Source organism: Alosa pseudoharengus, unplaced genomic scaffold (assembly GCF_046254945.1).
Source record: "Alosa pseudoharengus isolate Yale_2024_CS ecotype anadromous, Long Island Sound unplaced genomic scaffold, YU_APseudo_1.1 YU_APseudo_1.1_scf_7, whole genome shotgun sequence".
Taxonomy (NCBI): Eukaryota; Metazoa; Chordata; class Actinopteri; order Clupeiformes; family Clupeidae; genus Alosa; species Alosa pseudoharengus.
Window position 1 is genome coordinate 6,200,574 of NW_027468859.1, and position 71,613 is coordinate 6,272,186.

Genomic DNA, 71,613 nt, shown 5'->3' on the forward strand with positions numbered 1-71,613 from the left:
TATAAACACACCACACCACCACATCCCAAACCCATACTGCCACTTACTCATTTGAGGCGTGAGGGGGTCCCACCAGGTTCTGGGTTTGGGTAGTTTCTGGCTCACTCAAAGGGTTCACATTGGCAGAGGAAAACACCTGCAATGTCTGGCGTCAAGGAAATGACACACAACAATACACCGAGTAAAAAACCCAGGGGTGATGGAAATAACAAACACACACATATACATTGAGTGAAAAATCCAGACCTTTCAAAGGAGATTTGTGTATACAAATTTGAGTGGTAGGTGGGATTAAAGAGGAAATTCGGTATATAACAACCTAGGGTCTAATTTTTGGATGATTGATGATCAAAGTTACTTTTGTTGTGTTTCTCCAAGGCAAGCACAGTGTTTCAAAACTGTCTTTTTGTCTGTTTAACATTATTCTGATCCTTTAAAAAACATTATCCTCAAAATAACATATGTAATGCTTAAACAAGTGTGTGTAGTGAGGTGATAAGTGTGGTCAGATTACAAACCCTCTTGTCTGTTCTTTGTGACATAAACAGGTTCTCTTTGGCCTCAACGACAGCGGGCTCGACGGACCCGGCATGGCTCTCGTCAAAGACAGACAAGCTTTGTCCAAGGCCTGAAGTGGACGACTGGTAAACTGTTGTGCTCGAATTTCCTGTAAAGAATCCATGTTGGCACTTTTTAAATTCATTTTTAATGTGAACCACTTTTTAATTGAGAGCACTTCAAGCTTGCTGGAGAAAGCCAGCTTTAACAATGCAAGAGCGCATATGAAAAGTAAATGTTTAGATATGTATGTCTAGGTATGTAGTGAGTTATGCAAATACATACTGCACAAATAACTTTTATTGACTGTGTATAGACTAGGATGTTCTTTTTTTTTGGACACGCAAACTGAAACCTGCAAATTGGTTGATACTTCAGTTCAGACACAAGCGCAAGGTAGGGTAGACAAAGTCAGAGAGAGGAAGAGAGAGGTAGAGAGAGGTAGAGAGAGAGAGAGAGAGAGAGAGAGAGAGAGAGAGAGAGAGAGAGAGAGAGAGAGAGGGGTAGAGAGAGGTATATATATATAGAGAGAGAGGTATAGAGACAGTGAGAGAGATGTAGAGAGAAAGTGAGAAGAGAGAGTGAGTGAGAAGAGACACATACCAGCTACGGATCCTTCCTCTCCATTCACAGACGCAAGCACCCTGCGGTTCCGTCGAGTCCTCCGGCCCACTGAGGATGGCAGCTGAGGCTCTAAGTCCTGCCTCTCCTGGGTCACATCTGCCCCATGTCCGACAGCCTGGTCCGACAGACGACTCTGAAAAGCTCTGAGGAGGTCAACAAGAAAACACATTAAGTATAAATATAAGTATATATACTCTTTTGATCCCGTGAGGGAAATTTGGTCTCTGCATTTATCCCAATCCGTGAATTAGTGAAACACACTCAGCACACAATGAACACACAGTGAGGTGAAGCACACACTAATCTCGACGCAGTGAGCTGCCTGCTACAACCGCGGCGCTTGGGGAGCAGTGAGGGGTTAGGTGCCTTGCTCAAGGGCACTTCAGCCGTGCCTACTGGTCGGGGTTCGAACCGGCAACCCTCCGGTTACAAGTCTGAAGCGCTAACCAGTAGGCCACGGCTACCCCATAAATGGAACACTTCACGAATTTGCGTGTCATCCTTAAAACAACAACAACAAAAAACAAACACACTGTATACTGCACACACACACTACAATATTTGGACCAGAACGTGTGTTCCTGGATGAGCAACACTTAAGACTTTACTCACTTTTGAAAAAGACTGCAGCTGCACACATAATTGCACTAACGGTGCTTACACACACGTGCAGTGCAGTGCTGGCTCGTTCACTTTACATGGGCTTACGCCATCCGTTACCGAACTGAATTGTGGGTCCATTATGTTGCGTTGCTGCCATCGCCCTCGTCGAAAAGTTCAACTTTTGCTGCACTGACGGAGAGCAACGCAAGGCACCAGCCAATCAAATTACTGTTATAGGCCTACTTCAAGGCATTCGCATAGTAGGCTACACCCCCCGATTGTCGGGAACACCCACTGACATGCGTTGACGGAACTCAACTGTGTGTAAGCACCGTTAAGCCATTCTGCAGAGCTCTGTGTTTTGAGATGTCTACCGGTAGTGTCTCTGTAGTTCATCCAGCGGTCTGGCTCCACACTTCAGGCCCTCCAAAAAGATGATGTCTGCCTGCTGTTGGTCCCCCTGCTTTTCCAGTGCATTTGACCAGGCTGTGTACAAGGCTGCCTGCTGCACCCCGATGCCTTCTGTCTGCATGTAGTTGAACATATTCAAGGGCTGTGTACTATTTTGGGCCTAAAGCACAACAAAAACAAAAATAAAAACGTTTCATCTTTATACAATTATGTCATATATGCATTTTAATGTATCTAACATATTCCTTTTATCAGGGAACTGACAAACCAACCAACCCAGATACTGATTGATAAGTTCATGGATTTTTAGATAATCGATTCAAATGCACATGGCACTTGATTCAAATGCACATGACTATGTCTCAACTCAAGTTGTGCAACCTGAGTCACTTACCAATTTGATCCACATATCCACATACCGTGGATCATCATAAAACTTTTTGTCATCCACGAACTTTTGTACTGCCCTCTCGAGAACTGCACAAAGGTTTTTGTCACTCTTTGCGTACGTGTGTTCAATCCACTTTATGTATCTGAAACAGTCAAAGAGAGGTGAACGGTAATGTTAGGTTAAGCGATACATTAGCGATGTTGTCATGAATTTTCTGTTAATGTTAGCTGCTACCTATCCCAAACATCAAGAGGGTCATCTCCGTCGTACATGCGTAGTTCCAACTCAAATGTTCTGCCGAGAAAGAAAGATTTACAACAGATTCGTTAACCAGTAGCACTACTGCTAATTTAGCTGTAATTGTTGGCAAGCTATGACACCCCAAACCGAACTCACTGTTTTTCTTGAAGGAGGGAGACTGGGTTTGATTCTCCTGCCATGTTTTTAACGTTACTGCAGGTGAGAAACGTTAAATATCAAGCCAAGCCAAATATAGGCTACACCACCACCAAGTCAGCTATTAGCTAGCTATTACGGCAACAAGCTAACCTCACGATTTCACTGAAAGAATCGACAAGGCGAAATTAACAGACAGACACATTCATTCTGCTTTTTTGTTATTGCGTAGTTCGATTTAAACTTACATCTAAAATGAGTAATATTACTTACATGGCGTTCTGCTAACGTTAGTGGAAATTCAGCTAGCTGGTTCAAAGTAACATCCCTCTACTTTTTTGAACGAAAACCCGTCATCATCAATAAACGTATGCGATTGGAGCAGCGTTCAGAAGTAGGCAGGGCCAGACGCCTTTATGCCAGACAGTCACTTCCGTACCACGTGTCATAACACAAATTTAAGCTGCATCAGAGTAGTGGGGCTGTTAAACTCAACCAGAGCCCGTCTATTCTTTTCCTATCTCATATGACAACAAAACGAAAAAAAAAATATTTTGAGCCTGGCTTTATCAGACAATCTGATTTAGTTTTTTTTTAAATGTATGCAAATTAGTGCATTTTTTATGAGATAAGGCCTAATTTGCATATTTACATTATATTTTAACAAACATTAAAATATAAAAAACTTTCAATACATTTTTTTCTTAGTTTAACATGAGTAATCAACTGAGAAAGTTTCATGGTGATATCTATTATTTAATTATTTTACCCCATTCACCTGTAGTGTCACAACATATTAGTGTCTCCCAGAATGCAGTGCGAGTGAATGGTAGAATGTGTAATGTCGGTTATAATAGTTGTAGTTACGTTTAGCATGTTGTGTATTTGTTAGCGTGTTAGTCTCTTTGGTTGTACCTCATGTGCTTATCCTCGTGGTGATGTGTGTAGTAAACCCTTATTGTGTGTAGCATGTGCGGCTGAGACTACCCCTGTGTTGCCCTATGTAGTTGTCTGTGTCCGTATGAGTCTTCCTGTTCCAATAAATGGCCGTCCTGGCCAAAGGTGAATCTTGTCTGAGGGTGAGATCGCTACAATATATATCCCATTGGATTTCTGCATGCCTGAAGGATTTTTCAGTATGGAGGAAAGATCGGCACCTTAAAGGAGAATTCTGGTGTGATTTTGACCTAAAGTGTTTTGAAACATGATACCGAATGTGAACGTATGTCTCATAGCCCATCTCGGCTTGTCCCCTGCACTCCGAAATCTGGCGCTAGTTAGCCGATGCTACCAACAAGGCGGTCAATGGTGGTGCCTCGGCATCGGCATAGCCATGCAAATAAATCACTGTTTTACACCATTTACGAGGCTCAATGTATCTCCACACTTCATTGGTAGACTTCCAAGGGCCCTGACATTTAAAACGAGACATTGATAACTTTGAAAAAGCACTGGTAGTTTACTTACAAGACGATTTATACAGACAGTATCTTCACGAAGTTTAGCGTTTGCAGCCATCTTGAATTTAGTCACGATAAGTCGAGCGACGAGTAAGAATGAACAGGTATGATAAGGGATCAGATTCCAAAAATAATTCTGTGGAAATGCATGGATTCCAGTTGCTGCTACTGGAAGAAACTGTAATCCATGCATTTCCACAGAATTATTTTGTGAAAATGGTGTAAAACAGTGATTTATTTGCATGGCTATGCCGATGCCGAGGCACCACCATTGACCGCCTTGTTGGTAGCATCGGCTAACTAGCGCCAGATTTCGGAGTGCAGGGGACAAGCCGAGATGGGCTATGAGACATACGTTCACACTCGGTATCATGTTTCAAAACACTTTAGGTCAAAATCACACCGGAATTCTCCTTTAATCTTAAAGGGACACCAGGCAACGTTTTCGTGTTAATTAATAAGTCGGTATATGGTTAAATGACTCATTACAGGGCGAATGAAGACTCTCTCACCCGCCCCTACTGCCTAAGAATATCCCGCTTGCAAGTTCAGTGTATCGTACCCGTCGACCTTCAGTCTCACAAAGTCTCAGACATCACAAAAAGCAGGATCAGTTTACATCCTGCATCCACAGCACAGAGGCAAGCTAACGAAATGCTAGTGATTGTTGCAAACGTGTGTATAATGGCAGAGCCGGCGAAGACGCAGCGAAAACCCTTGATGGAAGATGCAAAGAAAAGGAAAAGAGCTTCAGACCGAGCGAGGGCTCGCACACGTATCGACACGTACTGTACAAATGCTACAGTAGGGGGAGTTTCGTAGAGAAAAAGCATCAGGCTTGCCTGGTGTCCCTTTAATCTCTCAAAACAGAGCTTTGGTGTTCAGCTAAAAAACAGCTATTCCCCAACATCCAGCTTGACTCGTTTTCACTGACCCCAACTAGATCGGCACGTAACTTTGGCGTCATAATTGATGACCGACTTAACTTTTCTGAGCATGTAGTCGCAATTATAAAATCATGTCAGTTTGTCCTAATCTGGCGCAAGATTCCACAGCTTCTTGTACAGGCCATGGTTATCTCCAAACAAGACTATTGTAATTCACTGTTAGCTGGCCTGCCTGCTTATGTAGTAAGATTGTCGCAACTGATTCAGAATTCTGCAGCACGCTTGGTCTTCAATCAGCCAAAGAAGACACATGTAACTCCTCTCCTAGTTAGTCTCCATTATTGTTTATTATTGCTATCCTCCTTAATGTAGTCTTACAAACTTTTTAAAACTGTTCACTATTACTGTATCTATTGTATTGTTTTATTTGTAAGTCACTTTGGACAAAAGTGTCTGCTAAATCAAATCCCATAACCATAAGCAAATGATATAGATTTGTTGTTTGTTGTATATTGAGAAAATGCTAGGTTTACAAAATTGTGTGCTCATTTTTTACGAAATTGTGCTCTCATCTTAAAGCGTAACTCTCGCCAAAATGCAACCTAGGGTCTTTTTGTGAATGGACCCAAGTCAATTTATTTAAAAGCATAATTAGGACGGAAGCGCCACTTTTAAGATTGTATTGACCATATTGTCGTTTTCAGAGCAAATGGCCCTTTGATCATACTATGATCGCATCAAAATAGCTATTTTTAAAACACTAAGAAGGCTCGACATAACATTTGTTTAAAGTATCACCAAGGTCTCTACACATGAACTCGAGCGTTAAGAACATTGTTTGTGTACACACAGAGTTTACTGAAAAGAAGGGTTTTGGCTAGATGGCAGCAAGTGGAAAAGCCAAATACTAAAGCTACCCAGCTAACAAGACTACATCACAGTAGCCTATACCCACTACAGTTAACTAGATTACACCACTGCTTAAACTCCATCGAAAAATTGGGGTGTTGCAATTGTCATAATTTATTCCAATAAAGTGCTTTCTTTATTTTTACCCAAAACCCAATGCATTATCTAATTATTTACTTTATAAAATGCTAAAACCAAAACACGTACTGCAGGGCTGTATTATAGAAATGTCTTAAGTCACCAAAATCCTAAATAAACGTTCCTAACTTTAGGATGACCCATAACATATGATGCCAGTCATCTCGATAGAACTCTGCTATCAATGTATCACAATGGATGTACTATTCAACGGGAACTTCGGGGCACAAAGCGGGCAAAGATGACGCCTGGTTGCATGGAGTTTTATGATCCTCTCCTGCTGGCGGATGAAGATACGCACCATCTTCATGTTGATTTTAAGCAGAGGAATGCAGACCTTGCAGAGCACCAGATCCTCCACCAAAATCTGGTGCTGGATCCTCTCATACGCCTTGAGGATGGTGCTGGACTGGTGCGAGAGGCCTGAGGAGAGCACAGCCGCAGCAGTTTCACCAGCATGTACATCACCCTGTTGTGCTGAGGGCTGATGTCCCATTGAGCTGGCGTGTAGCACTGCACCATCTTGACCCCCTGGACCACGGCAGCTTCAAAGAGGTAATCATGCTTGGTACAGCAGTACAGGGTCTTGCCCCAGTGGGATCTGTACAGCAGGTGAAACTTCTATGGCTACTTATCATGCTCATCCACCCGCTGTTATTTCCATTCTTTTAGATTAGATTTGCCCGTTTTTTATGCTGTTTTCATGGACTGCAAGAATCTGTTTCGTTTATTGTTTTAAATAGCGTTGTTTGTTGCTTCTATCCATGTTATCTCCAGTAGTTCAGTTTCACTTGTGCAGATGCACACACACATTGAATGAGCTCTCACACCATTACCCCCTCATTTGTTGCCTCTTTATTTGATAACACTAATTTAAGAAATATTTCCTAATCTGGAAAATGTTTAGTTTCTTTTTCTTTCGGTCTGCGGTTCCATACCATTCAAATGTTCTGCAAATTATCAGTGGACCAGCAATCCTCTCGTCGAGGACGCCCTAACGCTGCAGGTCATAGACAAAGAAAGCATGCTCTGGTAACAAATTTAAAGTTTATATTTCATCATAAATGTATTTTTGTTTGATGTGCTCCATTAGTCGGTTTATTTTAGTTTTCCCCTCAGAAACACTGGTGTTTGGAAGATGGAAATCATCTCTGATTAGCAATGCTTTTAGGTGCTGTATTGTCTTCTATCCATACACTGTACGTCTGTTGTTTTTGTTTGTTTTTATTTTTCAACACAAATGGCTTTTTGTTTGATGCTCTTTATTTGTTATTGTTTTCTTTCACTGTGTGTTTGATTAACATCTGTAGTTTAGATGATGGATTAGGAAAGACTTTTAGGTGCTCGTTTGATATTCTATTTGTTTGACACTCCATGTACCTTTATTTTCCAGTCCAAGAGCATGTTTCTGCCTGTTATGAGGGTGTGTAGTCAATGAAACACAACATGTGCAATACTTCATCAGTGGTGATCTTTATTCATACATGTGTTCACCACATTGCAGGAATTGTCAAAATAAAATAACAGTGATCACATATCAAAGATGTTGCTTAGCTGACATAAATACATGGAGGTTATCACCCCTTTAGAATGTTAAAGAGTCCATATTTTCTCCTACGGAGAATGATTAGCTTTGGTTTCTACTTGCACTGCATCTTACTGGTGGAGAGCGAATGGAAGCTCAACCTCCAGCTTTCCATCGCTTACTCTCAGGTAAACATTTTCCACACCATGGGGCAGGATGGCAGCGACACGGGTGAGGATCTGATCCACCACAGACCTGACGAACTCCAGAGCGTGCTTGATGGTGTCGTTAACCTCCTGCACATTCAGCAGGGAGTCTACATGCTCTGTCACGGTCTTCAGCACAGCAAGATAGTTGTGGTAGAGGGTGTTGATGTACACAGAAACGGTGTCCAGGATGTCAGAGTGCAAGTTGTCGACAAAGCCCTGGGCCTTCTCAACAACGTCTTGGAGGGTCTGTCCCACCTTCTCCAGGATATGGTCAAGGCTCTCCAGATTTTTCACCATCTCCACAACCTTTGTCAAGACGGCCTTCACCTGGTCCAGAACCTGGCTTCCAGTCAAAACCTCACCAGAGGGCATGGTCACCTGGATTGCGCTGATGGTGTCAACAACTGGTGTGAGGTAGGCATACAGGTTATCAGTGATCACCTGCAGAAGCTGCTCAAGCACTGTGCCAACGTTGGTTGTGATCTTGTGCACAATTTCGGGGAGAGTAGCTTTCTCCATTCCTGGCAGCTCGATCTGGGTCTCCCTCAGGAACTTGATGGCAGCATCAAGCAGGATCTGAACGGTCTTCTGGTACTGAACAACGACATCCCTGAAGAGGACAGACAGCTGGCTCATCTCGGGGGCGTGGCTCTTGGCAGTGTTGTAGGCCTCAGTGACTACACTAACGAGTGTGTTCTTCATGCTCTCAAGAGCGCTGACGATGCCGTACTTGTCCAAGAAGCTGATCAGGGTTGAGGTGATGGCAGGAACTCTTTCCTCCAGACCAGCAATGATGTCCTTTGGGGCATCCAGGTTGTAGGCAGCCTGCAGGTGCAGCCTGTCTCCATCCTTGGCAGCAGCTCTGATGGTCAGAATCTCCACATCACTCTCAGGGGCAGACTGTGTCACAAAAAGAAACAAGGTAAATAGAGATCAGGAGGGTGATTTTGTTTTAAAAAAAAAAAAAATATATATTGTGTGTGTGTGAACCAGCTATACCATACAAAAATGGAAATGTTATCAACAAAGATACTTACAGCATAGCGACTGTACAGTCTAGCATACAGCTGGGATGGGACCCTGCCCTGGAGCTGAAGTCCGAGGAAGCCAGTGGATGGAGTAGAGATGGAAGCACTGACACCATCCTTGCGTGCTGCATAGCGGAAGTTCACATCAGTGAAGGTGGGGCTGCTGATGTCCACATTGACAGAGTGGCGGAAAGCACTGAAAATGTAACAAATAAATTAAAAATCAAATGTTGAAGTTGAATGCTTCTAAGTATGCCGTACTTACTATAAATGACTGTTTTGGATTTTTTTTCAATACTTACCCATCATCAGACATGGCTGCAGTAAGAATATTCTGAATATCAACAGTCAGGTCAGCATGTGTGAGGACAGCCTTGCCAGTCAGACTCAGAGCAGCGCTCTCCACAGCAGATGCAATGGAGCCTTTATTGAAAAACATGGGTTGTAAAATACATGAGTCTCGCAAAGTGGCTCATAATATAGAAGTCCTTTTAGTAATACGGCCATAGGAAAATTACATTGGATTTAATACTCACTATCCAGGTCGTAGACCAGGAACTCGACAGGGGATGTTGCAGAGATTTTGAATGCTCCCTTGGCATTAGGGATTTCAGCCTCTACTTCAGCAGCAGCAGTGGTGGTGTACACTGGGGTGACAATCTTGACATTGATGGCAGCCTTCTGTTTTCTAGCGGTCAGTTCAAGAACAGTCTTGTCATAGATGCTGAGTTCACCCAGGGTGCTTGGCTGAGCAAGATCAACTTCCACGTCAGCAGCCAGAGAGCTCAGGGGAGAAAGGTCAATGGTGGCCTTGGCAGAGTGCTTTCCCTTGGTGTTCAGGGCAGCCACATTGATTTCGTTGTTGGAGTCAATTTTCACAGTGGAATACACACGGCTCAGGCCTGCTTCAAGAGCAATGTCTTCATCAAGATCAAGCTCAACCTTCAGGTCTCCATGGCTGATGTGAGCATTGCCATTGCTCTTCAAAGTTGACCGAAGACCATTCTCGTTCAGGTAGGCATTAGCGGTGTTGTCCAGGGCTCCCTTTACAAGACCAGTGTCCAGGATGGTTCCATCAATGTGCCCCTTTGTGGATGATTCCACGGACAGGAAGTAGAGACCAGCCTCAAGTTTCAGGCTGTTCTCAGCATCTCCAGAACCAACAGCCTTGATGACTGGGATGTCCAAGGTGTACTTGATCTTGAGAGTAGAGGCTGCTTGGGGATGTTCCTTTGTGTCAGCTGTCAGGTGATGGTTGGCCTCAGCAGTGAGGATGGCCAGATTCACCTTTGCATCAGTTGTAGCAGAAAGGGAAGCTTCCAGCTCTTCAGTCTTCAGGTTCAGAGTGCTGTCATGTGTAGCCTGAACATGAGCATTCTCCAGGGAAAGGGTTGTGGCCAGTTTCACACCTCTCTTGGTAGTAAGGCTGCTGGTACCATCAATCTTGGCCTTCAGACCCTCAAAGACGGATGCAGAGATGGCACCAATGCGGATCACAACGTCATCCTCAGCAGACACCTCAGCATTGACATTCAGGTTGATAATGGAGGACTTGAAAGAGGCTTCAGAGTCCAGGCTGCCAATGGCAGGAATGTGAATCAGGCCCAGATCCAGAAGGGGAGCAAACCTGCTCTTCTTGTACACAATCTTGGCATCCACATCAACTGTCTGCTCAGTGGAAGTCAGCAGGTGCTTCAGACCAGTGTGCTCATACAGATTGATGTCATTGATGGCTGGGGTCTTGAAATCAATGATTGGCACAGCAAGCTCAGGAATGCTAATGGGCACAGTCAAGAAGTCAAGGTTGGCTTCAGCATCAACAGCAGCGTAGACTCCAGTTTCTGCCTGGTTGTTTTCAACAGTTACATTGTAACCAATCTTGTACTGGTTAAGCTTGACAAGGGCCAGGGTGTTAATGTGCTGATGATCATAATTCAGGGTGACAGAGTAGTCATTCTGGAGATCAAGTTTAGCTGATAGTGTGTCAGCCAGGTTGGCCTTGGCATTGCCCTTGTTCTGGAAGTCGAGCACAACCTCAATGGGCTTAACCATAGCATGGATGGAGTTGGACAGGGTTCCACTGAGAGCACCAGCCAGTTCTGTGTCATGATTGGCCTTGATTTCAACCTTCAAGTCACCCAGGTCAGCCTTTCCAGAGGCGGTGAGCAGGCTGTTCTTGATGATTGGAGACTCGGCTTCAACACGGGCATCAAAGTTCAGGTAGCTGAGGACAACAGCATCAGCATTCAGCACCTGCTTCATCTTGAAAATGGCACTATTGATGTCACCAGTGTATGTCAACTTGGCAGTGCTGAAGTCCATGGTATAGTGCAGGTCACTCTTGAGTGTTCCCTCATCAGAGTAGTCAGGCAGGGCAAACTTGGTAGTTCCCTCATGCCCAATGGTCAGAGTGATGGTATGACCTTCCAGACGAGCAGCTGCCTTTTGAGACAGATGGCTTTCGCTGGTGTATGAGATCAGGGCAATGTTGATCTGGTGGTGGTAGGTTGTGTCGAGAGCCAAAGACAAACCATCAATAACTGCATTGTTGACCAACTCAGCTGTGATGGGAGATGTGGTTATCTTCACAGTGGTCTTAGCAGTGCCCTGGGGAGGGAGGCTCACTGTTGCCTCATGGTCAACAGCAAGGATGGAAGAAGTGAACTTCAGGGTTTCAGCGACAACGATCTGGTTCATCTCTGGGAACTTTACGCTAGCACTGGAGTCCAGGTTGCAATCCAGTCCCTCAAACACAGAAGAAGATCCTTGGGCAGTCAGAGAGGCTGTGTACTGGGGAGTTGTCTCGCTCTCTGGAGCATTTTGGAATTCAGCAGCAGACCGGAGGCTGTAAATAGGAGTGTTCACTTTGATTTCACCATACAGCTTTCCAAATGCTGGCACCATCAGCTCAGTGGGAATGTGAGGGAGCTTAATCTCAGGGATGGTCAAAGGAATGTCAATCAGATCCTCAGGATTGATCTTCGGGAAGGCAGGGAGAGAGATCTCTGGGAGGCTGATTTCTGGCAGTGAAATAGTAGACAGGCCACTCAATGATGACAGAACATAATTGACAAATTCTCTGACTGCCTCAACCTTCTGTGAAATCTCAAGAGAGGCAATGAGTGTGTTCAACTCGGCAGTGTAAGCAGTAATTTTCTCATTGGCATGATCTACAAAGGCATTGTAGTCAAATGACTTAACACTTTGCACAAAAGCATCAAGGTATTCATTCAAGTGCTCAATAGCCTGCTTAATCTCTGTAGCCTTCAGGTAGTTGGTAACATTTTCCAGTGTGACAGGGATGTGGATGGTCTTCAAAGTGTCAGCAACAACCTGTACAGTCTCATCAATTTTTAATTTCTTGATGAGCTCAACAACCTTCTCCAGGATCGCTTCAACTGTCTTGTCAAGTTCATATTTAACAAGTACAGTTTTCACGTTAGCATAGACTACATTCAGCTTACCAATGATGTCCAATTCTGTCACCAGGGATTTCACTGTGTCTACAATCTTGTTAATTTGTTCTGTTGGAATTTGAGCCACAAACTGATTGGTCAGACCTTCAATGTCAATGGAGAGAATCAGGCTTTTCAGATCCTCAACAAACTGAGCCAAGCTGAAGCTGGAAATCATTTGTTTCAGCTCACCCACTCTTTCCTCAAGTTTGGCTTTGATGGCATACTGGGCATCCAGGTCATGCAAGAGAGCAATGCTGCTGTCCTTCAGTTTAATCAGATCAATCTGCTTAATCAGATCTTCAACCAGCTCAATGACTGCAACAAGCATGGCATTGAAGTCATATTCCTCATTCAGTGCATTGAGCTCCTCAGTCAGCCTCTTGACAACTGTTTCAGACAGTGTTCCACTGGCAATCAGCTCTTTGGTCAGTCTCACGGTATCATTGACACGGGCAGCCAGGTCAGTCAGAAGCTTCTCAAGTGCAGCCCTCAGGTTCATCAAAGTAGCCTCCAAGTCTTCAAGGGTGATGACATACTCTCTGGAAAGGGATAGCAGGTCTTCTTTGAGCTGGATTGCTCTTCCCTCCACATTCAGTTCCTTCACAAAGTCACTGATGTGCTTGGGGATACTCTCCAACTTGTTAACAAGGTCCTCCCTGGTGATGATAGTCTGCAGGGCCTCTGCAGTGCTCACAATGGCAATTTTCAGATCTTCAAGTAGAGCGGGTACACTCTCAACAAAAGGCAGGTGGATGACATGGCTAGAAGTGCTCTTGTCATACTTCAAGAATCCAGAAACAGCAAACTCTTGGTTCTCACTGTCAGCTGTGTTGAGCAGACTGGTCAGGATTGCTCCTGACACTTCCAGTCCAAGCCTCTCAGGGTTGTTGTAAACACTGACCTCCTCATTGATAGCATGGTTGTTGAATTTGGTCTTCAGTGTCACATGAGCCTTCTGGTCAGAGGGAGTCAGGAGGGTTTCAATCTTGTTGTCAAGCCCAGTCTCAATAGCAACACCATTGTCAAGGTTTTGGGAGGTAGAGATTCTGCATTCATGAGAGTGTGCGAATGCCAGTGGCTCTGCCTTCATGAGGAACTTGGTGTAAACTTGAGCAGTGTGCTTTCCATACATGGTCAGGTCAGCATCAGCATTGGCAATGGCATCAAGGTTGAAGCTGAAGGGGACAGCTGTGGCACGGCTGGTGGTATCAAAACGGAGAACCTGAGAGTTGAAGCGGGCATCATTGCTAATTTTAATAGCAAGTCCAGGAACAAATACCTCAGTGTTCTGGCTCAGGTGAGAGCCCAGAAGCATACCAGTTGTGCTGCACTTGGCATTGGCAGTCATGTCAGCATACTTGATTTCATAAGTGTGCTTGAGCTCCTGTTCACCATAGGCTGCCTTCAGGCTTCCAGTCAGATCAGCCTTATAGGCCTCTGCCTTAAGCTCAGCGTGATTCTCCAAGTGCATGTCAGCAAATTCACCCTTGATGTCAATGTTGAGGTCAACCTTGGATGCATCAATGGTACCGCTGAAGGTGTTCTCCAGCTTCAGAGGGCTCTGCAGGGAGGTGGCTCCATTGGTTGTCAGGCCATCCTTGTTCAGTGTCAAAGATGCTTTGTGAGTGGCAGTGTTTTCGGCAAGCTTAACATCAGCATCACTGTTCACAGCTAGTCCATTGACGTCCAGGACTGCAGTCACAAGGGAATGGATGCGGTTTTCTGCATGGTCAGCACTTGTTTCCATCTTGATATTAACAGCTCCAGCACCAGCAGAGGCTTCAGCCACATTCTGAATCTTAAGGCCAAGGGCATCTGCCTTGGTATCAGACTTCACAGCCAGTGTGGAATCCTTGAAGGTGACTTCAGCATGGTGCAGCAAGGTGTCATCAAATGCAACGGTGTTAGATGTGGCAGATAGCTCACCATTAGCAAAGGCAGCAACAAATGTGTTCTGAGCCTTGACAAGGGTGGAATCGATCTTCAGTGAAGAATCAATCTTAGCCTCTGGCTTGAGTGGGAAGAATTCAATCGTCTGGGAGATGGTGGCAGCACCATAAACAGGGCCAGCTCTGAGGGATGCCTCCAGGTTTCCATTTCCAGAGATCTCTTCTGTGTTCAGACCAGCATCACCGTGATACTCCAGAGACACCTGGACACCAAGAGGGCTGGTTGCCTCAATCTTGCTGTTGGACTTCAGGTTGAACTTGTCAGCAATAGTTGCTACCTCCACAATGCTAACGCTGGCATCAATGAGCTTGTGGTTAACATGTGTCTTCACTTCAGCCTTGAGGGAATCACCAGGTGTACCAGCAAGCAGTGCAGATGCTATATTAAGAGAATATATTTCAATATTATTTAAAACAAATGTATGGAAATGTGTTTAAAATGTCATTTCAGAATTGCATGTAGTTATTAATAAACATGAAAAAAGATACACAACTAAAAATGAAGTGTTCAGTATTCACCTTCAGCCTTGAAGCAGAATATATCTACAGGGCAGCTGCCAGTGAGCTCCACATTAGCAGAATAGCTGGGGTGGTCAACTGGATCTCTACCAGCAGAAACATCGGCCTCCAGGTTGTACAAGTTGCTGTGCACCTTGGCGGACACTTCAGCCTTTCCGAAGACGGGTACAGACACAGACACCTGCTCTGGAATGAAGACCTCGGGGAGAGGAATGTCAATGGAGGCAACCTCCAGACCCAGCTGGGGCACAGTCAGGTGAGGAGTGGTGAGAGCAGCAGGGAAGTTCAGGTCTCCAGAGGATTTTCCTCCAAGAGGCAGAGGAATGGCAATGGTGTAGTAGTGCTTGCCAAAGTGGTATTTGGCATCAGCCTCACTGTAAATGAAGAGAAATTATTGAATGAAATATAAATAAGCATGTTTAAATAATTACATTATATATTTATCATAGTCTTATAACCCATGAAAAGGAAATAAACACAGGATAATAAAACAGTATGCTAACGACTTGCAAAGTTCATATGAAAACAAGAACATTCTCTAGCTTTGATTTACCCAGTATTAAGTATTTTCATTGCTTCTCAAAATATAGATTAAATTAACTTAATATTCATACTTTTTAGCTGCCTTTAGATTTAGAGAAACAGACGAGTATCTTGTAATTTACAAAGATATACAATAGTTGCAATCTGAAATTACTTACGCATTCAGGTACAGTCTCTCGGGCAGAGAAAGCTCACGAAGAGAGGGAAGCCTCACATTCTGCACATAAGGAAGCTCAGCCTCCAGCTTCTCCAGGTAGGCATTGGTAGTCTGAAAACAAAATGAATAAATTAGTTATTGTGTATTATTCTGAACAACCTCTGAACTCTTAATCCCTCATAGTATTTTGAGTATTGTCATAGTGATTTAGTCATGATTCCTTTTATACCTCAACAGATTTAGCGAGGACATCACGGAAGGTCATGCCAGAATGACCAATCTGGGCATCAAGAAGACCATTCACAGAGGCCTTGACTTCATCAATGTGGGGGATGATGTTCTGGATCTCAGAGCTCACATCAGACTTAATCTCAGCTTCCAGTTTGTCAGCATCTATGGCACAAGGTGGAACATAACATATGGTATCATGTTAATCATGTTAACATTAAAAATACCTGGGGAAAGGCAAGACAGGCGCAGGATGTTAATGAATGTAGATTACCACTCACCGTATTTCAGAACAATCTTCTGGGCAGAGGAAGTCTCTGGCAGCTTAACATCAGTTTCCAGTTCCAGGGTCAGGCCCTCGGCACGGTGGAGGTGTGCAGAGACTTTGGCATCAGCCTTCAGTACAGGCACAAGGAGCTGAAGGTCCAGAGTGGCGTCCTTCATTCCCTCAATTCTGTAAGAGACGGCCATAGTGGTTACGACTTGTCATAGCACAGTCCTGGAAAACAGTGTTATAAAACAAGATATTTGTCATGATCAACAAAAGATATAATTTTTCGTACTTGGCCAGGGCAACCAGAGAGGCTTGAGGAATGTTCTTGTTGACGAGGTCAATCTGGACAGAGTGTGTGGCCTTGCCCTTGGTGTTAGGGTCGACAGAGCCAAGCCTGAGTCCAACCTCCAGGTCATAATCTGGGATCTGCAGATCAGCTTCAACGGTGTACTGCTGCCTGTTGAACTTCACAGTTGCTGTGGCCTCAGCTGCTGCTCCTGTGATAGAAGCAGACAGTTATGCCAGTGCTCTCATTTAACCTGTTATCAATGTCATTGTCATTTGATAACTGTTCGGTAATACACTATATTGATATTTTAGGTGAATGTATTAGTGTTCAGCATTTTAGACACTGTATTTACCTTCAGCCTTCAGAGTCAAAGTCACTTTGTCATTCTTGTCCTCATAGGAATGGTCAATGTTGGCAATGTATTCTGAGATTTCACCAGTAGGATGCAGCTCAATGGCAAGCCTAAAGGAAAAGATAAATGTTTCAGCATTTCTGACAACAACTGACAGGATAGGAACTATTTTAGGTACTTTTAAGAAACTGCCGTTTCTGCTTGATTTGCTTACTTGCTGTCTCCAGTGAAGGGGAAGTAGGGAGACTCATCGGTGTGCATAGCATCAGAGTACTGCAGAGCTGTGCAGTACTTCATGCCAGCGAAGACTGGTGTGCACTCTGTCACATCAACTCTCTCTCCTGTGGTTGGGATGCTCTTGATCTCAGCACCATGCACAGACACCAGGGAGTTGCTATTGTAAGGGAGAAAAAAGATTGTGTTAACTAGGTTTTCTTTCAGTTATGTCTTAAATTGCCTTCCTTAATATTTATTCTTAAAAGGGATGATATAAAGATCCAAACGTACGTGAGGCTGACGAGCTTGGTAGGGCCCTGAGGAGCAGGGATGGTCAGCTTGATGTTGCTGTTGGACACAGAGACCTTGGCTTTCAGGCCACTTTCGTGGTAGATGTTGGTGTGCATCTCCAGACCAGACTGAACAAAGTCAGGGAAGTGGGCTCCAACCTCAGTCACAAACTCAATGCCAGCAGATGGCATGAATGCCACCTCACTCTGTGGATGAAGGGGAAGGGAAAGTGGAATTTAACATTTGTTGTGGTAGCATACTAGCCTAGAAATCTAGATGCGCCCCTAGCGGCAGAAAATTACATTTGCTGCCAGGGCTAGTCTAGCAACTCTCCGTTGGCTTGTGAGCTCCAGAAATCTTAATCAGGACATTGAAATCGTGTATAGAGTCGTTTGGTGGGCTTAACATAATGATTGATGGCAAAGTTGCAACGGTTTGGCTTGAATTCCCTGCTACTTGAAAACAAATATCCTATTGCGTCCTATTGCGTGCAGAGGGAATTTGAAAGACAACCGATTATCCCGCTCCTCGGACTGAGCACTGCGAATGGTGAGTGCCCAGACCCTACATTTTAATGTGGGTCTGGCTCGCCAGGCTAGTAGCATACTTGTGTAGAATTATTTGATAGTATGCCGTTAGTTTTCTTACCATGTCAGAGGAAAGGTGCACTCCTCCCTTGATTCCAGGTGTGAAGGTACCAGACAGGGCAACCCTCAGAGGAACACCAGGGCCGGTTGGCAGGTAGAACTCATTATCCATGAAGATGTAGTGGGCAAACAGCTCATTGTCAGCACTGGTCAGCAGTCCCTTGATGAACTATAAAGCATTGATATAAATAAATAAACAACTAAAGATTGTGGCTATCTTCCTGGTATGCTTTGAGATAACAAGACTATATGAAAAGTTGACTTGTTTCTGGCTCTGGACTCACGTCAGTGGGGAACATTTTCAGGAGGTTGTCAATCATCAGTGCAGCGGAGTAAGCCATCTCTTCCATCTCCTTGGTCTTGAGGTAGCCAAGTTCCATTCCCATCAGTCTCATGTACACCATGGCTTCAGGGGCATCCTGAGCCTTCAGGTCCCTGAACAGTTTGTTGACATTGCGGCTAAGCTCTCTCAGGAGATTCTGGGAAGACTACAGTGAGACAGAAAATCAAGGTGATTTTTCACTTTTAAGACCTATCCATTTCTGATTTAAACATTAAGATCTATGAGTTCAATACCTGTCTCTTCTTCCTATCGTTCCTTAGGGAAGGAAGGATGTTCTTCAGAGTCTGGCTGAAATGGCCTGGCATCCTATCAGCAGCATAGTAAATGGTCTTCATCACAGTGTCAGGGAAGAATCCATTGGCACCAAACAGGGCCTCAACAGTTGGCTCAAGTCCCTTGCCTTCCATGCCAATCTGAAAGTGCAATTCGGTGGTAAAAATAATTAGGTGGAGCAAACAAATATTGAATTATAAATTACTTATATATATATATATATATATATACTTTGTAGATGCACTTTAAGGCGAGTACTTCCAGTCATACCTCAATCATGTCCACATCATAGCCAAAGGCATTCAGGGCCATATCCAGCACAACTTCCTTGGGCAAGTAGCTAGCTCCATCGAAGATCATGTTTCCCTCTAGGGATCCGACCTTGTAGTTGCGGGAGAATTTGGTTGGGTCCATGACAGTTCCAACCTCATTGCCCTGAAGAGCATCAAGGATTTTCTGCCTCAGCCTGTGCAGAAAAGAAAAACATATTAGCTCAGTCAGATGGTTAACTGTCTTTACTTCTTAGTTAGAAAATATTATAGATACTTGAAGTTCTTGAATGTAACATACTCCTGGGTCTCGGGTGCAGTGGAGCTCAGGATGTTGGTGACATGAGAGATGACAAAGCTCTTGGCCTGTTGGTTCTCCTCAATGGGCAGGGCAGCAGCCAGCTGAGAGAGTTCAGAGGGCTGAGGGTCCTTCATCAGCACCAGGTAGGCGGCAACACGCTTCTGCAGTGGGGCAGCACCGTCCAAAAGGACCTGCATGAGCACCTGTCTGCCCTGTAAAGCAAATAAAATATGTAGCCCAGTTAGCAATGCTCAAAATACAGATTGCCACTAATTAGTAAAACACAAGATGACTCTGGATTACCTCCTCAGGCAGAGTGGTCTGTCTGTAGGCCTGGATGGCAGCAAGCTGAACCTCTGGGGTGGCAGCAGGCTGGTTCACACACTGGATGACAGCAGATTTCAGGGCAGGGCTGGCAGCTCCCATAGCAGCGGCCATGTTACCAATAACCTGTGTGACATAAAGATCCATAATCACAACACTAACCAAAACTATTAACATAATGTACAGTAAAGAAGTGTGGCTGTCCGTGTGGTAGCACAGTCTGCATGTTACTGCAACACACCTTAAGGGACATGAAAATGTGCTCCTGGTCACCAGTGCAGTCTCCAATCTGCTCCAAGGCAAAGTTGGCAACAGCCTCAATCTCAGGAGTGACCTTTCCCTCAGCCTGGTACAGTCTGTGGAAAGACAGTGAACATTTAACATTCATTTCTCAATCCTCCAATCATAATTGATTTTTACTAATTGACTTTAGACGTGTCTTACTTCTTGACAGCATTGCTGGCACCGTAGAAGATGGGTTTGCTCTGCTTGAACTTTGCCATTTCCAGCATGTCATGGACGAGCTGGCGAGAGGGGTTGGGCATCAGACCCATGGCGTAGACGGTGGCGTCAATCTCCATAGAAGAGCTGTCGAAGGTCCTGAGGATCTGCATGATGGCACCGCTGCACTCGGGAGTGCCGCACTGGAACAGAGTCTGGTAGGTCAGGGGGCGAGAGATTTCCAGGGCCTCGGGCACGCCAGCGGCCAGGGTCTCTGCAGACATCTTGCGGACCATGCTCACGATCCTGTGGGCCAGGTGGGCTCTCTTGTGTCCGTCGTCGGTTTTGGACAGGCCAGCCAGTTCCCTCAGGACAGCGAGAGCGGCGTCTTTGTCCTGAATGGGGCTCTTGTCCACACTGGCGTGTGGGTGCAGGGTCTGCTCATTGGCCAGAACTACATATCAAACAGGCAAACTGTAGTTAGAAATGTTGTCTAGTGTTTTGTATATTTGAAAGTTAAATGACAGGATTTTGTATTTGTGTATTTTGTTAATGGAGTCCCTATCAGCCTGAAAATAAATCTTACCGGGGTCAAAGACTCTCTCATTGTACTCAGAGACTGCCAAGAGGGTGGCCTTCTGCTTGCTGACATTGGTAACTCCATGTTTCCCCCTATGGAAATGATATCAGTTAAATAACAGTCTAAGCAGGAGAGCTTTCTTCATCTCTCACATCTGTTCATAGCTGATTTTTGGACTTACTTGTGGGAGAAAGGCACCAGGATGTGGTTCTCAAGGCATTCACCGAACACTGGGTGGTGCTCTGCATTGTCAAACTTGTAGTTGCAGGTCTGAGTGCTCTTGATCAGCTGGGCAAGAGGGTAGTGCTAAAGGGAAGGGAGAGAAGGTCCTTGTAATGATCCTTGCATGATCAACATTAACACATCAAATTGACACATCAACATCAAAAGTGTTCTCTCCTGAATGCTTTGTTTTGTGTTTTCTGTTGGCATAGTGTCTTACCATGCCAGTGATCAGGGCCAGGGGGCTGGTGTGGTCGCTGACTGGCCTGAACTGGTCACACCTGGACAGGTCACGTGTGAGGGTGACATCTGTGGCAATGTCCTCTCTGGCGTTCACGGTGTAGTCAGTCTTGCACAATCCATAGATGGTGGGCTGGATGGGTTAACATTAAGACATAATACTTAATGGCTTTTACTAGGTTGTACTTCTACTGGTAATTACGGTCACATTGCAGTAGTAAAGTCTTTTGCTGGAGCCTGTTTAGTCTACATACCATCCTCTTGTTCCTCTCTTCCTCCATAACAGGCACAGCAAAGCCAGAGATGATTCCCCTCTTGATGTTGAGAATGTTGATAGGCTCATCGTCTTCAGGGAACAGCTTGATGATGTTGTCCCCTTCAACAGTGACCTTCAGAGGGTTCCTGGATAGGAAATTTTAGCAGCCATGTCACTTTTTAATTCATACTGACGGTGTATTTCAGCAATTAAGGGTTGAAAAGTGCTAGTGTTTAAAAGTTTGTCTTTTGAAATTTGAAGAGAAATGCTTACTTCTCCATGGCAGCCTTGAAGGCATCAGTAGTGGCTGCAGGGACAAAGACGGGCTCGCCAGCTGCATCGAAGTCAGCAACCTCGCTGAGCGTGCACTCAGTGGTGCGGACGATGTAGTGGCAGGGGCCGGGAACTTCAATCTCAACCTGTGGGCAAAAACAGGTTAGAGCTGCGAATTTGTCTCCCTTCTCTTTTCTGAAGGCATACTGTTGGCAAGGTAATTAGCACAAGGTAAGTTCATTTTTGCATTATGTTAACAATGTATGAAATTCAAAGTATTAAAAAACTAAACTACATGTGCCATACCTTGCAGCTTCCCTTGGGGCCGTTGACGGCTCCATTGAGGAAGTTGAGGGACTCTGCTTCATACAGGAATTCATACTTGTGGAAAGGCTTGTACCTCTTGGCCACTAGGGGGAGATGAGAGAGCACTCAGATGAGGTGTCTGGCTGTCTTATGTACAGTACTCATGGTTGGCTAACACTAGAAATATGACCTTTATTGTTTCCATTCATTTTCAAATTAACCCTCAGAAGCACTGGAATAGTAATGTTATTATGAACAATGTTATTTTTTAGATGATTTTGTGATTATAATGGACAACATTTTAACAAACTTACTCTGGCATGATGCATCGTCATCAGCATCTTTAAGGAATAAAAGAAAAACTTTTAATATACATTTATAAAAATACACTATAATAATTTAATAGCAAGGAAAAACAGGACTATTACAAATAACACAGATGATTTATATAATAAAACAAAATAATGAATACTGAAAAAAAGAAAAGAGACAAGTCATATTTGGAAAACATTTGGTGCACATACAGTAAATAAAGGAAAGAAGGAATTACAGCTATATTTAAAAAAACTGTTAAATGTGAAATAATATTTTTACATTTTTTTAAAGTTTAGTGTTAATAAATGCATGACATTTAAATTTAAATGCATGGGGGAAAAACATTTTATATTTAAAATACTTTGAAGATCATATTTAAAAAAAAAATGCATGCTATGGATAAATCCTAACAGAATCCCCTAGATTCCAACCAACACCTAAGTGTCCCTCCTACATTTTAACTGCAAATGTGTTTTAGTTTCTCTTAGAAATTTACTTAAAAACTACCACACCAGTACAGGAGACTGTCCTGGGCGTAATGCTTGGGCCTAGAGTTAGAGAGTAGAGGTGAGGTACTTACGGGCCAATGCGGCGGCGCTGAGGAGAAGTACGAGGCAGAGCTTTGTGTCCCCCATGGTGGGTTCGCTGAAGCTCTTTCCTTTCGGGTGGACGAGTACTCAGACGAGACTGATTCACCTCCTCCAGAACTGCTCTTTTATACTCACAAGGGAGACCAGGGAGGGGTGGCTGGAACTGCAGAAATTACGGCTTTTACTCCAAAGTCCAGGTGAAATGCTCGGGTGGCAGGACAAAGGCAACTTGGTAAATTTCATAAGGGTTCAGAGTTTTCAGTCCCACTGATAACCAGATAGTAGGATCTGTACTCTTCGAGGTATTTAGCCATTTTGTGTGCTGTTAGTCTACTAAAGATTACACTGACATTGTACCACTGAACTCAGTCACACTTGTCTGATAGCAGGGGCTGTCATTTTAAGAACATTTAGATGTATTGTAAAGAATACAATTCTACATTGACTGTATTGTTTGATTTCTCATTGATATTACATTTTACATTATTGTAATTTAGTTGACACTCTTATCCAGAGCTAACAAAGAGGGCAGTCCCCCTTACTCAGGGGGCACAATGGTGGTGGCTCACAACTCTCTAGTGTTTCTTCTGGAAGGCCCCATCCTGAACCACTAAGACCACAATAAGACCTGATGAAGGATGATTGATTTATTTATCCCATGCACATGAAACACATCTCTCAAAACTAGAAGAAAGAAACAGAAGAAACAGCAGGAACAGCAATTATAATAGGAGCAAAGTTCATGACCATAGATGGCCATGATTACCAGGAAAATGATAGCCGCAAAATGATGGCTGTGTAATCTTATGTGCTTTTTGTGGAGGAACATCACAGTTTCTTTTAATCCTTTTATCCACATACACACCTTTTCAGGGCGTACACACACTGGGCATGGTTCACTTGTACTGCGTCGGAGTACCGTTCTTTCCTATTCTTGGTCCACATTCACACTACATACTATCAAACTGTACGGTTAAGCTCCGTTCTTCTGATCGTAAGCCCAACCATACCGTGCCCGAGTCCACATCCTCAAGCGGACACGGGCACAAAGTACGGTACAAAGCGATCACAAAGAGTCTTGAGTTATTCTGAGCACATACAGTTTCTTGCTGTCATGCCCTCACAACAAAGAGCTAATACTGGAGCCTTGTTTGGAGTGTATGTAGTGTATATAGTTTGGTGTAGAACTGTCTGTTTTGTATCTCTACTTTTTTATGAACAAAAAAACATTCAGCATTCAGAGGTAGGCAGGGCCAGAAAATCACTTCTGTACCAAGTGTCATAATAAGGCACAATCATAGACATATAAGAAAGTCAATGGGCACAATAATATAATATAAATAAATCATGCTTGTCAATTTGTCTCCATCTCTTACTCCATCCCCTACTTTTGTGTATGAGTGTGTGTTTGTTTTGTGTACATGTGTGCTTCTGTGTGTGGGGGGAGGGGTGTTCGCTTGCGAGTGTGTGTGTGGGGGTAATGGGGTGTGTGCTTGTGTTTGTGTGTTTATCTGAGTGTGTGTGTGCGTGTGCCTGCATGTGTGTGTGTTTTTATGTGTGTGCGCGTGTGGGTGTTTATGTGTGTGTGTGTGTGAGTATGCGTGCCTGTGTGTGTGCATTTGCATGCATGCGTGTGCATGTGTACTGTGTGTGTGTCTTTATGTGTGTGTGCGTGTTTATGTATGCGTGTGTGTGCATTGGTGTGTGTGTGGTGTGTGTAGCTGATATGGCCCCCGATGAACGGAATTCCACGAAACTTGGCCTGCATTCAGAGGGTGTCAAAATTATCCATTTGTGCAGTTTTGACCCTGTAAGCCACAGATACATGCGATTACAATGCCTCGTTTTTGCCTTTTCATTTTTAACTAGGTGGCAGATATGGGATGTGTTGACATGGCCCCTGGAGACCAATATACAAAATAATGCTATGTCTGGAGGAAACCGACGCGTGTATTTTCTCTTACCGCTTCCACACCTTTAACGATACCGGTAAAGAAAAAACTCGCGTGCACACACAGAGGTGAAAGCGGCTAAAAGTACTGTAGTGAATTTCCCCTTGAGGATCAATAAAGTATCTATCTATTTATCTATCTATCTATCTATCTATCTATCTATCTATCTAGTGCATATGCCAAACCAGTTGATGGCGTCGGGCCATGCAGAGGCTTCACATTTAATTCACATAGAAGACAAAACATTGTTGAAACAGTTTGTTAAGCAGTCACATGAAATAAGGAGACAACAGACAATTCGGTTTTCAATTCAACTGTTAAACTAATAAAGTTAATTTTCAAGGTATGTGACTGCTATGTGGAACTTCAAATGCTTACGTATTGCATTAGGTCTGAGCACCACTGAAGAAAACATTAACATGCGTCAGTCATAGGTTGTAGTAAGCTAATGTTTAAAGTTAAGCTAACAGTGTGTTTCTAACTTAGCCACAAAAGGCTGATAAATTGTGTACATAAATCATGACAGGGGAAAGAAAAAAAACATTTTAATATGATAAACAAATGGTTTGGTTTGTTCTGACAAGCAGCGTGTCAGGCCGAGTGCAGTGGCTGAGTTGAGGGGTGGGGCAGTGACGTCATAAAATTGCCGGCTGTGCTGTCTACACAACAAAAGTTAGCCGGCGGTTTCAAAAAATCCCACTTTGGAACCCGGTTACAAAAACTATCGGTTACAGCCTCCTAAAATGCCGGCGTCATGTACACACAAGGCCTAACCGATAACATAAATTCACCAATTTAAAAAAAAACAGCGTCGTGTAGACAGGCCCTAAGTTGGTCGTCCTAGGCCCTACGGTTCTCGATATATTCACAGAAAAGATGTGTCAGGCTAGCCTAGAAATCTAGACGCGCCCCTAGCGGCAGCAAATTACATTTGCTGCCAGGGCTAGTCTAGCAACTCTCCATTGGCTTGTGAGCTCCAGAAATCGCAACTTAATCAGGCCAATGAAATCGTGTATAGAGTCGTTAGGTGGGCTTAACATAATGATTGATGGCAGAGTTGCAACGGTTTGGCTTGAATTCCCTGCTACTTGAAAACAAATAAGATGGATGTTGCTGCTGGCGAACAGTGTGACACGAGTTAAGCTTTTATTAAGTTGCCAAACGTTTGAACTAGCCAACTAGCTCCGCTGGTGGGAAACGCATGGGACTCATAGCGCTGCCGCTGTCCTATTGCGTGCAGAGGGAATTTGAAAGACAACTGATTATCCCGCCCCTCGGACTGAGCACTGCGAACGGTGAGTGTCCAGACCCTACATTTTAATGTGGGTCTGGCTCGTCAGGCTAGTGTCAGGCCATCTACAGGCCGATTGGTGTACAGTCACTAAATGTACACATATATTAATTTATTGTATGGCCCCCATGAACCAAATTCCATGAAATTTGGCATGCATTCAGAGGGTGTCATAATGATACTAGTCATCAACTTTTGAACATGTCAGCCAAAGATACCTGGATTACAACACCTCATTTTTGCTTTTTCATTTTTAACTAGGTGGCTCTATCTATGAGTGGATGTATTGACATGGCCTCTTGAGACCAACATACAGTAGGAAAAAAAGTTGGTCATCCTAGGCCCTACGGTTCTTGAGATATTCACAGTCAGAAAACTGTGTCTACTCTCCTTTCAGGGGGCCCGGTGTGGGGTGGGCGACAGATCAAAGCGAAAAACAATGGTTCCATGTCACCCTAGAGAAATCAGATTTGTTGTTGTATAATGAGAAAATGCCTATTTTACAAAATTGCGTGCTCATTTTACGAAACTGTGTTATCATCTTAATTTAGTAAAAGAAGTGCACAATTGACCAGTCGCTAAGCCCCGCCCCCCATTGTTACCGTGTGAAAACTCGGACAAACAAACCAGACTTGATTAGAAATACATTGTGGACAATGGCAGCTGACAGTATATGAAAGCAGGCTTTGAGGACGTTTTGGTCGAAAAAGGATTTACTTTCCTCCAGAAGCTATCAAAAGGGACTTAATTATGCTATGGAGTACGGTGTTCATTTTAGGACATCCTCAGACTCAGGTGTCAGACTCAGAAAAAATAATTCCGTGGAAATGCATGGATTCCAGTTGCTGCTACTGGAAGAAACTGGAATCCATGCATTTCCACTGAATTATTTTTGGAATCTGATCCCTTATCATACCTGTTCATTCTTACTCGTCGCTCGACTTATCGTGACTAAATTCAAGATGGCTGCAAACGCTAAACTTCGTGAAGATACTGTCTGTATAAATCGTCTTGTAAGTAAACTACCAGTGCTTTTTCAAAGTTCTCAATGTCTCGTTTTACATGTCAGGGCCTTCGGTAGTCTACCAATGAAGTGTGGAGATACATTGAGCCTCGTAAATGGTGTAAAACAGTGATTTATTTGCATGGCTAGCCCGATGCTGAAGCACCACCATTGAAAAAGCTGTTGGTAGCATCGGCTAACTAGCGCCAGATTTTGGAGTGCAGGGGACAAGCCGAGATGGGCTATGAGACATACGTTCACACTCGGTATCATGTTTCAACACACTTTAGGTCAATATCACACCGGAATTCTCCTTTAATGTCGCGTCTAGATTCAAAATGCAATACATCAGCGGAACACACACCAGATACAGACAACCTTCCTGCCATTAAGGCCCGACAGAAATGCTAGAATCAACAAGACGTACACATAACCAGGTTAATAATCCTTGAAAATTATACTTCCACAAACACATAATCTTTCTATATAAGCTAACTGCAAAACGAATGTCTCTTTTCCCATCAGGCAGGAGAAGAGGTCTTGCACTGAAACTGTTCAAAATGTACATTACACGTGTTTAAGTAAATCTAAAATGAAAACGTATTGCTTTGAGGTCTATATAGGCTACACAGTCAAACAAATAAAACAGTAAAACAAAATTATGCAACTTGAATTAGTTATTACTTCTTTCAAAAGTATTGTTTTGAAACCAGTATTGACATATAAAAGAAATATAAAGTGCAACTTGGCTCACAGGATTATTCTCTACAATAGAAACAATAATCATCGGTTTAACATTTACAAATTTTGAGCCAGGAAAACTAGACGTCCACACCATCTGGTTTGAATGTCGCCCTGTGGCAAGTGACAATGTTGCCACCAGTGGTCGGGATGCATAAATACTGCTGAACTAGCTTGGCAATGTGAGGGGAAATTTGTCTGATGCCATCTCCACCAGAATAAAGGGTCTACATCACTGTCAACCTCTGTGGACTGTAAGTAGACGGTCAGCTCCATTCTGATGCTTTCCTCTTCTGACAGTGTGCTGCTGGTGGTGGTGCTTTGCCTTTTGAAAAAGATGGCCAAAGCCTTTTTTTCTTTTTTTCCTCAGGAGGAACAGACTCTGCTTCTGCACCAGCAGCCCCTGAATGAGTGTCCTGTTGAGTCTTTATTACTGACACTATCTCTTCGACTGCTCTGGATAAAACCTGCTCCACCTTTTTTTTATCCATATACTTGGTTCTAAACTGTGGATCAAGAGAGATGCAATGTCAAGCAGGTCATCTGTGACTTGATCGAAATATTTTTCATTCAAGTAGGCTAGAATGTTTCTCTTCACATCCTTCGTCAACTGAGTATCACTCTCTTCCTTGGGGTAGGAGACACTGACATATTGCTCTCCTGACAAGGCATCTGTGAAGTCCTGGAGTGGACTCAACACCTTGTTGACAGCCTCTAGGACATCCACGTCTTGCCAGCTAAGGACCAAGTGCCTTGATTTCTTGTCAGCTTTTCGAACCTGACTAATGGCCCTCTCTTGCTCAAGTACTCTTTGAATCATCATTTGACGTGATCCCCACCTGGTAGGCGTCTCAGTTGTGAGCACATGCTTTGGAAGACCCAGATCATTCTGAACAATGGCCAGGCCAGGCCCTCCTTTTCTTCCAAGAGTATGAGAAGGCTGACACAATTTTTTGCAGACACCTACTGCACATTGTATGCGGTCATCTTTCACACCTCTCTGTAAAAACAACAAATAATTATAGTTTACTTATCCTGATTTTAATTAAAACACTGATTTTACTTTTGCCCCAAACCAAATGATTCCAGTAAACCCACATGAAGCAAGTTGAAAATAATATCATATCAGGCATTGATAATGATGATGATGATGAAGAGAGATAACAGAAAACTCATAATTTTACAGCTATCAATTATAGTTCACTATTAATTAGGCCTGTCAAAATAACTGATTAATTTTGATTAATTAATTTGAGAAAAAAAAACTGATTAAAAAAAAATAGTGCAGATTAATCGATTCCGTATGACCTTTGACTCTAAGCCGTTCTAGTCAGTAACCATTAGACTGTAAAATTAAGGAGAGAGAAGAAAATGTACTGCCTAGATCATTGATTGGAACATTTACTTTTAAAAAAACAGCCTGATGGTGTTGATAAAAATAAAGAGTTGATTAAAATAAAGTCCTCTGCAATGTCTGTAGCAAGGAATTTGCATATCACCGGAGTTTGTCAACTCTAAAGGTCGCACATCAATGCAAAGAAATAGTGTTGACATTGAGGGGAGTGCACTTTTGAATTTATTTCCTCAGCATATTAGGTCATATCGTAGATTATTATGGCCATTATTTGAACAGTGAAAATAATAATATATGTTTTTTTAACTTTAATGTCATTAATGCTGATTATTCAATGATTCATTTGAATTTAAATATTTAAAATACTTTCACAGCAAAAATTATATATGCGATTTATTTAGATTAATTAATCACAGAGTATGTAAGTAATTCGATTACATTTTTTAATCGATTGACAGCCCTACTATTAATATAATAACTATTGCTTACCTATGGCTAAGTAAAGCCTGTGACCAAAGCACTGGAGTCTTGTCCAATTGTTCAGTTCAATAGCCTTCTTGATGTTGGCTCCATTGTCTGTAGTGATGGCCACTAGCTTCTGCTCTGAAAGCCCCCATAAGGAATCAAGGCCTGCTGCAAGTAACTCTCCAGTATGGTCATCAGGAAAGTAGCTTGTTCGCAAACAATGAATTTGCAACACCCATTTGTCACTTATAAAGTGAACTGTAAGGCTATCTACTAGTTTATTGACGCAAATACATCCCTACTAATTTGTTTAAAACCGAAAGTGGACAGACGTGGGAGGGAACTTTTTACCTTTGCAGCTTGGACCAATGATTGCACAATTCCGACTCGGTCTTGCCTTCTCTGGTTGCAATTAGATTAATGAGATGTCCTCAATGACGTCGGGCTTTGAATGATTTCCGGGGCACGAGCTGGAGGACCGAGGAGAGAGACCGTATGCAAATAGAGGTTTGAGAAGACCCCAGATACTTTAAGGGAATGTCTTCTAGTGGGGAGTAGTCATATCGTGGGGAGTTTATTATTTCGTTTTGGCAAGTAGCCGTATAATAAGCGGGATAATGTATAGAACGCCGGTCATTACTGTGAAAATAAGTCCCTTCAGGGCGGAACAAGACCCCATCCGCTGCGTGTCGGGGTCCGGTTCGCCCTGTCGGGACTTATTTTCCCAGTAATGACCGGCGCTCTATACATTATCCCTTACGTAATAAACCCGTTTAGAAATCATTTGGATGGTTAAATGACCTGTTCCGGTGAAAATGGTGACTTTCCCCGCTGCACCTAGCGTCCCCAGGCGGAAAACCAACCTTGCAACATTGAGACTACCGTCCCGGAAAGAGAAGTGAGAAACAAGAAACTCATTTTAAATCGTGTTTCTTACCTTGTAACATCCACATAGTTCTGCCAAACTTATGCTAACCGTTCGTTAGCTTGTAAACAAATCCATGTGCTTTATTGTTACCTTTTCCCACAGTTTGAAATAGCATAATGCACAATTTCTCCAGCAGAGGGGGAAATCCTGCCAAGTTTCCCTTTAACTCATTGAATGCCAAGCTGTTTTCGGGAGCTTTGTCCTAGAGTGCCAGCAATCTAGACCATTGTTGATGATTTTTGTACAGCCACAGCATATTCTGTGTTATAGCTATGTAGAAAAAAAGCAGAGGCGCACTCAAGGGCTTGATTCTAATACAAATTTGTATTTGAGAGACGAGGTTTTTTCAACAAGTTTACAGACAAAAAACTGGGAAACAAACGTTTCGGGCTTAGCCCTTTATCAATGTCTCCATTATGAAATGCGTCACAGAGCGTTCAGGTTTTTTATAGCCGTGATGTGTTAATTACCGTAATACTTAATGTCAACACAAAAGACAAATCGTATAAACTACACCCAAAACCAAAAAACAACCATATGTGCAATTAACATTAAAAACATATACAGACAATTATGTATACACATCTGGATTCAAGACAGCAGTATACACCATAATCCAAGATCCACAAAAGTGCTTATCGCATCACAAAAAACATAGCTATATATAGCTATGAACACATACAATGGCTCGATTAAAAGGTGAGACTTTAAGCTCTCGGTGGGTGCAAACCGTGTATTTCTACACGCCTCTGTTCCTGAGAAATCCCAAGCTAAACAGTGGCTAGTTTTCATCAAAATCGCTGTTTTTTTTTCTAGAAATGGAGATTTAACGTCTTTCATGAAATATGAAGTGTTGCCTGTTACTTACTTGTGTAAACCTTCCGGGAAGTGATCAGCGAGACCTGGCGAGACTGCCACCTAGTGATAGACCCACGAAAATGGCCTGGTTTTGACCTGACGTGCATGCGTCACTGATTCGACCTTCCGAGTTACGATAAAATTTCCAGATAAAATGTCCAGATTGTGCTTTTTCATGAGTTTTCAGAGTTCCCAAAATCACATATAAAGAAACTAGGCACAGAGTGTCTAGTTTCGTAATTTAAAAAAAAAAAGCTAAAAACGTAATATTACGTTTTTGGCACTCAACGCATGGGAAGAAAAAGCGTAATATTACGTTTTTGGCACTCAATGAGTTAAAATGAACGAGTCGGACTGAAATGATTGAGCCCTGCACGAAGTCCGGCATATTACTGATCCCATATAGCTCCCCTTTGGTTGTTCTAATGGCATAAAAAAAACCTGCAGTATTGCGCTGACATCGGATTTGGTGATGGTTTTTAAATAAATGTCTCTTCGTTTCAGATAGCCAGGTGTTAAATTAGTTAACGGCCCATGACGTTTGCTTAACAGTGTTGCTTTTGTAACAAATTTAAAGCATCAATGGTATAACACTAGAAATTAGGATTAGGTTTGGCTTTCGAAGTGAATTGGCTACGACCACTGTTTGAATAGCAAGCAGTATCAAACATTTATTTTAATATCCCACATGGATCGTGAAACACATAGAAAACAACAACAAAAATAAGAAATTCCTCCAAATAGTCAGTCAGTTCAAAAGAAAAATCAGTCCAGTCAATTAGCTCAATGCTCAACTCAGTTGAGTTTCAGTTCAGTTCCTGTGTGGTTTTTTGAACTCTGTGGTTTTTTTAACTCAAAAATGTTGTTGAATAAAAGGCCTTGTTTAAATCACTACCCGGGCAGTGTGTAAGAATGTTGGAGATCTCATAAATCTTATCTGTATGATGTATCCAAAAGCGTGCAGTCCACCGGCTTGGCAGGTTGATGGCCACTGGTTACAGTCACACTCCAGAATCGCTGGCTCGCTGTAAAATCTATCTCTCTCTCTCTCTCTCTCAACAATGGCAGAATATGCACAACAAAAAAACAATCTGCATACAGCAATGCAAAATATCTCATTAGTAGCTGTACATGGCTTTATCACAGCTACATAGCTTTATATAACACATTCAAAATCACTGTTACTCAAATTCAAATCTATATCACTATCACTCAAACATGAGCATAATGTACTGTGTAACATACCACTTCAAATATGACTTAGAACACAGTCAGTAATAATAAACGTGAATAGTGCAGGTTTAAGTAGCCTATGTCTTATCTAGAAAGTTACTGAATTCATTAAAATCATATAGCCACAAATAGGACCGCAAAATACGTTGCAAACATTCTTTACAATGGCTCCCCAGTAAACAAAATAAAGTCCTGGCGATGTCCCCTAAAGGTCCCCTGGCGAACGTCACCTCCTCGACATTGTGTGGGGTTCCCTTGATGTCCCGCGGACCTCTGTTCGGGAGGTCTAAAAGATGTCCCCGAGACTTTGAGGAGACGTCCTGTAATGGTCACCACGACGTTATGCGCACGACGTGTATATTTCGTAAAAAAAAAAAAAAACATGAATCGTGATATAGCGGTATTTCAGTCTATACTAGTATAGGCTCCACCGCTGCTAGGAGAGAGGATGTCAGAACATGAGCACGCAGTTATGATTTGTATGGCGATTACTCAATCAATTACACTTACCTCATGTTTTCACGTCGTCCAGTCATGTATGAAATCATGTCCTCCTTGTGCGTCAGAAATCTCATATGTGCACTCTTCTTTGCTGTTTCCACAAGGAGCTGCTGTGACATCGGGGACAGCTATGTGTGACACTTTTAAACGCGAGCATGCGTCAAATAAATTACAATGACATTTAAACAAGTCATGAAGAAGCAGTATCCTTAATTTTTCTGCAATGTAGAGCTAGATCGTTTTGCTTTACAAATTAAGTGGTCACTTTTGCTAGACAACCCTAAACAAATGCTACGTGGTCTGTTTTTAACATATCTCTAGTTTTATTGCATCGTATTCAGCTGCAAAAGTCCTCGGTTCAGCCAGGCCCGTCGCTAGAAGGCAAGCAAACCAAGCAATTGCTTGGGGTCCCGAGCTGGCCAGGGGCCCCAAGACAACGACTGGCTAAAAATAAAATGCAACGACAAACTGTGAGCGCCCCTTTGATAGTCAATGCAGTAAAGTGCAACGACACTGTTACCGGCATTACCGGGATCCCCCTCAAGGGGGCCCCTCTCAGTAGTCGCTGACAGCAGCCAGCCAGCCAGGTTTGTGGTCTCTGCTGCTGCCGCGAAAATATAAAACCTCGGCAGTCATAATGAAGCGGAGTTATGCGTCCGGAAGCCAGAAGAGAAAGGAAGAGGATGACAAGAAAAAACAAGATAGTGGTAAGTGATAAATTACACTGGATAAAATAGCTCTACTTGTCTTGTACAAATGGTGTAATGTCGCAGCAGGAAGGCTAGCCTAGCAAAAAATGTTTGTTAACTACCTGCCTGACGGCCCATGCTGCTTACAACAAACTAGAACAGTTAGCGCAACTTTTTATTTCCGAACGGACGGAATATGGTTACATACTGTAATATGTTTATTAACGGGATAAGGAAGACGCAGATCTGTTCCAGAATTACTGTTTATCGTATTTATTGACATAACATTGCTATAGCTTTGTAATAGGTTTTGATGAAGTGGCATAGCTTCTCTGCTATACTAACTATTCAACGGTGATAATCTATTTACCAAATGGGGGTTAGGAAAACCACACAATAAATTCCGTGCATCAAAGCAGACTGGAACATTCATGTCTAGTAGTATTCATGCACGCCAGCTGTCTTTAAAGATTACTGTCTTTAAAGCATCAGGTGCGTCTGTCTAATTCTCAAACAGCAGAATGCTTAAATGCTATGTTAAGCTACAAGTAGGCCTAGGTCAATGTATAACATTAGCTTGGGATGTTTTTACAGTAAGCATTGGTAGTTGTGAAAGCAGCTGCATCCCTTCTAAATATCAAAATATGGAAATGCTAACATATCTTTTCTTTCTCCCTCAAGGTGCTTTGCTTAAATTTCTCAGCCCTCAGGCTCTTCCTAAGGATACCTCCACTGATGAAGATGGCCTGAAAGGTTAATCTTATGTGTGTGTGTACTTGTATTTATGTTGGATTTTCAAATTGCTATACAACCTGCACTCTTTATAGTTTGAACAATGCATCCTTTTTCTGCATAAGATGGCAGTGTTTTATTTTCTCACTTTGTGAGAACTGAAAAATGTTAATGTGAGTGTGTGTGTGTGTGTAAGTATGTTGGATTTAGTTATTGTGCACTTTTTTACATTTATATTGGATTTTATGGTACGGTGGTGTTTTTGCAAATGTTCAAAACTAATGCACAGTATATATATGCAACTGCAGTATTGCACTGTCAACATTTTGTATTTATATTAACTGTGGGTGAACTTAAACTGTATGGCTATGCGGTGGTTCCTGTAGGCTTTGCGTGCGGTGGGCGGGGGGGCCTCCATGTCCATTTTGCTTGGGGCCCCCAAATTCCTTGAAACGGCCCTCGGTTCAGCCCCTATTCGGCCGTGTGTGTGTGAAGATGTCAATATTGTTGTCAAAATCTTAACCCAGATTCGAACTCTTGGACAGGGGACTGGTAACTGCTGTGCAAGGCGGCTGTCATCTGCCGGCCTTAACGCAATGCGCCACAGAAGTATGTGCAGGTGCCCGTTCACGTGCTACTAAACGTCATTAACCACCTTAGTCCAGACTACTGAAGTTTGGAAACTATCATGGTCCAAATTTACAGTACTATGTAAGTACGACAGTTTTGGGAAACAGTCATAACTTACATGTTGGTTAGTTGAACGATGCATCCTGTTAGTAAAAACCTAACCTCCGTAGTTGCACGGGAAACGCACCCCAGATCAGCTTGTAGGCCATTAGCAATCTGTTTATTTTATTTTATGAAACCTACACAGTAGATCACATGCCACATTCTCACTTTCAATAGACAGATGCAATAGCCATTGGTCAAGTATTGAGTATAAAGCAATTAAGATAGTACCCTATACAAAAAGTACTTCATACTATCATAAAAATTCGTTAAAACAAATAGCATTTTGCAACTTGACAAAACACTGGATTAAATATCGTAGGCACAGGAGAAAACTTGTACATCCATTGGCCTGTGGGGAGATCACATGCCAGTTGCCTCTCCCTTCAGTGCTATGACTCGTTCGGCTGTGAGCTTGTTTCGCCAAAAACACTCTATTGCAGATATCAATGCGTCTTTGTTCATGGGTTTGGCCTCACAGCAGAGGCTTAGACAACTATGACCCACGTTTTGGTTTCATAATTTACCCTACTTATTGACTGCAATGCAAAGTTATTTTTCTGTACAATAAACAAATACATCTGCTTTATGCCGCAGAATTACGCACTTGGCCAGCCTCTAGAACGGGCACATTTTGGAGAGAATAGAGAATGTACGCACGCAAGAATCTGTAGGCTATTTGTGGCTGGTTACCAGCAAACAATGTTTAATGCATTAACTCAAGACGTCAAACATTTTCTAAACAATACAAACAGAAAGGATGCAGCAGGCAGCAAATGTAGAAGAGTCATTTCCAGTGGAAGAACAAAATGCTGAATGAAGCCCAAAGATATGAAGGCATATCTGGCAAGACGTAAATGGTTGGGCTATAGGCTTAGTTTGCAAGAAGGAGACATAAAGCGTGAGCATGATGCCACACTATCCACAGCTGTGGTAGTGGGGGTAGGAGGATTACTGTTAGTGCAGGATTTATATAAATTCTTCGACAGAAGGCCTGCCTCGAATGCAGGCTTGCCCAAAAAAAGGCCTGTGGTTTGCGCAGCCTACAGTAAGTAGGTCTTAGTGAGTTAAGAGTCCTCTAGACTTCTTTTAGGCTGTCTCAGAGGTGGAAAGTTGCGTTTATTGGGGGCAGGGCCGGATTAACATACACCCTTGGGAACAAATGTCTGATGGCCCCCCTTGCCCCCCAGCCAACGTGAATCGGGCGGTCAGTTAATAGGCCTATATCGTGAAGATTTTTCTTGCCATAAGGCACGAGCGCATCTGTGAGGCCAAGCCTCACCAAGTAGCCCGTTTGTTTACAACTAACATTACATTTATTTAAACTGCTTATAGGCTATGCCGAAATAGTTTCAACATTTTGAATATCAGTGTCGGGTGAATTAGGAAATGTTCTCAAAGTAGCCTTATGGCTGAAAGCTGAAGTGTCAGGAATTTTCATACGAGAGACGCTCTCATTGGTGGTTAGTATATGGAGTAGGGAATTGACAGCAACATATCCAATCACATTATGAAAGATGCTGAATTTAACATAAACTGCGATGTTTGATTTTAAATTAATGTAAATTTAGCCGGGACTGTAAGCTGGCACACGTGGGTGCTACATGTTTTCAGTGGGTGCCCGAGAGACGGAGCACCCACGGTATCGGCGCCTATGACAAGCGTATCTCGCGGTTGCATCCTTACAAACAAACATGCAATGTGAACGTCTGGGATTGGGGAGAGCACTAAATGCTTTTCTGAATAAGCACGAAGTCAAGCCTTTAAATGAAAAACACTCTTTAATAATCAAAAAAACGCTAATGAAGTAAACTTGTGACCATCAAAAATCGTTTATCGCCTGTAACTCCGTGATAACAGGACGTAACAGGAAGGCATTTGGCTGAGCAACGGAGGTTAATATGCTCTATATTTTGCCCAAATGATGTCTGTCTATCATCGTTGCACTCGGAGAAAACCAGAATGTTTAATTTGTCCTGCGTTTCTTCTACGGGACGTTAACCAAATATTTCTTTATTAGGGCAGAGCAGGCATATTTCTGGCTATTTCTAAACCAGTCTGCTAAAGTCTGTAGTGAAGTCTGTGTAGGGTTTTCCAGCTCCATTTCTTTTTACGAGACACCCTGCTCACTTGAGACCTCTGACGGTTGTTGCAGCGTCGTTGCAGTGTCACTGGAAAAATACAAATTAAAGTTGCGTGATGCCGCGTGATCCCGCGCACGGACCGCGAGGGAAGCTGGCCAAGTCGAAGCACTGCCCACCGTAGAAGCTAAGAACAGCGACTTTGCTAACGTTACACCAAGCATCACATCAGCTAACATGAATTTGATAAAATCCATTTCCTAATTACAGAATGTTACGTTACAGAGTGCGATTTACCCCACTATAATTGGGGGGTACTGCTCCTTCACTTCTATAACCATCATGGTCCACTACCATATCAATCCCCACCGTGATCACCAAGTGCAACATGTGTTGTGCAACACACACAAGGTCTAAACATGCGACAAACTGATAATCAGTAGGCTACAGAATATCTCATCGTTCTTATATATCCTGTCGTATCCCTGCGGCCTGCTCACGGCATTCATCCTGTGCCTCTCCTGTCTGCTGAGCACCCCTTTCTGTAACACATATGAACAGTGTATAAAACGTAACTGCACCTACACTTTTAATGTAATTGTTTGTAGATCTTAGTGTTAATATTTCCTGCTTACTCTTTTAGCACCAAAATGTCTGTGTGCCATTTCCTTCTCCTCATAGTGTCTCTTTGAGTAAAATAAAATCCTAGTTTTATTAAGATAGTATCAGGGTTCTCAGTTGAAACTACATTTATCAAGCTAAAAATATGAAATAATAGAATGTAAAAACAATACCAACCAATTAAAAACATTCAAATACTAGCATACTATTTAGCCTAGGCTACTTGGGCCTTTTTATGTTTCCACAGGTTTCACTGATGTTATGTAGCCTAGGCTTAGCTACATGAGACCCTCTTGTGCATACCGGTAATATAAAAACACAGGATCTGTGCCAAACTAATTTCAAAAGGGCACAATAATTTATTCAAAATAAAATGAGAATAATCACATAGGCTATGGAGTTCATTTCCTTGGAAATGACAATTGATTTTACCTAACCACAATGAAAAGCTTGATTTAAATAGAGAATTAGCCTATCTTGCTAACTAACCTTGGTCTAACCAAGGTCCACTTTACTAGCCTCAGTGGGTAAGTAGCCAGTAATTCAATGTATGAAGACGTGACATGAGCTATGAAAGAACAAAACACGTTTATAAATGAAGTTTGTAAAATAACACATTTTCAACAAGCTAGACGTCAGCTAGCAACTTACATTTACCCATGCACGTCAGCAGCAAACCGAATTTAGCCTACTGGAGGAATTTACCTAGCGTTTTGTCATTCAATGTTGACAAATGACACAATGACACTTGCTTGTGAAGTTGAAGTCGTTCTCTATCTCAGTTGCTTCTAGCGCCACGGTGGTTAAAAATGGTACGGTCCACAATAGGGGTGTCTGAAATCGCTTTACATTAAAATATTCCTACGGTGAAAATAGGAGTTAACTTGTATTGTAACTGTAATGATATTTTTTCACAATATCAGAAAAATTATCTGACCCCCCCAAAACTGATATTTCTGTCTATTTGGGGGGTACTGGGTCTTCATTGGGGGGTATAGTACCCCCCAGTACCCCCTGTAATTCGAACTATGTTACGTTATACGTTAGCAGCTGACATTATGACAACTTTTCATTCAGTTTCATTCAGTTATTGAAAACTTTATCAGCTACATACACAGTCAAAAATGTTACTTACTTTCATCGGTGGCCACCAATGGTGCATTTCTTCCGAATGCTGTGGAGTTGACCCTCGACCTCAATGTTGCTACGTAATGACGTGTAATGTGAAGTCGCGCATGGATGTGATGTCTCCGTCCTGCAGGCTGTAGCCAGAGCCAGATATTCTCTGCCAGAGTGCTCTCAACTCCGCTGCCATGTGTGAATAAACAAACGTCCCCTTGATGTCCCCGGTATAACGTTATTGTCGGGTCCTTAGGACGTCTTTGAAATGACCAAATGGAAATGTCATCCGAGGGACCTGACGGTGACGTCCCCAGAAAGTCCTGCACCGGACGTCACGCAATAACCAAAGGATAACTTGCTCCAGATGTCAATAAGGTCACCGGAATGTCCGCTAGAGAACATGACGTTCGGGACCAATCGGGGACATCGTGAATGTCCGCATAAGGTCCGGGGGACGTCCCGTGTTTGTCGGGTCTAAGCCTCAAAAACATTAGCCAGTTAGAGTAACCTCGTAGCTGAATAACATACATGAATTCACGTTACGCCATTTCATTATTAACAGCGCACATGTATGCAACAAAATGGCGCTCTAAATTGCAACGGTAGATTAGCAAAGATAACCATATCAATCATCTCTTACTGTTTTTTTTTAAATTGTCAGGAATAGCAAAATAACATAAAATGCATATAGTATAGAATTATTAGAATAGCATATAGTATATAATTGGAATAGCTCATCTTTTTGTTTTGAATCAATCAACGCTAGCAAGCAGTTTCCTTTCTGTTGTACTCACCGGATAGCCTGGCAAATCCAGACCCTGGTAATCTATAAAGATTAAGGGTCTGGCCACGAATATGGCCCAACTCAAGGGGCGGCACCAAGCATGCATTTGAAAATCTCACTGCACACAATTGGATCACACTACAACCAATGTTTACTGACTGATTGTCATCTGTTTAGCTCACCTCATGGCCCGCCTATATCAGATACACCGATGTGATAGTTCCTCGCGATGCAAGGTGTAAAAGTAACCTGCATTATTACTCATTGCCAGAGTGTCTCGCAGAGACAATTTAATAGAGCTTCACAGTCCCGCCCCTCCGCTGAGAGAGCTTAGTTGCCGGAAGTAAGTTTCCCATTCATTTCTCCCATTGACGTTTTGGAAAAATCCGTATCTAAAGAGTTTTAGAGCATGTCTTAGGCTAACCAGCTACGGCGTAACTCATAAGCATACAACATATCATTTCGAAAATTCAAAAAAGTCAAAGGTACAAGATTGTGTACATATGTTCATTTCCAAGCGAAGGAACTACTCATCCCATAAACCACCGCACCTCACTGAATAATGTATATAGCAAGGCACAACTGTCGCGAATTGCCATTTGAACAACTTCTAACCGACGACAGCACGCAAACCTTTTCCTCCAAACAGTGATTTTTATATAGTGAATGTGCAGTTAATAGCAGTTATTTCAGGAGTAATCATGTAAATAATAGTGTTTTGGTATTGAATTTTATATTTATCATTGTGTATTTTATATTGTGTGTTTGAGTGCTTCGTACCTGACTGCCATCACCGCTCAGTCGGGCTGATGCATGCACCAGTGCAGGGTCTGCTCTTGGACCACCATATATATTTATTAACTTGACGTGCATTATTACACAAAATGTTCATTAAATGCACAAAGTATTCATAGGTTAATGATTGATATGACTCAGTATGAAGGCTACAGTAGCCTATGTTAACTAGCATTACCAACCTCCCTGCAAAACACACCACAACTTTGTGGGTATAAGTATAAGTATATATACTCTTTTGATCCCGTGAGGGAAATTTGGTCTCTGCATTTATCCCAATCCGTGAATTAGTGAAACACACACAGCACACAGTGAGGTGAAGCACACACTAATCCCGGCGCAGTGAGCTGCCTGCATCAACAGCGGCACTCGGGGAGCAGTGAGGGGTTAGGTGCCTTGCTCAAGGGCACTTCAGCCGTGCCTACTGGTCGGGGTTCGAACCGGCAACCCTCCGATTACAGGTCCGAAGTGCTAACCAGTAGGCCACGGCTGCCCCAGGTCTTGTCCCTCATGCTGGCCCTTACAAAACCCACAAGCTGACCCTCGGACACACAACAGTCAATAATGTGACCCGATTTAAAGTGGTTTTCACCCATTTGAACATTCACTAAAACATAATACATTTCATACCTGTGTTGCAGCATGTAGGCTAATGTTAGCTGCATTATATAATGACACACAATGTCAGAAATGCTAACGGTTAGCCTGTCGGAGTGTTTAAACTCAAACAAACTCAAACTCAAAACATTTACAGTGGTCTATTAGGCTATCTAAGATATGTTCACGATATCTAAGTGGCAAGAAAAAGTATGTGAACCCATGCTAAAGTTGACTAAAAAGAGGGATTAAAAAGAAATCACCTTTTTGAAATTAAAAAAATTAGGAAAAATGCAACCTTTAAGGTCATAATTTTCTTTGTGAATGAATAATGTATTGTAAATAAATAAATGTACTTATTTAAAATACTAGAGGCATAAGTACCGTAAAACTCCAAATAATAGCCCAGGCTTTTATTTTCCCAAATCGCCAAACTGCACCGGCTAGTATTAGAGACAGGCGTCTATATGAGACAGGCCTGTAATTCCCTTTACACAAAACTTTTCCTCTGCAAAGATGGAAAATATTACGGAATTAATTATTTCAAACACACTGAATGTCTATTCTATCTAATGACAATTACGGATCATCATGCATTTAGTGTTGATATGTTGTTCATTGAGTGAGATACAGTAAGATCCAAATAGCGGGGATAGCCAGAACAGATGAAACACATTTTAATCAAACATAATTTACAAAGAGATCGTATCACACTGAAAGCATATATTCTCTGCTTGGACCCCTAATTAGGTCATTTCTTGTTGAGGGTTTGTTAGTTGATGTTGTTGGCCACCAGATGCTGCAATTGCACTACACTTTGTGCCTATTTTGCAGATTGGCATGAATCAATGTTGTCAATGCATTGTTACAGTTTTTCTCAGTCGCTTTGGTGCTTTTCTCACATCACTATTAACATTTGCACAGCAGTTAGTGCATTTCTCAAAACAATTAGTGCAAACTGCAAAACCTAGTGGATAACCTGCAAAAGCACGTCACTTGCTCAAAATGGATAGTCCATTCCTCAAAAGCAAGTATTTATGTCAATGAAACTGTCAGTGTCATCAAAATGAGAAGTCTTGACACCATCGTTTATGAACAAGATAGTCAAATGGCTTTGTCATGTTTTCATTATTGTAGGTTCTCTCAGTGTTTTCCAATGCAAAAAAAGGTCAGAACTCGGTGACACTACCTGAACATGCTCAAGAGTCAAGACAGCACTATACACTACTTGTACCATTTGAAAACTACAGTAAAGTTACACGTTGCTGTAGTTAGGGGAGTGAGTACAAGACACTGAATATGTAAGTTTCACATTTTAACAAGATCTACAGCATTATGACATAATTTGATAACTAGTTCAACAATTTTGTATGACTCAAGCAATGAAATGAAGATTATTAGTTTTATTGGGAATGACTATTCAACATCCATAAGTATAGTTCATTTTGACTGACATGACATAAGCAAATGATAATGTTATAAAACAGCAGATAATTGTATGAGAGCAACTGATACATGTCCAAAAGCATTTGCAGTTTGTTCAGAGGAAGGAGAAATTGCTACTATGATGTGCACAAATGACTAAATGTTGTGGAGGTTGAACTAAAAGTTATGAGAATTTTCATTCTGATCTGAGAAAAGCACTAAAGCGACTGAGAAAAACTGTAATGACAGTTACATCTTGGGAGGAATGAGTACAATTATTTTTTATTCAGTACATTTAGTCTTTTCACAGTTTTTTCTGATACCAGAAAAATGAGAAAGATGGAACAGACATAGCAAAAAAGTTTGAAAACGTGATGTCAGAGCAAGCATCAAACTGATCAAGAAAAACTGTAATACTTTTTCTAAAATCATGAAATAGGTATTTCTGAAACCCAGGCATGTGTGAGACATTAGTGTCTACTGTATGCTACACAGAAGTTGAAGAATGGCGAAGTGCCATCCTCCAGAAAACTTTGACTTTAGCCATCCGGAATGCTGGCCGGAATGAAATCAATGATTCTCCTGCTACAGCGTTGCAGTGAAACTGAACAAAGAGAAAGATGACATACAGGTCTGTACTTGGGAAAGATGCAGAAGAAAACACAAAATGTTCACTTTTGAAATTGGAGAAGATGAGACGTATGACACGGTGCTAGAAAAGTTAAACTAATTTGTGCCAAAAGTAAATGTGATTCATGATTCCATCTATGCACACAGAAACATGGCCCACTAGCATAGGTAGAATGCTGTATAGTATGATGATTTTCATGTTCCTGTCTTATCGTTCAGATAAATAACCTGTGTTGTCATCAAAGTCTACAACTCAAGATGCATGTTTGTCCAAATCTCTGTCAAACTTTTTTGTATCTGCAAGATAAACTGAAGCTGAGTAGGAAAGTTTGGTTAACTTAAGCTATATGCTATCTAGGTCGAACTCTTTTGCTTTGACAACAGAAGTGGAAAAAATTATCATTTCAAAAGATATCTAGACAATCTATTGTTCAGATACGCTGGATTTATTTGCACACTTTTATTTCAGAGTACATCACAAGAACTGTCACGCACAACAGACACATGCTGCCAAACAGATGCTCCCAGTGTGGAATCTCATGGAACACAACTGTCCACAACAACATTGAGACCACCTACGAAGCAAAGGTGTCCTTTCTTATCATTACTGATTATGTTCAGGTTATGGTGTTTGTGTGTTTCAAACATGTGTAGCATTTATCAAGGCAGTATTTTACAAGCATGTCTCATGATAACATTTAGCACATTTAGCAATGCAGTGAGTCATTCATAACAAATTAGCTTTTATAGTCCTTCAAGTTTAATCTCTGCCAATGTGTGCAGATTGGTTTAGGGATTAAAATGCTGCTTAACTATTAAAGTGGCTGGTAGACACAGAGGAATTATCAAATTTTGAGTGGCTAGTGAATTTGACCAAAGATTTGCCAGTGGCTGGTAGATGTACACATTTTCAAAATAGTATTTCCACCCCAGCTTCAATTGAATTACCCTTTGCTGGTGCAAATTATTTGGTCAGTAGGTATGAATGGATTTATATACAAAAGCTATGTCGATTGTGTGTTGAAGATGCTTTTTCATTTTCATTGTGTACATTTATTTCAAACAACAAATCAAAATGTGTAATGGTATAAAGCAGCGGTCCCCAACCGGGCTGCAGGACATTCCTAACCGGGCCGTAGCCTACGACATGAGTTTTAAAAAAAATGCATGCAAACTAAACTAAATTTAATTCGCAATAATGTCACGTTTTACATGGCATAGGTCTATATGCAGTTCTTTTATTGCACGCATGTTTGCATTTTGCAAGGTCTATTTTCTTACGTCTGTCTGTCCCGCCCTCAACACTTCAACACATATTGCCTTCAGCGCTGTGCAGCCTCAGGTCAGCTCACTTCACTTGATCAGTTCTTGGCGAATGGTAGTGTCACACGAAGTTAGCTAAACTGCTAGAATGAGCAACAAAAAACAAGCATCTTTAGCAGGTCACTGGCCAGAGTGTTTGAGTTGCGAGAGCCGCTGCAGAGATTTCTTACAGAAAAAAAGTCACCGTTAGCTGCACATTTTAGTGATGAGGACTGGGTGTCAAAACTCGCTTACTGTACCTGTGTGACATATTCTGGTTGCTTAATGACCTCAACCTGTCACTCCAGGGGAGAATGACGACTGTCTTTAAACTGGCAGATAAAGTCGCTGCATTTAAAGCCAAGCTTGATTTGTGGGGATGACGAGTGGACCGGGGTGTATTTGATATGTTCCAAACAGTAGTGGGGGTTTTGGGAGAGACTGAGGCAGGGCCCTTTCTCTCGCAGCTGGTGCGCGATCACCTTGTTGCGCTTTCAAATGAGTTTGATCGTTACTTCCCATCCTCCAAAGATCCACGGCAAACCAATGAGTGGGTCCGCAACCCATTTGTCAATATCCCGAATAGTCCTAACTTGTCAGCGCAGGAGGAAGAGCAGTTGATCGAAATTGCAAATGACGGTGGTCTTAAGAGTGTGTATAAGGAAACCTCTCTGGCGGGTTTTTGGATCAAAACCAAAGCAGAATATCCCGAGCCGTAAAAGCGCTGAAAATGTTTCCCACCACGTATCTATGCGAGGCCGGGTTTTCGGCAATGACTGCAACTATAAGACCAGATGTGTAGATGTGAACAAAATCTGGTTTGGTTCTTAACGGGAGCATTTACTGCCTGAAATATCCGATTTTTGTTTACCACGCTCGGAGTTATAACAAGGGAGCGTACCTATGTTCCCCGGGTCCTATGTTCCCTGCTATTTGTATGGGACCGGGGAACATAGGACCCTTTTTGTAGAAAAGGGTCCTATGTTCCCCGCCTTGTATCTGACCACGGAAATTGCATGAGATATGCTTGCGAGTGCACATTTCGTGCACAAACGGTAGCAAAGTGTATTTTTCTATCAATGTTGCTTGCCGTAGCACACCAGGTAGACCACACATACGCGCACGGTGCAATATTGACACAAGCCAGAAGGGCGATTTTCCTTACTTCCACGTTGAGTATAGCGGAGTAAAAGAATAGATGAAAAATTTTTATAACATAGGCCTATGGTTTTACTTGTGCTTCTTTACTGAATATAACGAGTTCAAAGTTAACATTAGGTAACTTCGCATTGTCCGCTTCAGCGCTAAATTGAGGACAGCAACGTACACGAGCTGCACCTCTCACAGAAGAAACGCGCTACAACTACATGCCTTTTTAAGTTGATATTTAATTGGTTTGTTTTGTTCATTTTTTCGTTCGCTGGCACGCTGCAGGGGGGACTGCGCGTTGCTCCGAAGCCCCTTTGGTCTGACTCGTCAATAATCCAAAAATGTCCCTTTGGGTCTACAGCCCAGTATAGTTTGATATCTCTTTGTTCCATTAAAATTAATCCCATTCTTCCGACAGCTCAACCAAAGGCTATAGATCACCTCCCTTACCTCTTGTACAGTAAGAATCAACAATGACATGCCAAGTGCAAAGACAACTAGATGTACCGCAGAGCGGTGCAAAATATGACCGCCGCCCAGTCCAGCACATTTTTTGCCTGTTCATAATTCTGAGAAATTCTTGAATTGTGTGCATGTGTGCGTGTACACGTTTATGTTTAAGTGTGTGTGTGTGTGTGTGTGTGTGCGTGCATGCTTGTGTGTTTGCCTGCGTATGTGTGTTTCTGCATGTGCATGCATGCGTACATATGTCTACTGAGTATGTGTCATACGTATGATTACTGTGAATGTATGTGTGTGCGTGTGTATCTGTTTATGCACATGTGTGCACATGGAATGGGTTAACATGACCCCTGGAGGCAAACATACAGAAAAAAATTGGTCATCCTAGGCCCTACGGTTCTCAAGATATTCACAGAAAACTGTGTCTGCCCTACCCTCCTTTCGGGGGGTCCAGTACAGCGGGGGGGCTACAGATCAAAACGATGGTTCCATGCTATCCATGTGGGGGTACATGCCCACCAAGTTTTGTGTACCCCGGTCTTTCAGTGTCCCGGAAATCCTTGTTGGTGTACGTCACTAAATGTACACATAAATTATTTTATTGTAAGGCCCCCCATGAACGAAAGTACACAAAACTTGGCATGCATTCGGAGGGTGTCATAATGATCCTAAACTTTCAATTTCGTGCAGTTTTGACCTTGTCAGCCAGAGATATTGTGATGAAAACACCTAATTTTTTGCTTTTTAATTTTTAACTAGGTGGCGCTATACATGAAATAAGTGTTAATGGCATGGGTTGACATGCCCCCTTAAGACCAACATACATAAAAAAGGTGGACCTCCTAGGCCCTACGGTTCTCGAGATATTCACAGAAAACTGTCTCCGGCCACCTACAGGCCAGTTGGTGTATAGTAACATAAATTAATTTATTGTGTGGCCCCCCATGATCGGAATTCCACGAAATTTGGCGTGCATTCAGAGGGTGTCATAATGATCCTACACTTCCAATTTTGTGCAGTTTTGACTATGTTAGGTCACAGATACCTGCGATTACAACACCTCATTTTTACTTTTTTGTGTTTAACAAGGTGGCGCTATACATGAAATGAGTGGTTATGGAATGGGTTGACATGGCCCCTTGAGATCAACATACAAAAAACAAATGGTCCTCCTAAACCTTACAGTTCTCGAGATATTCACAGAAAACTGTGTCTGTCCTACCCTCCTTTCGGGGGGTGCAGTCCAGCGGGGGGGCTACAGATCAAAACGAAAAACGATGGTTCCATGCTATCCATGTGGGGTTACATGCCCACCAAGTTTCGTCTACCCCGGTCTTTCAGTGTCCCGGGAATCATTGACGGAAGGGTCATGTTAACCCAGTTCATGTGCACACATGTGCACAAACAGATACACACACACACACACACATTCACAGTAATCATACGTATGACCAGGGCCGGCCCGAGGCATAAGCGAACTAAGCGGCTGCTTGGGGCCTCCTGGCCACCAGGGGGCCCCCAATCGAGTTTCTTTTTTTTTTTTTTTACATAATAAATAACGTAAACAAGTGACATCAATGAATGAATAAATGAAACAATTATCATTCAAATCAAGAAAATTATGATTTCATGATCAATATGCCTGCCTACTGCTACTGTGTCTGCCAGCCTTTGAGTCACGCGCATAAAGTGCTAGACACCTCAGGTGCATATACAATTCGTGCAGACACTGCATCAAGTTCAACAATCGGAAGAGACGGTGATGTTAAGACAAGTCACAAAAAAGGACGTATCTCTCTGGTGCCGAAAACAGAACGAAGAAAATGACAGAGGAGGAGAAAAACGAGCAAGATACAGGTATGTTTTGCATGATTATTTACAGTATGTTTTGTGCTTGAGGTAGCTAGCTAGCTGTCATGATCTAATATAAGCCATCACCAGAGCTAAATCTCCGCCATCAACAGAGAAATGTCTCCCATTAATATATATTTATCTAGATGTATTTCAGATGTCAAGGATATTGGGATTGTTTTGGATGTTCAATCAAGCATGTACCCTTGCTCTAGGTGGGCTTATTATGTCGTAAATTAAAGTTAGCTAGCTGACTGAAGTGGACATTAGCACTACAGTAGCTACATGAAAACGTAGCTGAAGGCAAATTTACCACAGAGGGATTGTTTCTGATTTCGTACCTGAAAGTGTTGATAGTTTATTACTGCTCTATAATATGTGACATAGTGGTAAGTCTGATAGCAACAACAGACTAAGCCCAGGCTCCCAGTCCCAACCCAACCCACTGACTAACGCGACTCTGGGCATCGGTAACGTTCCAGCTTCATAGGCAAAGATGGAACAGCAGTGCGCTCTGCTCTAAGATCTTTGGAGAGAGATGGTAGTGTTTGAGAAAATATACCATGTTGGGTGGGGAGACTTCTGTGATGAAAATAAACTTACATTTGATTAAGATAGTGGCAAGTGATGTAGCGGTGCTACCCTAATATTTAGGCTGCAGTAGATCACCATGTTAAGCGTTCACCATACTGCAATTAAGTATACTCTTTTGATTATGCCTCATTTGCCAATAGAATATGAATTGTTACATGTGGAATTGCTTGTTATTTGAGTGAAGTAATGATAGCAAAATAAACTCATTCTGCTCGATCAACTATGCACTTATGCAATATTTTTTTTTTTCAGAGACACTGTTGAAGTCCTTTGGAGCACATCTCTACCTCTACCTAACTCTACCTACCAGAAGGTGAGGTTTTCTTGATGGCAAATGGTTACATAGCCTGTTAATATGACACGACACATTTAACATCGTTTTTTTTTAAATTTATTTATGTATTTATTTAATCATTGCAGGTTCGTCCACTGCAGAGTTGCAGATGCCTAAAAACCAGGAACGAAGTAGGAATAATTATCTATTTTTTGGGACATTTTATTTTTGATTATTAATGTTTGTCTATTTTGTTTTTATTTTGTAGTTGAAAATTGCTCATTTAATGCTCATTTTGTTATTTGTCAATTCAACTTCAGTAAACCACCCTTAGTGCTTCACTTTGAATATGAATGTTTCAAATAAATCTGTGATTTTAGTACCCTCTAAGATTAAAAGGTGACAGGGTTGGTGTAAATAACAACTATATTAATACATTGGTTTACCAAGCACATGGGGCCAGAAGTCTAGATTGGAGCCCCAAAACATTTTTGGCATGTGAGCAAGGATGGATTACTGAATGAGCCTACCGAGCCCAAGAGGTCAAGGGACCCTGAACCCCAAGTAGTTGTGTGAATTCACTACCAATAAGTCAAAAAGCAAAAGGCTATGAATCTGAACAAATTTAGGTACTGCCCTTCTCCAGCTGACCATCCCAAAAATGCACCAGAATACAGGAAATCACATCTAACCCCCCCCCCCCCACACACACACACACACACACACACCCACCCGTTTGTACCCACATTTGCACAAACAGGGTAGGGGGAGAGGGTCCTTATGCATCTGTGTCCAGGGGGACAGTAGTTCATAATCAGTCGCTGTATTAATACATAACCTCACTGTATTAATTTATAATATGACATTATAGTGTGAAGTTGTTAATTATCGCCAAGCACAGGTGACTGCGTTGTGGGAGGGGGCCCCCAAAAGGCTTGGGCCGGCACTGCGTATGACACATACTCACACAGTAGACATATGTACGCTTCCATGCACAGGCACATACGCAGGCACACACACACACACACACACACACACACACACACACACACTCACACACACACACACCCACACACATAACATAAACATAACACAAACAATCAAGAATTTCTCATAATTATGAACAGGCAAGATGGAGGTGGGGTTGTATAAAATGAATTTTACATGTGAAATCTATGAACTAATCATGTTTTGGTACTTGTTGTCTAGCAGATACCAGTGAGAATTGAGTGTGGATAATGCAATTTAGTGAGACAGTTAGAATCATATAGGCCTTTCAGCGTGATTTATTTTTGTGGAAAAAATGTGCTGGACTGGGCGGCGGTCATATTTTGTACCGCTCTGCGGTACATCTAGTTTAGATACACCTATGGTGTGGGACCGGGTGGTTGCGTTTCTTTAGGAGTCCGCTGTCTTGGTTTGTATAGAAATGGATATTAAGTGACACATACACGCAAGACGGTGGAAATACGGGACCGACGGTAATAGGGGGAGTTCCGATACTTTTTGAGAAATAGGGGATTAAAAATGTTAAAAAGCTCATTCCCCCATAGACTTGAATGGCTGTGATGTCATAATGGCCTAAAGCCAGCTGTGCTCGTTAAGCTCCCAGAGTAGTTCCCGGGCTAATCAGAACACTGGCACAGGTGTCACCTGTGAATCCAACTGTCTCCACTTCTAATGCATACAATCTGGCGCTCCCTAAAACTACACATCCTGTTTAAGTGTTTCCTTAAAGGAACACGCCACCCAATGTCAGTAGTAATATATGTTCTTACCTTAACTTTCACGAGTTTAGTCATACCTCTCCCGTGTCGGTACGTGCACTCAAACGCTCTGGTGAATGTGCGAATGTGTTAGCATGTTGCTATGCTAGCGGGCTCAGATGTAGCCATAGAGGGAGGAAGATAGCAAAAAAAGTGTCAAAATAAGTCACAGCCATATCTCATGCTTTGCGCATTATATCTCCAGAACGGCTTGACGCATATGCTTCAAATTTGGTACAAGTGTTTGTATGGACTCAAACATGAAGTGAATTGATGTTGGAGGTCAAATGTCAAGGTCAAAAACACCTTGAGTGTTATATCTCAAGAACGCCTTGACACACAAGATTTTTTGGTACGAGGGTTTGTATGAACTCAAAGATTAAGTGATTCAATGTTTTTTTTTCCAGGAATCTCCCCACCAACATTAACCCTCTAGGCGCCACGGTCGACTTTAGTCGACAAGATGCGGTACTGAATAAAACGGCCGATTTAGTCAAATTTCATTCGACCTCCACTCCACGAAGTTAATGTTAGGAAAGAAATTAATGAATACAATTGATGACTATGGCTGACAAACGCAAAATGACACTGACAGCCAGTGTTGGTCAAGTTACTTGGAAAAAGTAATTAGTTACTGATTACTGATTACTTATCCAAGAAAGTAATCTAGTTACTTTACTGATTACTTATTTTCAAAAGTAATTAGTTAGCTTTAAGAAATGTTCATTAGTGAACGTGCTTGCAGATTCAAACATGCGCTCACGCTGCCTTGACACGAGCGCTTCCCTATGAATAACACAGTGCGTCCATTGCGCATCGGGTGCTACCTGGGCCTAGGCTACAGATAAAAAAAATAATAAAAAAAAAATCCTGTTTTTCGCGCCCCACCTGGCATGTCTCCGCGAACCAGTAGAGAAACGCTGGTTTAAGGGAAACGAATTATTGAAGACTTCAACACTCACCAGCCCCATTAAGGCAAAGACCACATTATATTTTTGCCCATTTTCCAAATCACAGTGAATGCAGCCAGAATATTATAATGCCCTGGCTTCTGTTATAACGGGCCAGTAGGCTACAGGGAACCCGCAACGTCCTCTATTTTCACCTGTTGCTGAAGCCGTCATGTCGGGATCTGGGGGTGTCTCAATGAGTTTCACATTTCTGTGCCGGCTTGCTAGGTGCTTGCTCAGATTTGAGGTGGAATTTTTCGCTGTAGACAACATGTTTCTTCCCATGAACAGTGTACAGCGTTAATGTTTTTTTCGTAATGTCTGAACTGCAATGAATTAAATGCTCCATGTTCGCGCTCTCTCCCGCACTCCATGTCTTGCACACGTGTGTTTGTTTACATCTCATGCAGCTATAGCCTACATCATTGTCACATCATTGTCCCAAATTCTTTTACTGCCTATGACAAAATCACGGTTTAGTAACGCAGTAACTGCAGGCTGCTTGCAGGAAAGTAAAGTAATCTAATTACTATTTTTGCAATTGTAATCCCTTACTTTACTCATTACTTGAAAAAAGTAATTGGATTACAGTACTTCTAACGCGTTACTGCCCATCACTGCTGACAGCACAGCTAGTGTGAAAAAGAAAATTAGGAACCACGAGAGCTACATTATGATGGGGTTTACTCAGGGAAAGGACTGCCGAGAGTGCGTGATATGCGGTGAAAAGCTAGCTAATGATAGCATGAAACCCAGCAAAATGCAAATGGCACCAGGTGACAAAGCATCCTGAAACGGTTGGGAATGATCAGGTTTTTTTTCTACAGAAAGAACAGCTTCTTAAGGCAAACAAGCCAATGGATATCAGATCCGCGTTTAATAGGGCTGGCAGTGATATACAGAAGGCTACTGAACCTTCTTTTGAGTGCTCGCTTTTAATAGCAAAAGCAAAAAAACCTCACAACATTGGCGAGCAGCTCATCAAACCAGCTTGCATTAAAATAGTTGGCCCACAGGTGGCAGAGAAACTAAAAACTGTGCCACTCTCGAACAACACAGTGAAAGACCGAATCGATAAGATGGCAAATAACTGTACAATGAAACGAATAAGCGTCTCCAAGGCGCAGAGTCTAACATCATACAATGTAAGGAGGCGCTTGACGCATTCGTGCGAAAACTGGAGTATAGGGTCGGGAAGATGGAAAAGGGAGAGCAACAACAGTTCCCACTACTGCTGAAACAATGCAAAAATGATCCTGAAACGATCCCTGTATCTGTCCGTCGTGAATTTACCAGACACATGAACGCATTGCAAAATGAGATTAAATCACGGTTTGCTGACACAGATGAATACGTATCGAAAGAATCGTGGGTATTGGATCCCTTTATTGCAAAAGTCGAGGATGTGCAATACCTTGATTGTGAAGATGAGCTCACCGATATCCAGGCCAACACTCTGTCAAAGAAATATTTCCAGGTAGGCCTATAATATTGCATTCAATATTGTATCACTGTTAGCAATAAGCATCTGTGCTCGCGCTAATTGGGATGTTGGACATTATTAAGCATAATTCAATTAATTCTTTCTTTAATTCATTCAAGGAACACGGATTTAAAAAGTTTTGGATCGTGAAGGCACCCAGCATTGCTCCAAGAATCTGCATGCCACAACAAGGATCATACTCCCGTTCAGTACCACGTATCTTTCAGAAACGGCCTTCAGTGCACTTGTCGCCATCAAAACAAAAGCGCGCAACAGACTGGAGGTGCACAACGACTTTAGACTGGCTGTCACTCATATTACACCTGACATTCCAGCCCTGGCTGTGGGTATGCAAGCCCAAGGTTCACATTAATGATTTCATCTTTTTTTTGTTCATTGTTCATTTGTTATTTTTTTTGTTCATTGCTTGGTGAAGATGGAATGATTACTAAGCGGTAGGAAACTTGAGGGAAAAGATTTTAGAACAGAATGATGTTCATTTTTTTTTTTTTTTTTTGAAGCACAGCACAGCTTGGATATTTCACATGTTTAATGTCAACTGCTGCTTGCGTGCTGCTACATTTATTAAATAAAGGCACACAAAATAAAAACGTATGATTTTCCTTTAATTTGGGGGGCGCGAATTCCACCAGAAGTAAATTAGGGGGGCCCTGGAGAAAAAAGGTTGGGAACCACTGATTTAGACAATGGAAATTAACTCTGATTAGCAATGCTTTTAGGTGATATAGTGTTTTCTATCCATACTCTCTACATTTGTTGTTTTTGTTTATTTTTATTTTTCAACATGAATGTTTTTTTGGTTTGATGCTCTGTTTGGAGTAGAGGTCTGCACTCCCGCGGTAGACCCGCGGGTCCCGACGCAAAAGAGTGCGGCGCGGGACAACTTTTGAAAGCTCTTTGCGGGAGTGGGCGGGATGAGAGAGGTGCGTTCGCGGGTGCGGGACAAACCGATGATTCACTGCACTCCCGCAAATTAAATATGTGCATCAGTGGCGTAACTATAGTAGGTGCAGCAAGTGCAGTCGCACCAGGGCCCGTGACCTCCCGGGGCCCGTCGCTACCCCCGCTCTGCCTCCTTTTTTTTTTTTTTTTTAGAACTTTAGAGCACGGAGAGTGAAGCGTCACTTTGACGATCTATCGGAAGATGAGCGCTTAACCGATGCAGAGAGTCAAAGTGCAGGTATTTTATGCAACTCTGGACATCATAATCAGTCAGCTCTCCCAAAGATTTGCAAGTATGCGGGAAACTTGTCATGTGTTTGAGTCTTTACGTATGACCCTTCAACTCGCAGGTGATGATGAACTGCTTGAAAAGGCAAGACGTTTGTCAGACCATTAGGGGCATTGCACCGACATTCCCAACACAACTCCTCTCATTCAGGTCTTGCTTTAAAGCAGAGATTTCACAGATGTCATCTATTTTTCAACTTGCCAAAATGCTGGTGGTAGATTATGACAGTGTAACATCCACATTCGGGGAAGTGTGTAGCCTACTCATGTTGTTTCTGACATTGCCTGTGACTGTGGCAACAGCTAAGCGATCTTTTTCCAAACTCAAATGTATTAAGACCTATACCTAAGGAGCAGCATGGGGCAGGAGAGGCTCCGTGGGTTAGCTATCCTGTCCATTGAAAATACGAGAGCCAGAGCATTAAATATTGGGAACATCATTGACGATTTTGCACAACGAAAGGCTCGTAAGATGGCCTTCTTCTAATGGCCTAATTCACGCATATTGGGGATTGTATGCATATGAATAATTTTATTTGGTTTCTGGACGGTTAAATAAGTTAGGCTACATTAAGTTTTGTTTCTGCGCAGTGCGAGTTTATAAGCAAGCAATCTACGCTTGCAGTTTCAGCAGAGGGTTGAAGAGGCGCATTGAGTGTTCCCATAATTCCATGCGAGTTGATGTTAATGCAGTAATATTAGATTACCCTGGCCTGCAGGCTGTTAATAAAATCATTTTTTAATGTTTTGACATGTAATGGATATGTAGTCGTGTGTTTTTCATTTGAAATTGTAATCTGTAACTAAACTACTTCGGTGCCTCAGGCCCTTTGCATAAACAATTGAAGTCACCCTTAATGTGTATTGCATGTATCAGAGCTAATTCATCTTGGGCCAAATTCGTTGGTATGGGGCCCGTGTAGCGCTCTCGCACCTGGGCCCACCATTGGCTTGTTACGCCACTGATGTGCATAAAATGAAATATGGAAATGATTAAAGTAATGTTCATAACTATAGTTCAGCTGGATGTTCTGTTAGGCAGCATTAAAAAAACGGGGTTTGAGCATAACTGACGGATAGCAGGCCTATAGCCTATATTGTCGTTTACGTGTGTTCAATTTGTTCCTGCTGCTCAGTCAAAACTCGAAATCGAAAGCATGACAGAGGAAGAGGGCACCAGACTAGGCCTACTTCAGTTGTTAGCCTACATTCAGAACCAAGAAACTGACATCTGGAATCTTTCTCAGGTGTGTGTGCTCCTTTCGTGAGACATGAAGAAAAACTGAATAGGCTATCCCTCCTGCATGCGGGCTTTAGCGGGCGGGAGCGGGACATCATGTTACAGATGCGGGACTAAAATTACACATTAATGCGGGAGCGGGCGGGAGCGGGCCAGAATATTACAGGAGTGGGCGGGCGCGGGACTGAAAAAAATCAGTCCCGCGCAGACCTCTAGTTTGGAGCTTAGATTATGGATTAACAAGGACATTTAGGTGCTCTTCTGATGTTTGATTTTCTATTGCTTTGATATTCCCTTTACAGGCAATGAAACACAACATGTGCAATGCTTCAGCAATGATGATCTTTATTGAAACATGTGTTCACCACATTGCATGAGTTGTCAAAAGAAAATAACAGTGGTCACCAAAGGAAATGATGGTAACTTAAAACAATATCAAAGATGTTGCTTAGCTGAGATAAATACAAGGAGGTTATCACCCCTTTAGAATGTTAAAGAGTCCATATTTTCTCCTACGGAGAATGATTGCAGCTTTGGTTTCTACTTGCACTGCGTCTTACTGGTGGAGAGCGAATGGAAGCTCAACCTCCAGCTTTCCATTGCTTACTCTCAGGTAAACATTTTCCACACCATGGGGCAGGATGGCAGCGACACGGGTGAGGATCTGATCCACCACAGACCTGACGAACTCCAAAGCGTGCTTGATGGTGTCGTTAACCTCCTGCACATTCAGCAGGGAGTCTACATGCTCTGTCACGGTCTTCAGCATAGCGAGATAGTTGTGGTAGAGGGTGTTGATGTACACAGAAACGGTGTCCAGGATGTCAGAGTGCAAGCTGTCGACAAAGCCCTGGGCCTTCTCAACAACGTCTTGGAGGGTCTGTCCCACCTTCTCCAGGATATGGTCAAGGCTCTCCAGATTTTTCACCATCTCCACAACCTTTGTCAAGACGGCCTTCACCTGGTCCAGAACCTGGCTTCCAGTCAAAACCTCACCAGAGGGCATGGTCACCTGGATTTTGCTGATGGTGTCAACAACTGGTGTGAGGTAGGCATACAGGTTATCAGTGATCACCTGCAGAAGCTGCTCAAGCACTGTGCCAACGTTGGTTGTGATCTTGTGCACAATTTCGAGGAGAGTAGCTTTCTCCATTCCTGGCAGCTCGATCTGGGTCTCCCTCAGGAACTTGATGGCAGCATCAAGCAGGACCTGAACGGTCTTCTGGTACTGAACAACGACATCCCTGAAGAGGACAGACAGCTGGCTCATCTCGGGGGCGTGGCTCTTGGCAGTGTTGTAGGCCTCAGTGACTACACTAACGAGTGTGTTCTTCACGCTCTCAAGAGCGCTGACGATGCCGTACTTGTCCAAGAAGCTGATCAGGGTTGAGGTGATGGCAGGAACTCTTTCCTCCAGACCAGCAATGATGTCCTTTGGGGCATCCAGGTTGTAGGCAGCCTGCAGGTGCAGCCTGTCTCCATCCTTGGCAGCAGCTCTGATGGTCAGAATCTCCACATCACTCTCAGGGGCAGACTGTGACAAAAACAAGGTAAATAGAGATCAGGAGGGTGATTTTGTTTAAAAAAAAATATATATATATATATTATGTGTGTGTGAACCAGCTATACCATACAAAAATGGAAATGTTATCAAAAATAATACTTACAGCATAGCGACTGTACAGTCTAGCATAAAGCTGGGATGGGACCCTGCCCTGGAGCTGAAGTCCGAGGAAGCCAGTGGATGGAGTAGAGATGGAAGCACTGGCACCATCCTTGCGTGCTGCATAGCGGAAGTTCACATCAGTGAAGGTGGGGCTGCTGATATCCACATTGACAGAGTGGCGGAAAGCACTGAAAAATTAAGAAATAAATTAAAAATCAAATGTTGCAGTTGAATGCTTCTAAGTATGAAGTATTTACTATAAACAACTGTTTTGGATTTTTTTTCATACTTACCCATCATCAGACATGGCTGCAGTAAGAATATTCTGAATATCAACATTCAGGTCAGCATGTGTGAGGACAGCCTTGCCAGTCAGACTCAGAGCAGCGCTCTCCACAGCAGATGCAATGGAGCCTTTATTGAAAAACAGAGACATGGTTTGTAAAATATATGGGTCTCGCAAAGTGACTCATAATATAGATGTCCTTTTAGTAATATGGCCATAGGAAAATGACAGTGGATTTAATACTCACTATCCAGGTCATAGACCAGGAACTCGACAGGGGATGTTGCAGAGATTTTGAAGGCTCCCTTGGCATTAGGGATTTCAGCCTCTACTTCAGCGGCAGCAGTAGTGGTGTACACTGGGGTGACAATCTTGGCATTGATGGCAGCCTTCTGTTTTCCAGCGGTCAGTTCAAGAACAGTCTTGTCATAGATGCTGAATTCACCCAGGGTGCTTGGCTGAGCAAGATCAACTTCCACATCAGCAGCCAGAGAGCTCAGGGGAGAAAGGTCAATGGTGGCCTTGGCAGAGTGCTTTCCCTTGGTGTTCAGGGCAGCCACATTGATTTCGTTGTTGGAGTCAATTTTCACAGTGGAATACACACGGCTCAGGCCTGCTTCAAGAGCAATGTCTTCATCAAGATCAAGCTCAACCTTCAGGTCTCCATGGCTGATGTGCGCATTGCCATTGCTCTTCAAAGTTGAGCGAAGACCATTCTCGTTCAGGTAGGCATTAGCGGTGTTGTCCAGGGCTCCCTTTACAAGACCAGTGTCCAGGATGGTTCCATCAATGTGCCCCTTTGTGGATGATTCTACGGACAGGAAGTAGAGACCAGCCTCAAGTTTCAGGCTGTTCTCAGCATCTCCAGAACCAACAGCCTTGATGACTGGGATGTCCAAGGTGTACTTGATCTTGAGAGTAGAGGCTGCTTGGGGATGTTCCTTTGTGTCAGCTGTCAGGTGATGGTTGGCCTCAGCAGTGAGGATGGCCAGATTCACCTTTGCATCAGTTGTAGCAGAAAGGGAAGCTTCCAGCTCTTCAGTCTTCAGGTTCAGAGTGCTGTCATGGGTAGCCTGAACATGAGCATTCTCCAGGGAAAGTGTTGTGGCCAGTTTCACACCTCTCTTGGTAGTAAGGCTGCTGGTACCGTCAATCTTGGCCTTCAGACCCTCAAAGACGGATGCAGAGATGGCACCGATGCGGATCACAACGTCATCCTCAGCAGACACCTCAGCATTGACATTCAGGTTGATGATGGAGGACTTGAAAGAGGCTTCAGAGACCAGGCTGCCAATGGCAGGAATGTGAATCAGGCCCAGATCCAGAAGGGGAGCAAACTTGCTCTTCTTGTACACAATCTTGGCATCCACATCAACTGTCTGCTCAGTGGAAGTCAGCAGGTGCTTCAGACCAGTGTGCTCATACAGATTGATGTCATTGATGGCTGGGGTCTTGAAATCAATGATTGGCACAGCAAGCTCAGGAATGCTAATGGGCACAGTCAAAAAGTCAAGGTTGGCTTCAGCATCAACAGCAGCGTAGACTCCAGTTTCTGCCTGGTTGTTTTCAACAGTTACATTGTAACCAATCTTGTACTGGTTAAGCTTGACAAGGGCCAGGGTGTTAATGTGCTGATGATCATAATTCAGGGTGACAGAGTAGTCATTCTGGAGATCAAGCTTAGCTGATAGTGTGTCAGCCAGGTTGGTCTTGGCATTGCCCTTGTTCTGGAAGTCGAGCACAACCTCAATGGGCTTAATCATGGCATGGATGGAGTTTGACAGGGTTCCACTGAGAGCACCAGCCAGTTCTGTGTCATGATTGGCCTTGATTTCAACCTTCAAGTCACCCAGGTCAGCCTTTCCAGAGGCGGTAAGCAGGCTGTTCTTGATGATTGGAGACTCGGTTTCAACACGGGCATCAAAGTTCAGGTAGCTGAGGACAACAGCATCAGCCTTCAACACCTGCTTCATCTTGAGAATGGCACTATTGATGTCACCAGTGTATGTCAACTTGGCAGTGCTGAAGTCCATGGTATAGTGCAGGTCACTCTTGAGTGTTCCCTCATCAGAGTAGTCAGGCAGGGCAAACTTGGTAGTTCCCTCATGCCCAATGGTCAGAGTGATGGTATGACCTTCCAGACGAGCAGCTGCCTTTTGAGACAGATGACTTTCGCTGGTGTATGAGATCAGGGCAATGTTGATCTGGTGGTGGTAGGTTGTGTCGAGAGCCAAAGACAAACCATCAATAACTGCATTGTTGACCAACTCAGCTGTGATGGGAGATGTGGTTATCTTCACAGTGGTCTTAGCAGTGCCCTGGGGAGGGAGGCTCACTGTTGCCTCATGGTCAACAGCAAGGATGGAAGAAGTGAACTTCAGGCTTTCTGCGACATGAATCTGGTTAATGTCTGGGAACTTCACGCTAGCACTGGAGTCCAGGTTGCAATCCAGTCCCTCAAACATGGAAGAAGATCCTTGGGCAGTCAGAGAGGCTGTGTACTGGGGAGTTGTCTCGCTCTCTGGAGCATTTTGGAATTCAGCAGCAGACCGGAGGTTGTAAATAGGAGTGTTCACTTTAATTTCACCATAGAGCTTTCCAAAAGCTGGCACCATCAGCTCAGTGGGAATGTGAGGGAGCTTAATCTCAGGGATGGTCAAAGGAATGTCAATCAGATCCTCAGGATTGATCTTGGGGAAGGCAGGGAGAGAAATCTCTGGGAGGCTGATCTCTGGCAGTGAAATAACAGACAGGCCACTCAATGTTGACAGAACATAGTTGATAAATTCTCTCGCTGCCTCAACCTTCTGTGGAATCTCAAGAGAGGCAATGAGTGTGTTCAGCTCGGCAGTGTAAGCAGCAATTTTCTCATTGGCATGATCTACAAAGGCATTGTAGTCAAATGACTTAACACTTTGCACAAAAGCATCAAGGTATTCATTCAAGTGCTCAATAGCCTGCTTGATCTCTGTGGCCTTCAGGTAGTTGGTAGCATCTTCCAGTGTGACAGGGATGTGGATGGTCTTCAAAGTGTCAGCAACAACCTGTACAGTCTCATCAATTTTGAATTTCTTGATGAGCTCAACAACCTTCTCCAGGATCGCTTCAACTGTCTTGTCAAGTTCATATTTAACAAGTACAGTTTTCACGTTAGCATAGACTACATTCAGCTTACCAATGATGTCCAATTCTGTCACCAGGGATTTCACTGTGTCTACAATCTTGTTAATTTGTTCTGTTGGAATTTGAGCCACAAGCTGATTGGTCAGACCTTCAATGTCAATGGAGAGAATCAGGCTTTTCAGATCCTCAACAAACTGAGCCAGGCTGAAGCTGGAAATCATTTGTTTCAGTTCACCCACTCTTTCCTCAAGTTTGGCTTTGATGGCATACTGGGCATCCAGGTCATGCAAGAGAGCAATGCTGCTGTCCTTCAGTTTCATCAGATCAATCTGCTTAATCAGATCTTCAACCAGCTCAATGACTGCAACAAGCATGGCATTGAAGTCATATTCCTCATTCAGTGCATTGAGCTCCTCAGTCAGCCTCTTGACAACTGTTTCAGACAGTGTTCCACTGGCAATCAGCTCTTTGGTCAGTCTCACGGTATCGTTGACACGGGCAGCCAGATCAGTCAGAAGCTTCTCAAGTGCAGCCCTCAGGTTCATCAAAGTAGCCTCCAAGTCTTCAAGGGTGATGACATACTCTCTGGAAAGGGATAGCAGGTCTTCTTTGAGCTGGATTGCTCTTCCCTCCACATTCAGTTCCTTCACAAAGTCACTGATGTGCTGGGGGATACTCTCCAACTTGTTAACAAGGTCCTCCCTGGTGATGATAGTCTTCAGGGCCTCTGCAGTGCTCACAATGGCAATTTTCAGATCTTCAAGTAGAGCGGGTACACTCTCAACAAAAGGCAGGTGGATGACATGGCTAGAAGTGCTCTTGTCATACTTCAAGAATCCAGAAACAGCAAACTCTTGGTTCTCACTGTCAGCTGTGTTGAGCAGACTGGTCAGGATTGCTCCTGACACTTCCAGGCCAAGCCTCTCAGGGTTGTTGTAAACACTGACCTCCTCATTGATAGCATGGTTGTTGAATTTGGTCTTCAGTGTCACATGAGCCTTCTGGTCAGAGGGAGTCAGGAGGGTTTCAATCTTGTTGTCAAGCCCAGTCTCAATAGCAACACCATTGTCAAGGTTTTGGGAGGTAGAGATTCTGCATTCATGAGAGTGTGCGAATGCCAGTGGCTCTGCCTTCATGAGGAACTTGGTGTAAACTTGAGCAGTGTGCTTTCCATACATGGTCAGGTCAGCATCAGCATTGGCAATGGCATCAAGGTTGAAGCTGAAGGGGACAGCTGTGGCACGGCTGGTGGTATCAAAACGGAGAACCTGAGAGTTGAAGCGGGCATCATTGCTAATTTTAATAGCAAGTCCAGGAACAAATACCTCAGTGTTCTGGCTCAGGTGAGAGCCCAGAAGCATACCAGTTGTGCTGCACTTGGCATTGGCAGTCATGTCAGCATACTTGATTTCATAAGTGTGCTTGAGCTCCTGTTCACCATAGGCTGCCTTCAGGCTTCCAGTCAGATCAGCCTTATAGGCCTCTGCCTTAAGCTCAGCATGATTCTCCAAGTGCATGTCAGCAAATTCACCCTTGATGTCAATGTTGAGGTCAACCTTGGATGCATCAATGGTACCGCTGAAGGTGTTCTCCAGCTTCAGAGGGCTCTGCAGGGAGGTGGCTCCATTGGTTGTCAGGCCATCCTTGTTCAGTGTCAAAGATGCTTTGTGAGTGGCAGTGTTTTCGGCAAGCTTAACATCAGCATCACTGTTCACAGCTAGTCCATTGACGTCCAGGACTGCAGTCACAAGGGAATGGATGCGGTTTTCTGCATGGTCAGCACTTGTTTCCATCTTGATATTAACAGCTCCAGCACCAGCAGAGGCTTCAGCCACATTCTGAATCTTAAGGCCAAGGGCATCTGCCTTGGTATCAGACTTCCCAGCCAGTGTGGAATCCTTGAAGGTGACTTCAGCATGGTGCAGCAAGGTGTCATCAAATGCAACGGTGTTAGATGTGGCAGATAGCTCACCATTAGCAAAGGCAGCAACAAATGTGTTCTGGGCCTTGACAAGGGTGGAATCGATCTTCAGTGAAGAATCGATCTTAGCCTCTGGCTTGAGTGGGAAGAATTCGATCGTCTGGGAGATGGTGGCAGCACCATAAACAGGGCCAGCTCTGAGGGATGCCTCCAGGTTTCCATTTCCAGAGATCTCTTCTGTGTTCAGACCAGCATCACCGTGATACTCCAGAGACACCTGGACACCAAGAGGGCTGGTTGCCTCAATCTTGCTGTTGGACTTCAGGTTGAACTTGTCAGCAATAGTTGCTACCTCCACAATGCTAACGCTGGCATCAATGAGCTTGTGGTTAACATGTGTCTTCACTTCAGCCTTGAGGGAATCACCAGGTGTACCAGCAAGCAGTGCAGATGCTATATTAAGAGAATATATTTCAATATTATTTAAAACAAATGTATGGAAATGTGTTTAAAATGTCATTTCAGAATTGCATGTAGTTATTAATAAACATGAAAAAAGATACACAACTAAAAATGAAGTGTTCAGTATTCACCTTCAGCCTTGAAGCAGAAGATATCTACAGGGCAGCTGCCAGTGAGCTCCACATTAGCAGAATAGCTGGGGTGGTCAACTGGATCTCTACCAGCAGAAACATCGGCCTCCAGGTTGTACAAGTTGCTGTGCACCTTGGCGGACACTTCAGCCTTTCCGAAGACGGGTACAGACACAGACACCTGCTCTGGAATGAAGACCTCGGGGAGAGGAATGGCAACAGAGGCAACCTCCAGACCCAGCTGGGGCACAGTCAGGTGAGGAGTGGTGAGAGCAGCAGGGAAGTTCAGGTCTCCAGAGGATTTTCCTCCAAGAGGCAGAGGAATGGCAATGGTGTAGTAGTGCTTGCCAAAGTGGTATTTGGCATCAGCCTCACTGTAAATGAAGAGAAATTATTGAATGAAATATAAATAAGCATGTTTAAATAATTACATTATATATTTATCATAGTCTTATAACCCATGAAAAGGAAATAAACACAGGATAATAAAACAGTATGCGAACGACCTGCAAAGTTCATATGAAAACAGAACATTCTCTAGCTGATTTACCCAGTATTAAGTATTTTCATTGCTTCTCAAAATATAGATTAAATTAACTTAATATTCATACTTTTTAGCTGCCTTTAGATTTAGAGAAACAGACGAGTATCTTGTCATTTACAAAGATATACAATAGTTGCAATCTGAAATTACTTACGCATTCAGGTACAGTCTCTCGGGCAGAGAAAGCTCAGGAAGAGAGGGAAGCCTCACATTCTGCACATAAGGAAGCTCAGCCTCCAGCTTCTCCAGGTAGGCATTGGTAGTCTGAAAACAAATTAGGCCAAAATGAATAAATTAGCTATTGTGTATTACTCTGAACAACCTCTGAACTCTTAATCCCTCATAGTATTTTGAGTATTGTCATAGTAATTTAGTCATGATTCCTTTTATACCTCAACAGATTTAGCAAGGACATCACGGAAGGTCATGCCAGACTGACCAATCTGGGCATCAAGAAGACCATTCACAGAGGCCTTGACTTCATCAATGTGGGGGATGATGTTCTGGATCTCAGAGCTCACATCAGACTTAATCTCGGCTTCCAGTTTGTCAGCATCTATGGCACAAGGTGGAACATAACATATGGTATCATGTTAATCATGTTAACATTAAAAATACCTGGGGAAAGGCAAGACAGGCGCAGGATGTTAATGAATGTAGATTACCACTCACCGTATTTCAGAACAATCTTCTGGGCAGAGGAAGTCTCTGGCAGCTTAACATCAGTTTCCAGTTCCAGGGTCAGGCCCTCGGCACGGTGGAGGTGTGCAGAGACTTTGGCATCAGCCTTCAGTACAGGCACAAGGAGCTGAAGGTCCAGAGTGGCGTCCTTCATTCCCTCAATTCTGTAAGAGACGGCCATAGTGGTTACGACTTGTCATAGCACAGTCCTGGAAAACAGTGTTATAAAACAAGATATTTGTCATGATCAACAAAAGATATAATTTTTCGTACTTGGCCAGGGCAACCAGAGAGGCTTGAGGAATGTTCTTGTTGACGAGGTCAATCTGGACAGAGTGTGTGGCCTTGCCCTTGGTGTTAGGGTCGACAGAGCCAAGCCTGAGTCCAACCTCCAGGTCATAATCTGGGATCTGCAGATCAGCTTCAACGGTGTACTGCTGCCTGTTGAACTTCACAGTTGCTGTAGCCTCAGCGGCTGCTCCTGTGATAGAAGCAGACAGTTATGCCAGTGCTCTCATTTAACCTGTTATCAATGTAATTTTCATTTGATAACTGTTCGGTAATACACTATATTGATATTTTAGGTGAATGTATTAGTGTTCAGCATTTTAGACACTGTATTTACCTTCAGCCTTCAGAGTCAAAGTCACTTTGTCAGTCTTGTCTTCATAGGAATGGTCAATGTTGGCAATGTATTCTGAGATTTCACCAGTAGGATGCAGCTCAATGGCAAGCCTAAAGGAAAAGATAAATGTTTCAGCATTTCTGACAACAACTGACAGGATAGGAACTATTTTAGGTACTTTTAAGAAACTGCCGTTTCTGCTTGATTTGCTTACTTGCTGTCTCCAGTGAAGGGGAAGTAGGGAGACTCATCGGTGTGCATAGCATCAGAGTACTGCAGAGCTGTGCAGTACTTCATGCCAGCGAAGACTGGTGTGCACTCTGTCACATCAACTCTCTCTCCTGTGGTTGGGATGCTCTTGATCTCAGCACCATGCACAGACACCAGGGAGTTGCTATTGTAAGGGAGAAAAAAGATTGTGTTAACTAGGTTTACTTTCAGTTATGTCTTAAATTGCCTTCCTTAATATTTATTCTTAAAAGGGATGATATAAAGATCCAAACATACGTGAGGCTGACGAGCTTGGTAGGGCCCTGAGGAGCAGGGATGGTCAGCTTGATGTTGCTGTTGGACACAGAGACCTTGGCTTTCAGGCCACTTTCGTGGTAGATGTTGGTGTGCATCTCCAGACCAGACTGAACAAAGTCAGGGAAGTGGGCTCCAACCTCAGTCACAAACTCAATGCCAGCAGATGGCATGAATGCCACCTCACTCTGTGGATGAAGGGGAAGGGAAAGTGGAATTTAACATTTGTTGTGGTAGCATACTTGTGTTGAATTATTTGATAGTATGCCGTTAGTTTTCTTACCATGTCAGAGGAAAGGTGCACTCCTCCCTTGATTCCAGGTGTGAAGGTACCAGACAGGGCAACCCTCAGAGGAACACCAGGGCCGGTTGGCAGGTAGAACTCATTGTCCATGAAGATGTAGTGGGCAAACAGCTCATTGTCAGCACTGGTCAGCAGTCCCTTGATGAACTATAAAGCATTGATATAAATAAATAAACAACTAAAGATTGTGGCTATCTTCCTGGTATGCTTTGAGATAACAAGACTATGAAAAGTTGACTTGTTTCTGGCTCTGGACTCACGTCAGTGGGGAACATTTTCAGGAGGTTGTCAATCATCAGTGCAGCGGAGTAAGCCATCTCTTCCATGTCCTTGGTCTTGAGGTAGCCAAGTTCCATTCCCAGCAGTCTCATGTAGACCATGGCCTCAGGGGCATCCTGAGCCTTCAGGTCCCTGAACAGTTTGTTGACATTGCGGCTAAGCTCTCTCAGGAGATTCTGGGAAGACTACAGTGAGACAGAAAATCAAGGTGATTTTTCACTTTTAAGACCTATCCATTTCTGATTTAAACATTAAGATCTATGAGTTCAATACCTGTCTCTTCTTCCTATCGTTCCTTAGGGAAGGAAGGATGTTCTTCAGAGTCTGGCTGAAATGGCCTGGCATCCTATCAGCAGCATAGTAAATGGTCTTCATCACAGTGTCAGGGAAGAATCCATTGGCACCAAACAGAGCCTCAACAGTTGGCTCAAGTCCCTTGCCTTCCATGCCAATCTGAAAGTGCAATTCGGTGGTAAAAATAATTAGGTGGAGCAAACAAATATTGAATTATAAATTACTTATATATATATATATATATATACTTTGTAGATACACTTTAAGGCGAGTACTTCCAGTCATACCTCAATCATGTCCACATCATAGCCAAAGGCATTCAGGGCCATATCCAGCACAACTTCCTTGGGCAAGTAGCTAGCTCCATCGAAGATCATGTTTCCCTCTAGGGATCCGACCTTGTAGTTGCGGGAGAATTTGGTTGGGTCCATGACAGTTCCAACCTCATTGCCCTGAAGAGCATCAAGGATTTTCTGCCTCAGCCTGTGCAGAAAAGAAAAACATATTAGCTCAGTCAGATGGTTAACTGTCTTTACTTCTTAGTTAGAAAGTATTATAGATACTTGAAGTTCTTGAATGTAACATACTCCTGGGTCTCAGGTGCAGTGGAGCTCAGGATGTTGGTGACATGAGAGATGACAAAGCTCTTGGCCTGTTGGTTCTCCTCAATGGGCAGGGCAGCAGCCAGCTGAGAGAGTTCAGAGGGCTGAGGGTCCTTCATCAGCACCAGGTAGGCGGCAACACGCTTCTGCAGTGGGGCAGCACCGTCCAAAAGGACCTGCATGAGCACCTGTCTGCCCTGTAAAGCAAATAAAATATGTAGCCCAGTTAGCAATATAGCTCAAAATACAGATTGCCACTAATTAGTAAAACACAAGATGACTCTGGATTACCTCCTCAGGCAGAGTGGTCTGTCTGTAGGCCTGGATGGCAGCAAGCTGAACCTCTGGGGTGGCAGCAGGCTGGTTCACACACTGGATGACGGCAGATTTAAGGGCAGGGCTGGCAGCTCCCATAGCAGCGGCCATGTTACCAATAACCTGTGTGACATAAAGATCCATAATCACTAACCAAAACTATTAACATAATGTACAGTAAAGAAGTGTGGCTGTCTGTGTGGTAGCACAGTCTGCATGTTACTGCAACACACCTTCAGGGACATGAAAATGTGCTCCTGGTCACCAGTGCAGTCTCCAATCTGCTCCAAGGCAAAGTTGGCAACAGCCTCAATCTCAGGAGTGACCTTTCCCTCAGCCTGGTACAGTCTGTGGAAAGACAGTGAACATTTAACATTCATTTCTCAATCCTCCAATCATAATTGATTTTTACTAATTGACTTTAGACATGTCTTACTTCTTGACAGCATTGCTGGCACCGTAGAAGATGGGTTTGCTCTGCTTGAACTTGGCCATTTCCAGCATGTCATGGACGAGCTGGCGAGAGGGGTTGGGCATCAGACCCATGGCGTAGACGGTGGCGTCAATCTCCATAGAAGAGCTGTCGAAGGTCCTGAGGATCTGCATGATGGCACCGCTGCACTCGGGAGTGCCGCACTGGAACAGAGCCTGGTAGGTCAGGGAGCGAGAGATTTCCAGGGCCTCGGGCACGCCAGCGGCCAGGGTCTCTGCAGACATCTTGCGGACCATGCTCACGATCCTGTGGGCCAGGTGGGCTCTCTTTTGCCCGTCGTCGGTTTTGGACAGGCCAGCCAGTTCCCTCAGGACAGCGAGAGCGGCGTCTTTGTCCTGAATAGGGCTCTTGTCCACACTGGCGTGTGGGGTCAGGGTCTGCTCATTGGCCAGAACTTCATATCAAACAGGCAAACTGTAGTTAGAAATGTCGTCTAATATTTTGTATATTTGAAAGTAAAATGACAAGATTTTGTATTTGTGTATTTTGTTAATGGAGTCCCAATCAGCCTGAAAATAAATCTTACCGGGGTCAAAGACTCTCTCGTTGTACTCAGAGACTGCCAAGAGGGTGGCCTTCTGCTTGCTGACATTGGTAACTCCATGTTTCCCCCTATGGAAATGATATCAGTTAAATAACAGTCTAAGCAGGAGAGCTTTCTTCATCTCTCACATCTGTTCATAGCTGATTTTTGGACTTACTTGTGGGAGAAAGGCACCAGGATGTGGTTCTCAAGGCATTCACCGAACACTGGGTGGTGCTCTGCATTGTCAAACTTGTAGTTGCAGGTCTGAGTGCTCTTGATCAGCTGGGCAAGAGGGTAGTGCTAAAGGGAAGGGAGAGAAGGTCCTTGTAATGATCCTTGCATGATCAACATTAACACATCAAATTGACACATCAACATCAAAAGTGTTCTCTCCTTGAATGCTTTGTTTTGTGTTTTCAGTTGCCATAGTGTCTTACCATGCCAGTGATGAGGGCCAGGGGGCTGGTGTAGTCGCTGACTGGCCTGAACTGGTCACACCTGGACAGGTCACGTGTGAGGGTGACATCTGTGGCAATGTCCTCTCTGGCGTTCACGGTGTAGTCAGTCTTGCACAATCCATAGATGGTGGGCTGGATGGGTTAAAATTCAGACATAATACTTAATGGCTTTTACTAGGTTGTTCTACTGGTAATTACAGCCACATTGCAGTAGTAAACCAGTCTTTTGCTGGAGCTTATTTAGTCTACATACCATCCTCTTGTTCCTCTCTTCCTCCATAACAGGCACAGCAAAGCCAGAGATCATTCCCCTCTTGATGTTGAGAATGTTGATAGGCTCATCGTCTTCAGGGAACAGCTTGATGATGTTGTCCCCTTCAACAGTGACCTTCAGAGGGTTCCTGGATAGGAAATTTTAGCAGCCATGTCACTTTTTAATTCATACTGACGGTGTATTTCAGCAATTAAGGGTTGAAAAGTGCTAGTGTTTAAAAGTTTGTCTTTTGAAATTTGAAGAGAAATGCTTACTTCTCCATGGCAGCCTTGAAGGCATCAGTAGTGGCTGCAGGGACAAAGACGGGCTCGCCAGCTGCATCGAAGTCAGCAACCTCGCTGAGCGTGCACTCAGTGGTGCGGACGATGTAGTGGCAGGGGCCGGGAACTTCAATCTCAACCTGTGGGCAAAAACAGGTTAGAGCTGCGAATTTGTCTCCCTTCTCTTTTCTGAAGGCATACTGTTGGCAAGGTAATTAGCACAAGGTAAGTTCATTTTTGAATTATGTTAACAATGTATGAAATTCAAAGTATTAAAAAACTAAACTACATGTGCCATACCTTGCAGCTTCCCTTGGGGCCGTTGACGGCTCCATTGAGGAAGTTGAGGGACTCGGCTTCATACAGGAATTCATACTTGTGGAAAGGCTTGTACCTCTTGGCCACTAGGGGGAGAAGAGAGAGCACTCAGATGAGGTGTCACGTGTAGTACTCATGGTTGGATAACACTAGAAATATGACCTTTATTGTTTCCATTCATTTTCAAATTAATCTTCAGAAGTAGTGGAATAGTAATGTTATTATGAATATTATTTTTCTACGATTTTTTTTATGATGTTTTGTGATTATAATGAACAAAATTTTAACAAACTTACTCAGGCATGATGCATCGTCATCAGCGTCTTTAAGGAATAAAAATAACAACATTTAATATACATTTATAATAATAGTAAATAATTGAATAGCAAGTAAAAACAGGACAATTGCAAATAAAACATGATTTATATAATAAAACAAAATAATGAATACTGAAAAAAGAAGAAACAGACCCTATTTGGAAAACATTCTGTGCACGTACAGTAAATAAAGAAAAGTAAGATTTATTTCCCTAACAGCTATATTTAAAATAACTACTCTTAAATGTTTTTCAGTTTTAAAAGTTTAGGTGTATTAAATGCATGACATTTAAATTGAAATGCATGGTTAAAATACTTTTAAGAACATATAAAAAGCATGCTAAGGATAAAACAGAATCCCCTAGATTCCAACCGACACCAAGTTTCCCTCCTACGTTTGAACTGTAAATGATGTGTTTTAGTTTCTTTTAGAAAATAACTGAAAACTACCACACCAGTACAGGAGACTGTCCTGGGCGTAATGCTTGGGCCTAGAGTTAGAGAGTAGAGGTGAGGTACTTACGGGCCAATGCGACGGCGCTGAGGAGAAGTACGAGGCAGAGCTTTGTGTCCCCCATGGTGGGTTTGCTGAAGCTCTTTCCTTTCGGGTGGACGAGTACTCAGACGAGACTGATTCACCTCCTCCAGAACTGCTCTTTTATACTCACAAGGGAGACCAGGGAGGGGTGGCTGGAACTGCAGAAATTACGGCTTTTACTCCAAAGTCCAGGTGAAATGCTCGGGTGGCAGGACAAAGGCAACTTGGTAAATTTGATCAGGGTTCAGAGTTTTCAGTCCCACTGATAACCAGATAGTAGAAACTGTACTCTTCGGGGTATTAAGTCATTTTCTGTGATGTTAGTCTACTAAAGATTACACTGCGATTCTTCACTGAACTCCACACTCATGTATGTTTACAGTCAGTAATTATCTGATAGCAGGGTCTGTACTTTTCTCTACATTGCTCACACTGTTTGTTTTCTCTATGAGATGACATTTCACATTGATTGTCATTTAGTTGACACTCTTATCCAGAGTAGTGTAAAGTGAACTAAATATGGGGACAGTCCCCCCTGGAGCAACTTGGGATTAAGTGCTTGCTCAGGGGCACGGCGGCAGTGGCCCACAGCTCTCTGGTGTTTCACCTGGAAGGCCCCATCCTGAACCCCTAAGACCATACCATACCAACCATAGAGATAATACCTCATGAAGGATGATTGATTTATACCCCATGAAGGTGAAACCCATCTCTCAAAACTAGAACAATATATAAAAACAAATGATAAAAAAGAACTGCAGGAACAGCAAACACAATAAAGGAGCAAAGTGCATCTTATTGTTATCCTGTGACATGATCATAGATTGCAGGAATGGGGCTGGGGGGGGGGGGGTCCTTTCCTCCACATACACACCTTTCTAGATCATTACGAATCCCTAAACTAATGTGTTCTGAGTTCTTGGTGTAGAACTGCCTTAATAATCTCTTTTTACTCTTTTTTTTCAAAAGCATCTCAGCATTTTTGACCTAAACACTATCACATTGCAAAAGTGGAGCTAA

At 43.0% G+C, this 71,613-nt stretch overlaps 3 protein-coding genes across 3 annotated transcripts in view; all 3 read right to left on the bottom strand.

Annotated features, from left to right (window-relative positions):
• bub1ba (BUB1 mitotic checkpoint serine/threonine kinase Ba) overlaps positions 1–3,327 on the bottom strand; it is a 14,561-nt gene extending 11,234 nt beyond the window's left edge. The window contains exons 1-8 of the mRNA XM_076272857.1: positions 3,257–3,327; positions 2,984–3,040; positions 2,822–2,881; positions 2,591–2,729; positions 2,160–2,356; positions 1,162–1,325; positions 519–667; positions 48–145 (exon numbers count right to left, since the gene is read on the bottom strand). Coding sequence (XP_076128972.1) covers positions 48–145; positions 519–667; positions 1,162–1,325; positions 2,160–2,356; positions 2,591–2,729; positions 2,822–2,881; positions 2,984–3,027 — 851 coding nt within the window. The 5' untranslated portion in view covers positions 3,028–3,040; positions 3,257–3,327. The remainder of the gene's footprint in view (positions 1–47; positions 146–518; positions 668–1,161; positions 1,326–2,159; positions 2,357–2,590; positions 2,730–2,821; positions 2,882–2,983; positions 3,041–3,256) is intronic.
• A 3,231-nt stretch (positions 3,328–6,558) lies between these two features.
• LOC143110300 (apolipoprotein B-100-like) lies at positions 6,559–22,840 on the bottom strand. The gene is made up of 29 exons (XM_076273187.1): positions 22,786–22,840; positions 21,891–21,994; positions 21,585–21,730; positions 21,310–21,457; positions 21,036–21,188; positions 20,775–20,899; positions 20,600–20,685; positions 20,017–20,467; positions 19,814–19,928; positions 19,552–19,698; positions 19,249–19,460; positions 18,949–19,144; positions 18,639–18,818; positions 18,347–18,550; positions 18,064–18,231; positions 17,416–17,621; positions 17,123–17,302; positions 16,909–17,018; positions 16,557–16,764; positions 16,275–16,447; positions 15,995–16,158; positions 15,767–15,876; positions 15,066–15,439; positions 10,767–14,925; positions 9,676–10,715; positions 9,442–9,562; positions 9,149–9,335; positions 8,108–9,011; positions 6,559–6,800 (listed from the first exon to the last, which is right to left on the bottom strand). The coding sequence occupies exons 1-29, from the start codon at positions 22,838–22,840 to the stop codon at positions 6,559–6,561; spliced, it is 10,668 nt and encodes a 3,555-aa protein (XP_076129302.1).
• A 33,367-nt stretch (positions 22,841–56,207) lies between these two features.
• LOC143110301 (apolipoprotein B-100-like) lies at positions 56,208–70,633 on the bottom strand. Its single transcript, XM_076273188.1, has 28 exons — positions 70,579–70,633; positions 70,035–70,061; positions 69,721–69,824; positions 69,415–69,560; positions 69,140–69,287; positions 68,866–69,018; positions 68,604–68,728; positions 68,412–68,514; positions 67,846–68,279; positions 67,643–67,757; positions 67,386–67,532; positions 67,080–67,291; positions 66,780–66,975; positions 66,472–66,651; positions 66,180–66,383; positions 65,899–66,066; positions 65,598–65,803; positions 65,305–65,484; positions 65,082–65,200; positions 64,739–64,940; positions 64,457–64,629; positions 64,177–64,340; positions 63,939–64,048; positions 63,241–63,614; positions 57,851–63,100; positions 57,611–57,731; positions 57,319–57,505; positions 56,208–57,185 (listed from the first exon to the last, which is right to left on the bottom strand). The coding sequence occupies exons 1-28, from the start codon at positions 70,631–70,633 to the stop codon at positions 56,208–56,210; spliced, it is 10,581 nt and encodes a 3,526-aa protein (XP_076129303.1).
• Positions 70,634–71,613: the final 980 nt, after the last annotated feature.

Excerpts from the sequence above, each read along its gene's own strand:
- LOC143110300 (XM_076273187.1), bottom strand. The coding sequence starts at position 22,840 with ATGGGGGACACAAAGCTCTGCCTCGTACTTCTCCTCAGCGCCGCCGCA. Across the intron at positions 21,731-21,890 it reads GCCCCAAGGGAAGCTGCAAG|GTTGAGATTGAAGTTCCCGG; the intron begins GTATGGCACATG and ends TTTTGCCCACAG. Across the intron at positions 18,232-18,346 it reads TGAAAATGTTCCCCACTGAC|TTCATCAAGGGACTGCTGAC; the intron begins GTGAGTCCAGAG and ends AATGCTTTATAG.
- LOC143110301 (XM_076273188.1), bottom strand. The coding sequence starts at position 70,633 with ATGGGGGACACAAAGCTCTGCCTCGTACTTCTCCTCAGCGCCGTCGCA. Across the intron at positions 64,941-65,081 it reads GAAGGCTGAAGGTAAATACA|CCGCTGAGGCTACAGCAACT; the intron begins GTGTCTAAAATG and ends TCACAGGAGCAG. Across the intron at positions 57,186-57,318 it reads GACTGTACAGTCGCTATGCT|TCTGCCCCTGAGAGTGATGT; the intron begins GTAAGTATTATT and ends TTTTTGTCACAG.